This window comes from Cervus canadensis, chromosome 2 (assembly GCF_019320065.1).
Source record: "Cervus canadensis isolate Bull #8, Minnesota chromosome 2, ASM1932006v1, whole genome shotgun sequence".
Taxonomy (NCBI): Eukaryota; Metazoa; Chordata; class Mammalia; order Artiodactyla; family Cervidae; genus Cervus; species Cervus canadensis.
The window spans coordinates 101,001,682-101,072,873 of NC_057387.1; the positions used below are offsets into that span (position 1 = coordinate 101,001,682).

A 71,192-nucleotide genomic window follows, 5' to 3' on the forward strand; every position below is an offset into this window, starting at 1 on the left:
TATCTCTGGACTTCCCAGGTGGCGCTAGTGGTAAAGAACCCACCTGCCTAATGCAGAAGACTTAAAAGACTCAGGTTTCATTCCGGGTCAGGAAGATCCCGTGGAAGAGGGCATGGCACACCACTCCAGTATTCTTGCCTGGAGAATCTCATGGACAGAGGAACCTGGCAGGCTCCACTCCATAGGGTCACACAGAGTCGGACACAACTAAAGCGACTTAGCTCGCACACACACGTATCCTTACGTTCTAGGAGAGGTGTTAGTCGTCCAGTCATGTTCAACTCTGCGACCCTATGGACTGTAGCCTGCTTGGTTCCTCTGTCCATGGAATTCACCAGGCAAGAGTATTGGAATGGATTGCTATTTCCTAATCCAGGGGATCTTCCCCACACAAGGATCGAACCCAGGTCTCCTGCATTGCAGGCAAGTTCTTCACCATTTGAGCCACCAGGGAAGCCCATATCCTTAAGTTCTAATTTCTAATTACAAACATCTTGGTACCCCCAGTTTAGAAGAAGATTTTAAATGAAACCTCTACCCATAGTGGGCTTGGGTCTACCTGTCAGAAGCCCTATTTTATACCATTTGTTTTATGATGATAGGTCTACTTCAGTCTTTTGCAAACATGGGCTGCCCTGGCCTTCCTTATAACCTGGCTTCTCTTGTTTGCTTTCCATGGTAGACCTGTAAGTGCCTCCTTAAACAGGTGGAGCCTGTGTTTCTTCATCTGTGGGACTTCCCTTGCCTGGGGGTGAGACCGCTCCCCCTCTTCCCAGCATGACCCCTCCATGGTCTGCCCTCAGCCCTCCGCAGGCCCTGGCCCTGCCTGGCTCTGTAGCATTTACCCAGTCATGCAAGAAAGGGCGCTACGTGCTTGTTGGCGTGGGTTCCTCTCACTGTTCATGCTTGTCCTACTCCTAGTGTTACAATCTGGCCTTCTGCTTCTTAAAAGCCATTCAAATAAACAGAGGACTTTTAAAATAAACTTACATTGCCTTCTTGTCGCCCCCTCACAACTGTACTCACCACCTGGCTCAGGGTCCCTTCAAGGAATGCCTACAGAGGGACTCCCCTGGTGATCCAGTGGTAAAGAATCCACCTTCCAATGTAGGGGAAACGGGTTCAATCCCTGGTCAGGAACTAAGATTCCACATGCTGCTTGGAGCAATGAAGCCCACACCCCACAGCTAGAGAGCCTGTGCTCTGCAAGGAAGACCCAGTGCAGCCAACATTTTTAAAAGATTAAACAAGGAAATGCCATTGAGGACCCATGGAGTGAGGAGGCCTGGAATCAGTTCCATCCTTGAGTATTGGTGCCTTTCTGTGGACTCTCCCCACCAACTTGAATACCAACTTGAGGGGAGATTGTGTGAGCCCATCAGAAGGCCAGCTTCCTCCAGCAGTGTTCTTGGCGTGGACCCAATATCCCTGTCTGAAAGTACCAAGGAGCAGGGAGGGGGGACGGAGTGGGAGGAAGAAGAGGAGCTAACAGAGTGTGTGAGCTGGAGAAGGAAGGGAGGGACTCAGATTCCAACCTCAGCCCCCACATCATCTCTCCTCTAGCACCTCAGCCCCCGTCCACAGCCCAGCCAACCTAGGGCTTCCGTTCCACCCACCACCTCATTTCTCTTGCACTCTCTTTTACCTCTCTCTGGTGAGGCCCTGTCCAGGCTCATCTCAAACACAACTTCCTCAACTAGGCTCCCTCAAAACTCTGTGTATCGAGGGACAGATCACTTCCTCCCTTGAACAGTATTTAGGTCCATGCTTCTTTCCCCCATAGTCCAACAGAACATCTTCAGCTTCGGTTTTGGTGTCCTCCAGCCTGAGTAGCTGTCAATCAACATGCCCATCATTGAATGGCTGACCTCACGGCTGATGGGACTGGGCCAGCTGTTTGCAGCCAAGGTTGTTTCTGAACTGGTTGTAAAGTATTTTGAATATCTCTTCTCAAAAGGAAACCAAAGGCACAAGAATCTTATGGTGGATTAGTTTATCTGTTGCTATGTAGCAAATTACCCCAGTACTTAGCTGCTCAACACAACAAACATTTGTTATCTCACAGTCTCCATGCGGCAGGAATTCAAGAGCAGCTCAGCTGCATGGTTCTTGCTCAGAGTGTTTTGTGAGGTTGTTATTGAGCCATCAGCCAGGCTGCCATCATCTGAAGACTTGACTGGGGATGGAGGAAATGCTTACAAGATGGCGCATGTGTATGGCTATTGGCAGGTGGTCTCAGTTACTTGCCACGGGGCGGCCTGAGTGTTCTCACAACACAGCTGTTTGCTTCCCCAAGAGTAATCCAAGAGATAGTAAAGCAAATTTGTTCTTAAAAACTGCCTTTTGGGACTTCTCTGATGGTCCAGTGTTTAAGAATCTGCCTTCCAATGTAGGAAGTATGGGTTCAATCCCTGATCAGGGAACTAAGATCCCACATGCCACAGACAACTAGGCCCATGTGCCCTGGTGCCCGTGTTCCACAAGTCAGCACGCTGCAGTGAAGACCAGGTACAGCCAAAAATGTTAAAAACTGTCTTTTATTACCTAGCCTCAGAAGTGACATAGTATCACTTCTATCATATTCTATTGATCACAAAGACCAGCTCGATCCAGTGTGAGAAAGGACCACACAACGGTGTGAGACACTTGGGAGTGGAGATAGTCAGGGACTGTCTGAGGTTGACTCCCTTGTATTATTATACCCCCTTCAGCCTACAATAGCTAGGGGCCTCTGTGTTTATCATAAATATTTTCTTGGCTCTGGCTAAAACTAGACCCAAATTTTTAAAAAAATAATAAATTAAAAAAAGAAAACTTAAAAAAAATAGACTAGATCCAAATATGCTTCCTCAATTCTCCAACCTGAATTCCCCACTTCCTACCCAGTCACCAGGGATAAGGTCCTTCTTTATAACTGCTGCCCAGCAGGCTCATTCAGGAGCCCTGGGGTAACCTACTTAGGAACGTCATGGAAACTTTGTGTTCTGAGATGTCTTGGTCTCACTGTGAAGTTTTTACAATGTCCATGAGGCTAGTGGTACTGGAGCTGCTTACACTGGTTTGTACCCAACGGACCATAACTAAGGTGAGTGGAAGGGCAGGGGTGGGGAGGGGCTGGCCCTTTCCTGCTAGGATCTCGGATGAACAGATTCAACCCTCTTGTGCCAGAACTGAATCTTCTATTTTCTGACATGATCTTAGACTAGATTTGGGAGCAAAAACCCCACAACATGGTTGAGATGGAACTGTGGCTTAGAACAGAAAGAGAAGGAGCAGTGGGATGGAGAAATCAGGGACACACTTCTTTCTCCTCCTCTATGCTTTCCCTTTTCCACTTGCAAAGCTCTTCTAAGACCTGAGAGCTATGTGTTTTCTCTCTTTGTTTTTTTTCTTATTGGTGGTTGGTTTTACTTGCCCATAAATTATTTTTTAAAAATTTTATAAACAGATCAGTCAGGAAATAAAATCACAAATTCACATCTTAACAGCGAACAGAATAGACTCTGTTCTAAACACTTAATCCAGGAACTTCCCTGGTGGTCCAACGTTAAGACTCTGTGCTTCCATTGCAGGGGACACAGGTTTGATCCCTGGTCAGGGAACTAAGATTTCACGTGCTGCATGGTGTGACTGAAAAATTAAAAAACACTTAATCCAAATCAATCCATTTCATCCTCACAATAATCATATGAAGCAGTTACTATTTTTATCCTCATTTTACAGATGAGGAAACTAGGGATCAGAGAAGTAAGTTAACTCACTAGAGGTCCACAGTTAGTCAGTTGCAGAGCTTGATTTAAATTCAAGTTGTCTGGCTCCAAACTGCATAGCTTAAGTGCTATACCATACTGATTATCACACACATTTTAAGATTAAACACACATAAAAAACTTTGAGCTTACACTGTTAGTTTGAGATATGCCTCAGAGGTAGTACAAATAATTTTTGGCCATTTGGATTACTCTAGGAGAAAAGTTTGAGGAGTGGTCTTTCACAGGCACCTCTGTAAGAAGCTGAACCATCCTTCCAAAGACAAAACTACTGGTTCCCCTTGCCCCGTTGTTTTTGGATCTGGCAGGAGAGGCATGGCTGAGCTATTTCCATCCACATCTTGAAAAAAGTGAAAACCCCGTCTTAGAGACAGAAAGCAACTTGTCCAAGACACATGTCTGTGATGCTAGGCTGTTGCTCCAAATTCAATGCTTTTCTCTCTGAAACCTTGTAATTTCACCTGATTTCACCTGAATTTTTATTCTTTCATTCATCTGTCGAAATCCCCCTTAGAAGCCTTGTGAAGATCCAAGTGGTTTAAAGCTCACCCCTATGCTATGGTAGCAAAGCCACTGCCCAAGCATGCGAACTTGTCACCTGCTTGTTGGGCTGGGTGCTCTTGCAAAGCACATAAGCCTCTGCAGCTGCCAGGAGGGTACACAACTCATAGGTGCCTGCAAGAGGGCTGGCTGGGAATGCAGACTGGTACAGCCACTAGGGAGAACAGTGTGGAGATTCCTTAAAAAACTAGAAATAGAACTGCCATACGACCCAGCAATCCCACTGCTGGGCATACACACCAAGGAAACCAGAATTGAAAGAGACACGTGCACCCCAATGTTCATCACAGCACTGTTTATAATAGCCAGGACATGGAAGCAACCTAGATGTCTGTCGGCAGACGAATGGATAAGAAAGCTGTGGTACAATGGAATACTACTCAGCTATTAAAAAGAATGCATTTGAATCAGTTCTAATGAGGTAGATGAAACTGGAGCCTATTATACAGAGTGAAGTAAGTCAGAAAGAAAAACACCAATACAGTATATTAACGCATATATATGGAATTTAGAAAGATGGTAACGATGACCCTATATGCGAGACAGCAAAAGAGACACAGATGTAAAGAACAGACTTTTGGACTCTATGGGAGAAGGCGAGGGTGGGATGATCTGAGAGAACAGCACTGAAACATGTGTATTATCATATGTGAAATAGATCGCCAGTCCAGGTTCTATGCATGAGACAGGGCGCTCAGGGCTGGTGTACTGGGATGACCCTGAGGGATGGAATGGGGAGGGAGGTGGGAGGGGGTTCAGGATGGGGAACACATGTACACCCATGGCTAATTCATGTCAATGTATGGCAAAAACCACTACAATATTATAAAGTAATTAGCCTCCAATTAAAATAAATAAATTGATTTTAAAAAAGAGAGAGAGAACTGGCTGCAAGGAGTGTCCTTAACTCCTTCAGCTACTGTCTCTGTAGATCTGCCTAGAGGGTGTGTTTTCCAGATCGCTGTCTGTCAGTTACTGGGCCCAGTGGGAAGATGAGAGCCAGGCTACATGGGGCTCCTCTGAGGGACAGTCTTTGCCCTGGGCCTGACCAAGACTTTCTCAAAGCTGCGTTGCAGTCTAGGGCTCTTCCTCCTCAATCCTCCTTCTTGCTCCCCCCCTTCACAGATGTCAGACCTCCCTCATGGTCAGGAGGCTCTTCCTGCTTCCTCATGCTCCCTCCCTTTTTCCTTAAGAGTGATCTCCTCAATAAGTCTCCTGCACCTCCAATTCATCTTAGTGTGTGTCTCTGAGGTTCTAGGACCTAGAAGACTTGAATGATATACCCTCTCTGGGCCATAGGCCCTGCAACCCATCTGCCCCTCAACATAGCTTGTGTCTGATAGCCTTACAATTCTCCATCACTGCTGAGTGGTGGAATAGAAGTGTACTTCCCTGTCACCACCAGGAGACATAGTGGAATTCAGTGGCAGCCATAGCCAGAGGTGAGAAACAGCTGCTTTCCAAGTCAGGGACTCCCACCCTACCCATACTCTGCCTTGACCCCACCATCACTTCCCAGCCTCCAGACCTCTGTCCAGGAGGAAATTTCAGGGTAGAGAAAAGTGCCTCAGGGCTTTGTACTGGGGTAGGAGCCCTGAGCTCCTTTTTTAAAATTTTTATTTATTTATTTTTTTTGGCGATGCTGCATGGCATGCAGGATCTTAGTTCCCCAACCAGGGATTGAACCCTTGCCCCCTGCAATGGAAGCACAGATTCCTAACCATTGACCCACAGGGAAAGTGAAAGTCGCTCAGTCGTGTCTGACTCTTTGTGAACCCATGGACTATACAGTCCATGGAATTTTCCAGGCCAGAATACTGGAGTGGATAGCCATTCTATTCTCCAGGGGATCTTCCCAACCCAGAGATCAAACCCAGGTCTCCCACATTGCAGGCGGATTCTTTACCAGCTGAGCTACCAGGGAAGCCCTAGAATACTGGAGTGGGTAGCCTATTCCTTCTCCAGCGGATCTTCCAGACCCAGGAATTGAATGGAGTTCTCCTGCATTGCAAGCACATTCTTTACCAAATGAACTATCAGCGAAGCCCAAACCACCAGGGAAGTCCTTCTTTTTTAAAAAAAAAAATAATTTTTATTAGAGTATAGCTGCTTTGAGCTTCCCAGGTGGCGCTAGTGGTAAAGAACCCTGCCTGCCAGTGCAGGAGACCTAAGAGACATGAGTTGATCCCTGGGTTGGGAAGATTCCCTAGAGGAGGGCATGGCAATCCACTCCAGTATTTTTGCCTGGAAAATCCCATGGACAAAAGAGCCTGGCAGGCTATAGTCCATGGGGTCGCAAAGAGTGGGACATGACTGCAGCGACAAAGCGCACACAGATAGCTGCTTTCCAATGTTGCGTTAGTTTCTGCTGCAAAGCAAGGAGCCTTGAGCTTTAATCCTGTCCCTATGACTAAGTTCCCTTCTCTGGGCTTCGGTTTTCCCCATCTGTACAGTGTGGCTTTGGCGTGACTGGCCTGGGCAGGGGAAGGGGGATATAAGGGGGTCTGGGTTTAAGAAATGCCTTGGCAGCTAGTGATGACTAAGCTAATTCTTCTGCTTGTTAGGACTTCCCAGGTGGTCCAAGTGGTAAATGCCATCTGCCAATGCAGGAGATGCAAGAGATGTGGGTTCAATCCCTGGGTTGGAAAGATCCCCTCGAGAAGGGCATGGTAACCCCCTCCAGTATTCTTGCCTGGAAAATCCCATGGACAGAGGAGCCTGGTGGGCTACAGCCCGTGAGGTCACAAAGAGTCAGACATGACTGTGAGCATGCACACACACTCCCTTCTGCTTGTTAAGACCAGACCAGAGGGTACAGCTTGGAAGCTCTACCTGATGGCATCAAGCAAGGCCAGGCCTAGAACCATGCCTGACTATGGTCTGATCCCACAGGTTGCCGAGTGCTGCGCCTGGACTCCTGGGGGTGGCCATCTACCCTGGGAAGGACCGCTCCCTGAGGAGCCAAGGTCAGGGGAGGTAAGCAGACAGTAGTGATACGAGGGGGTCAGGCTGCCATAGAGGGAACCATGGAAGTACAAGGAGGCAATACCAGCGCCCAAAGGAGGCTAGACAGGCCTCTGAGAGAGGGACTTTTGTGCTGGGCTTTGGAGGTGGAGGACTTCCCTAGTGGCTCAGATGGTAAAGTATCTACCTGTAATGCAGGAGACCCAGGTTCTGTCCCTGAGTCGGGAAGATCCCCTAGAGTAGGAAATGGCAACCCACTCCAGTATTCTTTCCTGGAGAATTCCATGGACAGAGGAGCCTGGTGGGCTATAGTCTATGGGATTGCAAAGAGTCTGACACAACTGACCGACTAAGGCAGTTATAGTTGAAGGCGGAGTAGAATTGCCCAGATAGAAAAGGGAAAGCCTTTCAAAATGGACAGAATACAAAGACTCAGAGGCATGAACCTATGTCATTTGTATGTCCTGAAACATAAGAGAAATGGCAGGGCTGGGGTGGAGGTCAGGGAAGCGGTGAAAGAGTGAGCTGTGCCTATAGACCTGCGGTAAGGTTGAGGATTTTACAGCCTTTATATTGCCCTTAGATGTCTTAGTTCCATTTTACAGATGAGGAAACTGAGACCTCCCCAGAGATGGTGAGGGGCTCTGACAGGAATGCTCTGGGCAGTGTCAAGACCAGATCAGGCTTGGGAGCCAGAAGCCAAGCGGTCCTCTCCTTGTTGGTGGGCAGAACCAGGGACCAGGCTCTCCCCCACCCCTCATGGCCATTTGGCTTCCGGGAGCAGGGTGTCCTCAGCCCCTCCCCTTCCCCCACTCCCCATGTCCTTGTCCCGCTGACGTCATGTACACATGGAAGAGAGATCTGTGGAGATTCCAGAAAGGCCAGAGTGTGGGAACCCGGACAGATGCTGCTGGCGCCGCCCCAGCAGCAGAGCGTCTGGATGCTGCCAAAGGGGCTCTGGGATGCATCCGGGGCCTCCGGGTTCCTCTGTTACAGGCCAACCCCCAGGGCTTGAGAAATCTAGGAAAGCCCTGATCACCTGGCCCCGGGTGGCCTATGTGTAGCTTTGTGCTGCGTGCACACAGGTGTGGCAGTGTGTGGGTGTCAAGACAGTGGGCTAGGGTAGTTGCTCTCAGGGGTCCCGAGCCAAGCCTGCTGTAGATGGAGCAAGACCCCCATGAACTCTGCAGCCCAGGGACTGGGAAGGGAACCAAAGAAATATTGTCCATTACTCCCCTGGACAGGGAGCTGGGAGTTTGTGTGTGTGTGTGTGTGTTGTAGGCAGGCAAACAGACATAGACAGATGGCCCCGGCCCCCACCCTGCCGGCCCCAGGGGTGGCTGTGCACCGCCTGTTCCGCACATGTGGCTCCCAGCAGCTGCACATTCCATCAGTGACCAGCTGTGGCGGCAGCTGGGGAGGTGGGGAGTGAGCACGGATGGGTCCCAGGGGAGCAGGGGAGGAGGGCAAAGGGAGGACAGGAAGGGCCTGGGAGGAGCAGGAGTCAGGGAGGCGGTGAGTCAAGGAGGCTCCGTTTGTTCTCAGGATGGAATACTGAGTAGAAAAGCAGTGATGGGGAATGCTCGGCATCTGGGCAGGCAGTCTTGGCAGTGTGGACCTTGGCAAAGAGAGCCTGGGGGAGTTCCAGGGTAGGCCCAGCACCCCCAGCTAGGTGTTGGCACACAGGTGGACCAACTTGAATGTAAGGAGAAAGACTGTGCAGTTGGATACATAGGTCTGGGCTCAGAAAAAAGATCTGCATTAGAGATTAAAAATTAGGGAACCGGGACTTCCCTGGTGGTCCAGTGGCTAAGACTCCAAGCTCCCAATGCAGGGGGCCAGGGTTTGATTCCTGGTTAGGGAACTAGATCCCACATGCTGGAACTAAAAGATCCAGCGTCCCGCCACTAATACCAGGTGCAGCCAAACAGAAAAAGAATCAGGGAATGAGTGGCTTATAAGAGGTAAAGGCATGGGAGGAGATGAATCACCTAGAGAGAAAACACACAGAGACAGAGGATGAGCCCAAACGCTAACATTACTAAATACTCCTTCTAAACAACAGGCACGGTGCTATGCATCTCACTTCATCTAATCCTCACAACAAAACTATGGAGTGAGTAGCTTTGTTATCATCCCATTTTACAGATGAGAAAACCAAGGCACAGGAAGTTCTTTCTTATCCCGAACACCTCTTGGCTCACTGTGTGGCCCCTAGGGGTGTTCTGTCCCTCTTTGGGCCTCAGTGTCCACAGACACATGCAGGGGGCAAGGGCCTGCAGAGACAGGGCTGAGTGCCCCCCAGGTGCTCCATTCACTCCTCCCAGACCTTGGACCAGGACTGTGCCTATCATAACTCTGCTGTTTTCCTGGAGACCAAGTCCCGCCTCCTCCAAGGAGAAGGTAGAGGCCTTCAGGAGCCCCCAGCTCCCTCCCCATCGCTTGTCACTCACTAATATTTACCAAACACTTATTACGAGCCAAACACTGCTTTGTTAAGAGAGGATGAGGAGCAAACAGTTCTGTTTTTGCCTTTATGTCCCAGAGACAGATATAAGTTGTCACATGATTAATAACTACCAACGGCTGCCAAGGGGCTTCCCAGGTGGCTCTAGGGGTAAGGAACCTGACAATGCAGGAGATGTGGGTTTGATCCCTGGGTCAGGAAGATCTCCTGGAGGAGGGCATGGCAACCCATTCTAGCACTGTTGCCTGGAGAATCCCATAGACAGGAGAGCCTGGCTACAGTCCACAGGGTTGCAAAGAGTCAAGACACGACTGAAGCGACTCAGCACCCCCACACAATGGCTGTCCAGAGCATCTCTGTGACAACCATCCTCTCCTCGAGGACTCCCAATACCTCCATCACTCTGCAGTTAGGTGCTCAGTGTCTGGCCCAGCAGAGGGAACTGAAATTCCATTCTAACATATGGCCCACCTGCAACCTAACCTAACCATTGGCACCAAGCCGTGTCTGTCTAGTTACCTGACTACCAGCCCTAGGAGAAGAAGGGGCTGACCCAATGTGGGCTCAGAGATTGAGAAAGTATCACTGGAGCTGAGACCTGCCCCAGAAAATCTCTCCTGCTCACTCTGTTCTGGGGTGGGGGCACAGGGGAAGTGGAGAGGGTGAAGGTTCCCCCTCTGCCTCCCTCCCTTTGGACTGAGGCTAGTTGTTACTGCTGGGCTCACCCTTCTGCCCCCCTTTGACTCCTCTCCACCAGCAAGCAGATTCCTCCTAAGGACCTTCAGCCTCTGGTGTTGACTGTGGTACCCTCTCTCATTGATGTGCCCCAGCTACAAACCTGCTTCTGCCGTCTCCACAGACACTTCTGGATCCCTGGGGGTATGGCCCTTGCCTCTGCTTCCTGCATTCACGCCAAGGCCTCTGTGACCTCGTGTTTGCCCGTGTCTTCCTCTTGGAGCCCCTGGACTGGTTCCCGACCCTCTGACCTCGGCCCCAGTTTCTCTACTCTTGTTCAGTTTTCCTCCTCCACCCCCAGAGTTTTTCTGGCTATAGTTCACAGGGATCTAGGATAAGTTCTCCTCCTCCTTGCTCTGCACTAGCTCTTTGAGATACCCCATGTACCCTGGAGCTCCAGCTGAGAGTCCCCAAATCTCTATTCCAGCCCAGACATCTCCCCGAGTTCTCCTCCTGGGTGTTCTCCATGGGTCACACAAGCAGTATGGCCACAGTGAATTCACCTTCTCGTGTGTTTCTCCTTTGTGCCTGTCAGCTTCACCCACTCAGTCATCCAGGCAGGAGCCCAGCATCATGCGGATTTGTTTCATCTTTTTTCCCTTCTAAACCAGACCCTATTACCTGGATGTACAGTACAAGGCTTCTGATTGGTCCACCACATTCCAGGGCATGAATCTGGTGCCAGCCTTCCTGGGTGGAGGCCCAACTTTACCATTTACTAGCTGTGTGATCTTGGATTAATTACTCAGCTTCCCTATGTCTCAGTACAATGGGATTAAAATAGAGTAAGAATAGTAACTTCTATTATAGGCTTGTTGTGAAGTTTAAATGGGCTTCCCTGGGCTCAGTAGGTAAAGAATCTGCCGGCAATGCAGGAGACATAGGAGAGGTGGGTTCGATCCCTGGGTCAGGAAGATCCCCTGGAGGAAGAAATGGCATCCCACTCCAGTATTCTTGCCTGAAAAATCCAATGGACAGAGGAGCTTGGTGGGTCCAGAGGGTTGCAAAGAGTTGGACACAACTGAGCAACTAAGAACACATGTGAGGTTTAAACGAGTTAATACATGTCAAATAATACAGTGCTTGATACATGATGCAGTAAAAGCACAATAAAAATTTATTTTGGCGTTGGTATTATCATTTATTTATTTTACAAGTTTATTTTTAATATTTATTTATTTATTTGACTGCATCAGAGTTTTATTTGGCTGCATCAGAGCTCAGTTGTGGCATGCAAGATCTTCATTATGGCCTGCAGGATCTTTTTTTTTTTTTAGTTGCTGCATTCAAACTCTTAGTTGCAGCATGTGGGATTTAGTTTCCTGAGCTGTGCTGCGCTAAGTCGATTCAGTCATGTCTGACTCTTTGTGATCCTGTGGGCTGTAGCCCTCCAGGCTCCTCTGTCCACAGGATTCCCCAGGCAAGAATACTGGAGTGGGTTGCGGCGCCCTCCTCCAGGGGATCTTCCCCATCCAGGGATCCAACCCACATCTCTTGTGTCTCCTGCATTGGCAGGCAGGTTCTTTATCACCAGCACCAGGGATCAAACCCGGGCCCCTTGCATTGGGAGTGCGGAGTCTTAGCCATCGGGGATGTCCCTCACAACAATTTTAAATGCTTACTATGCACTAGAAACTTCACTAGGCACTAAGGGACATGATTTGATTTAGGTCATACCTGAATGGTCTAGTGGTTTTCCCTACTTTCTTCAATTTAAGTCTGAATTTGGCAATAAGGAGTTCATGATCTGAGCCATAGTCAGCTCCCAGTCTTGTTTTTGCTGACTCTATAGAGCTTCTCCATTTTGACTGCAAAGAATATAATCAATCTGATTTCGGTGTTGACCTCTGGTGATGTCCATGTATAGAGTCTTCTCTTGTGTTGTTGGAAGAGGGTGTTTGCTATGACCAGTGCGTTCTCTTGGCAAAATAAACTGTGGAAAATTCTGAAAGAGATGGGAATACGAGACCATCTGACCTGTGTCTTGAGAAACCTATATGCAGGTCAGGAAGCAACAGTTAGAACTGGACATGGAACAACAGACTGGTTCCAAATAGGAAAAGGAGTACGTCAAGGCTGTATATTGTCACCCTGCTTATTTAACTTATATGCAGAGTACATCATGAGAAACCCTGGGCTGAAAGAAGCACAAGCTGGAATCAAGATTGCCAGGAAAAATATCAATAACCTCAGATATGCAGATGACACCACCCTTATGACAGAAAGCGAAGAGGAATTAAAAAGCCTCTTGATGAAAGTGAAAGAGGAGAGTGAAAAAGTTGGCTTAAAGCTCAATATTCAGAAAACTAAGACCATGGCATCTGGTCCCATCACTTCATGGCAAATAGATGGGGAAACAGTGGAAACAGTGTCAGGCTTTATTTTTTTGGGCTCCAAAATCACAGCAGATGGTGATTGCAGCCATGAAATTAAGAGACTTACTCCTTGGAAGGAGAGTTATGACCAACCTAGACAGCATATTAAAAAGCAGAGACATTACTTTGCCAACAAAGGTCCATCTAGTCAAGGCTATGGTTTTTCCAGGGGTCATGTACGGATGTGAGAGTTGGACTGTGAAGAAAGCTGAGTCCTGAAGAATTGATGTTTTTGAACTGTGGTGTTGGAGAAGACTCTTGAGAGTCCCCTGGACTGCAAGGAGATCCAGCCAGTCCATCCTAAAGGAGATCAGTCCTGGGTGTTCATTGGAAGGACTGATGCTGAAGCTGAAGCTCCAATACTTTGGTCACCTCATGTGAAGAGTTGACTCACTGGAAAAGATCCTGATGCTGGGAGGAATTAGGGGCAGGAGGAGAAGGGGATGACAGAGGATGAGATGGCTGGATGGCATCACCAACTCGATGGACATGAGTTTGGATAGACTCCGGGAGGTGGTGATGGACAGGGAGGCCTGGCATGCTGTGATTCATGGGGTCACGAGGAATCAGACACGACTGAGCGATTGAACTGAACTGAACTGAAGGAACATGATAATGAACAACACAAATGGTTTCTACCCCCAAGAACTTCACAGTCAAGGTGGAAGCGTCTTCATAGACTCCACAGAGGGATGGTTTCCTGCTGCTCGATCCATGCCCTACTCACTCCCATCTTAAAATAAAAGCAAAAATAAACAAACCCAGTTTCCACCTCTGCTTCTAGTTATTATCCTAGCTTATATTATAGTCAAGCATCTCAAGTGAGTTTATTCTGCCCTCAAGTATTTATTGCACTCAAGTATTTATTGCCCTCCAGTATTATTTATCTACCTAATGCCTGGCACTGTACTAGGTGCTGGAGAATCAGCAGGGAACAGGAGAGACAAGTGTCTACCCTCAATGAGTTTATCTTGTGGTGGAGGACATAGATGATAAATAAAATCAACCTATCAGTGGTAAAGAATCTACCTGCCAATGCAGGAGTTGGCTGATTTGATTCCTGGGTCAGGAAAATCCCCTGGAGAAGGAAATGGCAACTCACTCCAGTATTCTTGCCTGGGAAATTTCATGGACAAAGGAGCCTGGCAGGCTACAGTCCATGAGATCACAAACAGACGGACACAACCAAGTGACTAAACAACAACAGTGAGCTTAATAGACGCTGTAAAGTAAAATGGTGTGAGGCAGGGGGCACAAAGTGATCGGAGGATGTGTGGCCGTTTTAGACGGGCGGTCAGTTCCATTCTCTAAGGATGGAACAGATGAACAAAGACCCGAATAAAGTGAGATGATGAGTCCAAGACAATCGGGGGAAGATGGAACAACCAATCTGAAGTCCTGCAGCAACCACAGGCAGGAAATGTCAGGGGAGGCACAAAGGCTCTAGTGCCTGGGTGAACAGGAAAGGGGCAGAGCCCAGGGCTTGGGATGGCCTCACACCCAGTAACGCCCTGGCGGTCCTGGCAGAGTTATTAGGGTTGCTTTCTTTCACTCTCAAAGGTGCCCCAGTCTCACATGTCACCCTGCATATGTATAGGCCATGGTAAGCAGTTGGCATTTTATTCTGAATGTCATGGGAAGCTTATGGATGGTTTTGAGCAGGAAGTGATGTGATCTGACTGACGTTTTAAATGATCATGACCGAGTCCTTGAAACACTCTCTGGCTCCTGTAACCCCCACCCTTGGCTCTCCTCCACCTCCCGGCTGTTTCTTCTCAGCCTCCTCTGGCAGCTCTTTTTCTACTCAACCTCTAAATCTTGGGCTTTCTCTAGACCAGTCTTCAGTGGGTGGAGGGTGGGGTGGGGTGCAGGATTTCTCACCCAGGAGATATTTGGTATTATCTAGAGACATTTTTAATTGTTATGACCTGGGCAGGTACTGCCGGTATGGACCGAGTAGAAACCAGGGATTCTACTAAACATTCTGAAGTGCATGCAACAGCCCCAGGCAATAAAGAATTTTCCAGCCCAAAATGTCAAGTGGGACTGAGGTCAAGAAACCCTGTCCTAGGGTGGCCCAATGGCTAAGACTCTGCACTCCCAATGCAGGGGGGCCTGGGTTCAGTCCCTGGTCAGGGAACTAGATTCCCACATGCCATAACTTAAGAGTCTGCATGCCTCTACTAAAGATCCTGTGTGCTGCATGAAGATAAGATCCTGAGTGCCACAGCTGAGACCCAGTGCAGCCAAAAGAATAAATACTTTTTAAAAAGAAAGAAAACCTGTACTAGATTAGCACTGTCCGATGGAAATAGAACAGGGAGCAGCACATACAGTTAAAATTTTTCCAGTAGCCACATTAAAAAAAAAAAAAACCCAAACTAAAAAGACAAGTTAATTTTTAATGTTTTATTTAATCCAATATGTTTAAAAGATTATAAAATCTCAACATGTTATTGCTGCAAACCTTCCCTTTTGGTTGAGGTTTCCATTCCACTAGTGGATGCCCATGGAAGCTATGTGAGTGCCGAGGACATCTGGAAGAAGAGAGTCCGCAGGTGTGGCTGGTGTGACCACTAGGGCCTCCCGAGGAAGCCCAGGCTGTGGGTTCTGACTGGGCAAGCCAGCTGGGTATCTGTGTGTCTGCCTGTTTGGTCTGTGCATTTGTGCTTAGCTGCTCAGTCATGTGCAACTTTGTAACCGTTTGGACTGCAGCCCACCAGGCTACTCTGGTCATGGGATTTTTTCAGGCAAGAATACTGGAGTGGGTTGTCATTTCCTCCTCCAGGGGATCTTCCTGACCCAGGGATCCAACCCACGTCTCCTGTGTCTCCTGCATTGCGGGTGGATTCTTTACCCGCTGGGCCATCAGGGAAGCCGGTGTCTGTGTACCTGGCCACGAGATCATGTCTGTGGTCATGTGTGGAAGGGGCCATGGGATTGTTTCATTCCCCCACCATAATCAAGTGCCCCCAAGCAGGTCTTGCTGTGGGAGTGAAAGTGCAGTTATTCTCAGAGGACCAACCCCACTCTCCCAAGTGGGGCGGGGGTGGGAGTGGCTTTCTCTGTGTCCTGGTGGGTGAGTCGAAGGGAAGGGCTTCGCTGGTGTCTGACCTACCACATGGAGATGGCCTTCACGTCTCCTCCTCCTCCCTGCTCATGAAGTCCACTTTCCAGGATGCCCCATTCTGTTTCCTTCTGACCCTTGAGGGGTCAATCCCCTGATCCATGAGGATGGCAGATGAATCTCTGAGACTCTTGAGTCTCCCTTCGGAGGGGCAGAGCAGTAGGAGCCCCTGCCCAGTTTGGTCTGTTGTAGGGGAGTCCCAGGAAGGGAGGCGGGAGACTGCCACCCACTCCCTTTTGAGGCATCGCTTCAGGAATGGGCCTTCTCTGAGACTTCTTGGCCTCCCAAGACAGCTCGGCCTCTGATGAACTGATTCCCAGGGACACCCAGCGCCCCCACCACCAAGACAGGTCCTCAGGCACTTGGCCAGAGCCGGTCCTGCTCAGGTGGTGCAGCCACAACTACGGCCATCCTTTTGGGGATGACAGCCGCCACCCCACCCCACATTACACTTGTTCTCGACCCTTTCTGGAGAAGCTGCTGGAGGATTCTGGCCGAGGATCAGGCCACCGCCACCCCCACCAGCCTCCCCAAACCGGATGTGTCTGCCGCTCCCAGGACCCCAGCACGACTAGACCTCTGCAGTCTGGGGCATCGCGGAGTCAGCAGCGCCCCAGGGCGAACCAGACGGGGACCCCCTGGACTCCCCGGGGGCCTCCAAGGGCACCTGCCCAAGGCCACCCAGCTCGCTGCGGCCGAGGCGGCGGAGAGGAGCCGGACCTCCCAGCCGTCGGCGGGGGCGGCGACCGCCCGGGGCCTTCCCACGGCTCGGCCAGCGCGTCACGGCGGGGGCGAGGGGGCGCCCGGGGCTGCGGCGCAGGAAAGGGCCCTGGGAAAGGGCGGCGGCGGCGCCCCCGGGGCGGGGCCGGGGCGGGGCCCGACTTCCCGGCTCGCCGCCCGCGCCTCCCGGCGGAGACCCGCGCAGCCCGCGTTCATGATGAAGCGGCCCCGGGAGCCGAGCGGCTCCGACAGCGAGTCCGACGGACCCATCGACGTGGGCCGCGAAGGCGAGCTGAGGTAAGGCGGGCTGGGGGTGCAGAGCGCGCGGGGGCGAGCCGGCTGGGAAGCCGCCCGACGGACTGCCGAGCGCTGGGCGAATCCTGGGGCGACGCAGGTGTGGCGCCACTGTTAGGCGCACGAGTACCCGAGATCCCGAGCCCTCTCCGCGGTTCAGGGCTAGGGATGCTTCATGGAGGGAGAGTTCAGCTCGGGGTCTGAGGTCCGGTTGGCAATGTCTTTCCAAGTGCCCGGGTGAGGCTACTGGCAGGGACTTTCCCTGAAGATCTTAGGAACTCTCCCGGGCTGTTGGTATCACACCCCCTGGTCCAGAATGCAGTGGCTATGAAGAGTAACCACACCTTCTTAATTCTACTCTAGCTTGGGTGCACTTTTCATATACTACACACACAGAGAAAAATTTCCAGGGGAAGAAAATCCCTCTTGAGCAAACTGGACTTTGCAATTAAGGTTTTAATATTGAAGATAATAATCGGTGACTTGCCTGTGGTCAATGCAAGGGCCTTGACTCCATTCGATTCCAGTGTCCTTTCTACCACATCAGCCTCTTGCCAATGTCTTTCAACTCTTGGTACATTTTCACACCTGGTGTCAAACCTATAGAACAAACTAGACTTGTAAAAGCTCTGCTACATCCCAGTTCTGTGAACAAGCTAAGTTTCAGTTTCTTCATCTGTAAAATGGGTATAAATAATAGAACTGATCTCATAGGATTATTAGGAAAATCAAATGAGATAACGTATGTCAAAGGCTTCACACAGAGCCCAGCATGTAGCAAATGCTTAATTAGTATCAGGCACTCAATATGTGATACCCAGAACTTGAAAGAGCAGCGGGGACTGACTAGGAGCCTGCAGGCCTGAGTCCTAGCCTCAAATCTGCCACCAACTCACCGTTTGACCTTGGGCCATTGCTTTCCCTTTAAGAGCCTGTTTCCTCGTCAGGAAATAAAGGAGAGCAAGGAGTAGAAAAGGGAGGCCTATCTGGTCCCTCCTGGTTCATCTAAACCTGAATCTCTAGACTAGATTTGCAAAGGGGATTCCGTTCATTCTTAGGGATGTTTCTGAGAGTATGTCATAATCTCAGTGATCTCCAGTTTTCTGAGACCAGGGGATCCTTTTCAATCACAAGCCCAATAAAGGGCCACCACCTTCCAATTATTTCTAGCTTATAATAGGAGGTAATTTCCTGTTCATGAGGTTTTGGGGTATATAATACAATTCCCTATGCAACTTACTAGCCTTTAAAAATTGTTTAGCAGAAACTGCTATTTAAAGAATCAGTTGTCTGAGTCTGTGCCTGCTGGGAGCAGGGGAAGGGACCAATGCCATGTGTGGGGGGGTGGGGGGAGGGGTTTGAAGCTCAGTGTCATTGGGTCTTCATGAATCAGAGGCGTGAAATTGGTGTCAGAGAGCTAGGCCAATAGGAGCTGGCTTCTGTCCTCCCAAGAATTTGCAGCCTGGTCAGTGACCTGCCAGGTCACACAAAGTCCATGGGTAGGATGGAAGATGGAAGGAGAGACAGACTGTGGGCTGTGAGGGCACCTGAACAGGGAGAGGTCACTCACAACCAAATGTGCAAGGAGGGCTTCCTGAAGGCAGTGGCGTTTGGACTATGGCATAAAGGATCGGTATGTAGTTTTTTTTCCTATACAACATTTTGTCCTTTCAACCAGAGCCCATTTTTTGAGACTGTCTAGATTCTCTGGCGAGCAGACCCCCTCAGAGGAGAGAAAGCAGTTGGACATCTGGCAGAGGCGGACTTATAGACCCCTCTTTGTAGCACTCACCAAAAGGCCCTCCCCCCAGCAGACATCAATGCTTCAATTCAGGGAGCGCTGAACGATGCCTGCTGTGGCCCAGACCCTGGGCTGGGTGTGGGGGGCCCAGATGTATCCTGCTCAGCTTCTGCCCTCAGGGAACTCTCAGAGAAGAAGAGCTTCATGGACAAAGAAAGCCAGATAAACAGTGGCCAGGGCCACGGGACTGAAGCAGCCAGCCTCTCCCCAGGGTCAGAGGCAGGGCTCAAACCCCTCCCCACTCAGAGTAAAGAGCAGGGTGTGTTCCACTGTCACTGTGGGTGTCCACCTAGTGGCCGTGTCCTGCCCCACATGTGAGAATCACCCTCAGAGCTCCTATCTGAACCCAGCCCCCTGACACCCGTGAGTCCAAACTGAGAATATACCTCTCCCCTCCCCCTCTGCAAAAATCTAATGAGCGCCTGCCACACGTCAGGCACTGGTTCAGGGTCTGTGGGTTGTTTCTACATGATTTGAGGCACATGATGGCCTTTGAAGTCAGACAGACTTGTATGTGACTCTCACCACCATTAACTTAGGCAAGTGATTACCCCTTTCTGAATCCCAGTTTTCTCCCTTACAATATGGGGATGCTAATATCTTACCTCACAGGATGAGGCTTTGATAGGGTAATGGACTTAAGGCATACAACTTCTTGCTTTGACACAAGGCAACTTCCAGATAAAACTGCTCTCTAGGGCAGATGGTCCAGTGGTTAAGAATCCCCCTTGCAATGCACGAGACATGAGTTAGATCCATGGGCAGGGACCTAAGATCCCTAAGATCCCTAAGATCCACATGCAGTGGAGCCACTAAGCCCATGGGCCACAACTACTGAGCCCACATGCCACAACTTGAGAGTCGGTGCACCTCAAGGAAAAATCCCCTGTGAGTCATGAAGAGCCAGCGCAGCCTAGTTAATTAAGTTTTTAAAAACTGCTAAGGGGTCACTGTTCAGTTGAAGGGTGCCATGTTCATGAAGCAGCATGGTCTAATGAAAAGCCTGGATGTCTGTAGACTGGACTTTGTGTCTGTCTCCCTCCAGCTATCAAATGATTATTTTTCCTTAGCGTGAAATGGCCCCAATACTTAATTCACAGAGCTATTGTATGATAAATGAAACAAGCAAATGTGGAAATGCTGTCTAGAACAGGAAGTACTGGCTATGACGTATACACGGTGGGATGATGACTACGTGGGGAGCACTGGATGAAAAACCAGTAGACTTGGCTTCAGCTCTGGAATTTCGTTTAATTTGCTGTGTGTCCTGGAGCAGATACCTTCCCCTCTCTGAGTTTCCACATTTTACAAGTGGGCTGAATGCTCTCTGAAAACCTTTCACTGAAGACATTGTGAGTCTGCCTCTGGTTGATGGAAAATGAACGGGGTCACCTGCAAAGGCTCCTCAGGGTACTTCCCTAAGAGGAACTGAGGCTGACCGCTGAGGGTGGTCATGACTGGTGGCCAGACCACCTGGAAAGCTGCCTCTCCCTCAAGAGACCACCCCAGAATTCTGGCTAGGGATCCGTTGATGCCCATGGAGCCGATCTTGGGACTCAATGTATTTTCTCTGGGCCCCTGAAAATCTGCCTTATTTCCAAGCTCTCAGTCAAGAAGCTCTCCCACCCTCTCCCAGTGTCAGGGCCAGATCACAGCCTGGAAAAGAACTCGCTCTGGCTGGGCTCTTGGGAGCTGTTCGGCTAAGGGGACTGGAGGGCTATTCAGACAGACAGGAAGTAGGAATTAGGAGGGAAAACAATGCTGAATTTGGAGCCAGAAGACATGGATTCCCATACGGGTTTTGCTCCTCAGCAGCTGCATAGGCTGGGCAAGCTGCCGTAGCTCCCCGTGCTCAGCATCCTCATCTGTGAAGTGGGGCTGTCCCTCAAAGGAGAGAAGTATTAATACGTGTGGTGATGCCCGGGTGAAGTGGGGCTGTCCCTCAAAGGAGAGAAGTATTAATACGTGTGGTGATGCCCGGGTGAAGTGGGGCTGTCCCTCAAAGGAGAGAAGTATTAATACGTGTGGTGATGCCCGGGTGAAGTGGGGCTGTCCCTCAAAGGAGAGAAGTATTAATACATGTGGTGATGCCTGGGTGAAATGGGCTCTCCTTCAAAGGAGAGGAGTATTAATACCTGTAGAGATGCCTGGAAAGCTCTGATGTGAGACATGCCTGTGGGATACAAGAGTGGAGGGAGAGGGATGCAGAGAACCAGGAGGGTGGGAAAGGGATGGCTGAGCTCCCCTGAAAGGGGGGTGTCAGCCTCCAACAGATGGTCCCTGAGGAGGGATCAGGCTGAGAGGCAGTGACGCGCACACTGCTAACCCAATACCTCTGGAGACACCTCACCCACCCTGGAGGGACAAAGGCCGTGTTTCTTAGTAGACCTTGGCTCTTGCGGCTTGTCCTGAGTGAAGCTTTGTAAACAAGCCGCCCTACAGATCTCAGGATCTGGCCCCCTGAGCCCTCGGCCTAGTTTGCTGAGCCATCCCTCCCAGGAGTTTTCACCGGCCTTATGTTCTTGTCCAGATGTTTGGATGGAAATAGCCTTTTCCAGATGTAGCTGGACAAAGCCAGGGCCATAGCAGTAAGGTTTGGCAAATGTTGATCTGGTCTTCCCTGCAACCTTCTCTCTTTGAGCAGTGATGAAAATGATCCAACCTCTAATGCCAAGAGGATTGTCAAGTGGGCTGCAACCCTCCGGGCAAGCCACATATGCCATTTCATGAAGGTCTAAGACGTCGATTTTATGGTGTCACCTCTGTGTCCTTCAGTGATGCCAAAGGCGAGGGCGGGAGGCAGAGCTCAACCATGGGCTCTGTCATGTTCCAGGATTTGCTGAGTACCGGGTACAACTTTGAATGAGACAGACATGGTTCATGGCCTCATGGAACTTATGGACTTCATGGAGAGATAGACAATCAAATATCAGGTGGGAGGGGTGATGTCAGAAAAGACTGCCCCAGTTAGTTGACATTTGAGTTGAAATCTGAAAGGTGCTAGAAGTTCCTAGGCAAAGGGACTGGGGTTGGGTGAGGAGAGGGGCTGGACCAGGGAAACAGTATGTGACGCCACGAGAAAGGATTAGTGCATTCACAAGCTGGAGCCTACAGAGCAAAAAGAGTTGCGTTTAGGAGGTGACAGGGGCCAGCTGGGCTACCTAACAGATGGTGGCCTTGATCTTTGGGAAGTCCCTGAGGAGTTTAAGAGAGTGACATGATCTGATTTTTTTTTTTTAAGATTTAAAAAAAGTTATTTATTTTTCCCTGTGCTCTGCCTTCAAAGCTGCACATGGGCTCTCTCTAGTTGCAGTGAGTGGGGGCCACTCTCCGGTTGCAGGACTCGGGTTTCTTATTGTGGTGGCTTCTCTTGTTACTGGCTTCCCAGGTGGCCCGGTGGTAAAGAATCTGCCTGCCAATGCAGGAGATGTAAGAGATGTGGGTTCGATCCCTGTGTCAGGAAGATCCCCTCGAATAGGAAACAGCAACCCATCCCAGTGTTCTTGCCTGGAAAATTCCAGGGACAGAGAAGCCTGGTGGACTATAGTCCATAGGGTCGGAAAGAGTCGGACACGACTGAGCCCAGCACAACCACAATAACCCGTGTTGTTACAGAGCATGGGCTCTAGTGCTCAAGCTCAGTAGTTGTGGTACACAGGAATCTTCTCCGAGCAGGGATCGAACCCGTGTCCCCTGCATTGGCAGGTGGATTCTTAACCACTGGATCACCAGGGAAATACTAAATACTTTTTTTTTTTAACTTCTTTATTGAATTTGTTACAATTCTGGGTTTTTCTGTTGTTAATCTATTTGGAGGATAAATGCTTTATGATTTTGTGTTGGCTTCTGCTATACAACAGCACTGATCGGCTGTTAAGTATACCTATAGCCCCTCCCTCTTGAACCTAACCCCACCCCACCCCTACCCCATCCTGCCCCTCTAGGTAGTCACAGGTTGAGTTCCCTGTGGTATACAGTAACTTCCCATTGGGTATCTATTTTACATACAGTAATGTATATGTAATTCCTTCTGTTTTATATTTTGGTTTTTTGGCCACAAGTCATGTGGGATCTTAGCTTCCCCGACCAGGGATCACACCTGCACCCCCTACATAAGAAAGCAAAGTCTTAACCACTGGACCACCAAGGAGGTCCCAGCATTTAGATGATCACTCTGCCTGCTTGTAGGGGGTAGTAGGATACCATGGACTCCAGCAGACTAGAAAGGTGATGGAGGCTTGGTCCTAAGATTGGCAATGGAGATAAGGGGGACAGGTGTGAAATATATTTTGGACATGAATGGGCAGGTTTTCATGGGATAGGTGAGGACAGAGAAGGAATCAAAGATGGTGGTTGAGTGCCCACCTTGCAGAAATGGGAGATGTGTGCCTTTGGTGAGATGAGAACCCACCTGGGGGTGCAGGGGCGGGGGTGCGGGGAGGTTTTAGGTGGAGAGGAGCTCTTGGGTTCCTGTTCAGATGTGTGTCTGAAATAGCAGGGGAGTCCGCTTGTCTGCAGTTATTTGTGGCTGTGATATCCTCAATGGGAGCTGGGGTCTGGGGCCTGGCCGAGGGCATTCAGTCTAGTCCTGGGTCTGAGTGGGGCCGCTGGCATGTTGGCCAAATGAATGATCCTAAGTGCAGCCCAGCAAATCCCCTTCACTCCAGGAGAGCCTCTGAAGCAGGAGACCCTTAAGACGGCAAGCAGTTGGGCTGAGGAGAATATCAGTCAGACGGGCAGGAATAGCCCCAGAGGGCTTGAGCCCTCGCACTCCTAGGGTGCGAGCGGACATCCATCCTTCAGTCAGCCCCGGCGGCCGGCGGACTGGAGGCCAAAAGCGATGCGAGGCTAGGGCTTTTGGGGGAGGCTAGGGCCGCGTCCCCAGAGTCCGAGAGGGGCCTGTGACCCAGATGCTGCCTCCCCCTCGGCCTGGCCGCGCAGCGTGGGAGGAGGCGGCAGCTGCAGGCCGGGCGGAGGGCGGGCGGCCGGCGCGCCCGGCCCGTGGGAAGCGGCGGCATCTGTTCTTTCCACGCTCGTTCCCAGCGGCTCCCTCTGAAACCCAACCCGCCGGCCCGGCCCCGCCGCCGCCGCCGCCGCCGCCCGTGCCCTCGCCCGCCCCGCCCGGGGGATCGGGTTGCAGGAGCCGGTTGGCCCGGGTGCGGTTCTCCCGAGGGCGAGGGGCAGGGGCCGAGGCCCAGCGGGTCAGGTTCGGGCGAGAGTCAAGCCCCCCATCCCATGGCCCCAGCCACCGGCCACTCTGGGGCAGGAAGCTCGGTGCAGGGGAGGAGTTGGCCCAAGGAGAAAAGAGCCCCCGGGGAGAATGGGAGAGAAAGCGTCCCCACCCACGCCTGCCCTGTGCCTCCTCCCCCCTGGGCCTGGGAGACCTCGGCGCTGGGAGGGGGCTGTGCCCGCCCACAGCCGGCTCCGAGGTCAGCCCAGGCCAGGGAGATGGTCCTCTAAAAAATCGGCCTTTCTCTTCCTCTCCAGCCAGATGGCCCGGCCGCTGTCCACCCCCAGCCCTTCACAAATGCAAGCCAGGAAGAAACGCAGAGGGGTGAGTATCTTTCTCAGCGGAGTTGCGGAACAGAGGTTTGCCCTGAGTTCCCAGGGGCCTGGCCCAGAGAACCCTGGTCAGAAGCACCACGAGGGACGCGATGCTGTCAGGGTTCAAGTGCCCGTTCTGCCAGTAGCGAGCCGAGTGACCTTGAGCAAGCCGCTTAACCTCTCTGTGCCTCATTTTCTCATCTGTGTAACTGATCATGACGGTACCTTCCTCAAAGGGCTGTTTTGAAGTGAATTAATTAATGTGCTCAGAACAAAAGGTGACACACAAACTAGCCTTTATTATTTATCCCAGTCTTCCCCACTTCTCTCTGAGCCCAGAACTTTCACTCCCTCCCACTGTGCTGAGGGGTAAGTTAGGGGAACAGAAGAAGGATGTAGCTATGCTTCTGTCCTGGAAGTCCAGAGACCCAGAATCCAGCAGAGACCAGCCCCACCACTCACTAACCAAAAAACCTCCTCCATCCAGCCTCATTCTCTTTGTCAGTAAAATGGGCGTCATTATTTCTATCCTGAGATAAGCATTCCGCTACCAGGATCATGAGCTGAGAATGAGCTCTTGGGAATGAAAGGCCTTCCCAGCTGGAGAGAGCCATGCCTAGCCAAGCCAGCCCTTGACTTCACGACCCAGCAACTCAAGGGGGTCTCCCTGGCCCAGCAGAGGTCTCCAGGGTCTGCTCTGGGGCTGTGGTTGGTGTCTGTATTCTAACTGATTGGTGCCCTGTTGTATCAGTGGTTAAATGTGTTGAATACCACTCCTCAGATCAAGACAAGAGATCTGAGTTCTGTTCCCAGCCTTGAACTTCCTTGCTGTCTGACCTTAAGCAAATTGCTGCCCCTCTCTGAGCCTTATTTTCCTCCTCCGTAATGTGAGAATGGATTTATCGCCCTTACAGGAATATTGTGAAGGAAGATATGAGTCAGTGCCCATCAAAACATGTTGGAAACTGTGATGGAGTGCCTACTTGGTTTTTGTTTCTTTCCTCATTGCTTTTTAGATCATAGAGAAACGGCGCCGGGACCGTATCAACAGCAGCCTTTCTGAACTGCGGCGCTTGGTCCCCACTGCCTTTGAGAAGCAGGTATGTGACGCTGCTGAATGTGTTTGAGGAAGTATAGTGTGGGTTGCAGATAGGATTCACTTCTCACGGCATCTCTTATTGATTGGTGGCAGCTGCCTGAAGTGCCGTGAAGTGCCTGTCAATGGCCAGGAATAAGGAATGGAAATTCATATTGACTGAGGTGTCTTAGGGGCTGTGGCTTTATGTTCATCATCTAATTGAATTGAATCCTCAGAACGATCCTGAAGGATTGAGACTATGATGCCCATTGCACTGGTGAGGAAATTGAAAAACAGGTGAAGTAACTTACTCCATACTCCAGATCACACAACTAATAAATGGCAGAGTGGAACTGGAACACAGACTATGTGATCCTAAAGTGCCCTATCCCTCAGCACTACTGACATTTCCAGAGCTATGTGAAAGTAGAACAGGCTGCTTGGGGAGTAAGGCTGTCATTGAACATGCTGGGGTGGAGGGACTTCAGTGGAGAGTCAGACAGTTGAGTCAATCAGACAACCTCAAAGACTCTCACCGTATGCACCCCAGCACGGTCATAGGTCCTGTGACTTCCTTTCTGCTGGGGGGAACAAGTCAGTCGTTCCACCGACCTTTATTAAAACGTTCACAAGCCCGGCCATGAACTAGACTTAGTACCCACCTTCAAGGGACTCTCATGGAGAGTCCAGCCCTTAGGTTTCACCTGGGAGACCAGGTGATGCTGGAGTCTCAGAAACATTCCCCAAGAGAGAATGAAGGAAGAGCAGGTGCTTTGGGGTAAGATGACGAGCCCGATCTTGGGTGTGTGTGTAGTGACTGTAAAGTTGGATTTCTGGTAAAGCTGGTCTAGGAGGCACGTGGGTATGCAGGAGTGATATTCTGGTGATGGTGCCTGAAGCCACGGAGGTAGAGGGGACCCTCTGAGGAGAGTGCACAGAACAAGAAAAGTGGGCCATCACCCACTGGGAACACCACCGTTTTAAGGGTCAGTTAGAGCAGGAAGACGGGAGGAGGGCGTTCAGGAACTGATGGGTAAAATAGGCTAAAATGAGAACTAAAGAGAATCTTAGATTTGGAAGGCTTGGCCAAAACAGAAGCCCAGTTTCAGGCACTGGTGGAGCTGAAGGAAGAGGAGAAAATTGAGGCAGTGAGTGTTGATTACCCTGTGCAGGGGAGGTGAGTGACAGAGGTCAGCTAAAGACCATCACTCTTCTGTACACACAGGGCTCCTCCAAGTTGGAGAAAGCCGAGGTCCTGCAGATGACGGTAGATCACTTGAAAATGCTCCACGCCACTGGAGGCACAGGTACGGATACTAGGCTCTCCCAGAGTCATTTCCTACAGCCAGTATTTGGGGGCTGGGCCCTGGGGATACAGTGGTGAGCAAAGCGGACACGGTCCCTGCCCTCGTGGAGCTCACAGTTCACAGAGGGGCTGAAGCAAAGTTTGTCTCTCTTCTTCCTTTGGCATCACCCTCTCTGCTTTCATTGTTTCCCTGTGTCCTGCCCTTTCTTCAGCTCTACTCCTGCCAACCTTGAACCTTGGAGGAACTCTTCTATAACAGACTACTGGTCCCTCCCTTCCGCCAGGGCCTCGTTAAGCATCAGCTGGAATGAGCTCACTCTCACTGCAATCCAGTGGGAGATTTTTAGCTATGGCGGTTCATTGGTGTGCCGACCCACTGATCTAGGCTTCTGGACTCTTGTGATCTTGGTGGTGTTGTGGGGGAACATGTCACACTCACAGTTAAAGATCAGTTGTGGGATGGTAGTAAGATGCAAATGTAATTCATTCTGTTATTTTGAGCTAGTCCACTACAAAAAAGTCACGAAACTGTGGTTTTTAAAAGACTTCTGGACAGATGGAAATTCTGAAGCTGCTCTGGGTGTTTTCATAATTTCACCATTGGGAAACTGTGAAAGCTCCACAGACCTTGTCTGTGAAGACTTAAGCCCTGAAACCTTAACTTGCTACCCATCAAGGAAACAGTTGCATTTTAAGGGAGCCAGCCTGGTGCCTCTCAAGCCTTGGTGGGCAGCGGTGTCATGTGGGGGCAGGCAGAGTCGTGAATCACACTCCAGCGGTCCCAAGGCAGTGGGTCTGGATTGGAGTTTAAGAATCTGCCAGTTTAGCAAGCATGCCTGATGACCCTGCTGCAAGTAGTCACTTGGAAAACTTCCACCAAAGAAATGCATGGCTGACAGTGGAAACTGCCTCTAATCAACCAAGGGAGGACATAGTTCAAGCTACATTTATATTTATCCAATTTAAAGAAAAATAGTGACTAATATTTTGGCATCATTTTATAGTTTTCAAAATGCTTTCTCTACTGTTATCTCATTTGATTCTCATAAGAATCTCGAGGGTGGGTGGTGGTGTCCTCTCTGTTTTCTGGCTAAGGGCTGATGGAAAGACAGAGAATTGTGGCTTAGAGCACTGACTTTGGATCTGAACACTGACTTTATGGCTTACTAGTTTTAGGACCTTAGATGATTGATTTAAGCCCTTTATTCCTCAGTTTCCTCACCTCTGAAATAGGAATAATGATCGGTTTTTATGAGGTTCAAATTAGCTAGTGCAAATTAAGTACTTAGGAAGAACCCAGCAAATGTTAGTGAAAAAAGAACAGTGAACAGAGAGGCGATTTGATTTGCTCAAAGTTGCACAACTAAGTAGACACCAGAGCCAGGTCTTGCCTCCAGGGAGGCCTGGCTCCAAACATCATCTCCTGCCAAGCTGTCCCTCTGTGGGGGACTCAGCCGTGAACCAGGGAACTGATATTTGCTGCCATGATCATGAGGCCAGTCCTCACCGGGGCTGTTCCATCCTTGCCCAGAAGGTGGCTGAGAGAGGGGCAGGAGTGGAGAGGCAGTGAGAATGTGAATACTCTTGCTGGCAGTCCCCCTGGTCACCCGAAATTGATTATCAGGCCTCCAAAACAGGGTGCCTGGCTTGAGGGCAGCAGCTGAGGTCCAGGGTGGGATCCTGCTTTCTAGACTGCACTTTGTGATGGGAAGCAAACTCGAATACCTATGGGGGCCAAACCAGTCATATAAATGATAGTTCACTTTTCATTTGTTAGGTATTTCTGTGCACCATTTCATTTTGTCCTCCCTTCTGTATGTAGCAAGTACTGTTACATGCCCATTTCACAGCTCAGGAAATTGAGGCATGGAAAGATTGAGAATCTTGTCCATAGTTAGGGTGCTGGTTAAGTCCATGTTCAAGCAACTGGCCTGCAGAAACCTCATGCTTCATCGCTATTCTCCACTTCCCTCTCCAAAGACTCTTCCGGCCCTGATGGCTCTTACCAGCACCTCCCAGCATCCACCCCCATCCTGTTCCATACCTCCATGTGCACAACCCTTTCACACCTGGCAAGCATCTGCTTAAATGAAGTTATCTTGGCCACAGAGTTTCTTCCTTGCGTTAATCATGAGTTATGATGAAAACAATATATTCTACAATGCTCTGGTTAGTGAATTTGTTTGGCCCTCAGACCTCACCTCCTCAACCCCAGATGTGTGTACATGTGTGCCTGTGCTCATTTGTATCCAACTCTTACAAGCCCATGGATTGTAGTCCACCAGGCACATCTGTCCATGGAGGTTTTTCAGGCAAGAATACTGGAATGGGTTGCCATTTCCTCCTCCAGGGGATCTTCCTGACCCAGGGGTCAAACTCATGTCTCCTGCATTGGCAGGCAGGTTCTTTACCACTCCCACTTTACAGATGGGGAGACTGGGTCTCAGAGAGGTGAGGTGACCTGCCCAAGGTCACACAGGGGTAAGTGAGGAAAGCAGGTTCAGAACTCAGGACAGCCTGATCTCAGGCTCCGGGCTTGTCCCCTGCCCAGCATGCCCTCATCGTGCCTCACTTTGCAGGATTCTTTGATGCCCGAGCCCTGGCAGTCGACTTCCGGAGCATCGGTTTTCGGGAGTGCCTCACCGAGGTCATCAGGTACCTGGGGGTCCTGGAAGGACCCAGCAGCCGTGCAGACCCAGTGCGGATCCGCCTTCTCTCCCACCTCAACAGCTATGCAGCCGAGATGGAGCCTTCACCCACGCCTGCCGGCCCCCTGGCCTTCCCTGCCTGGCCCTGGTCCTTCTTCCACAGCTGCCCCGGGCTCTCTGCCCCGAGCAACCAGCTCGCCATCCTAGGAAGGGTGCCCGGCCCCGTGCTTCCCAATGCCTCCCCTCTGGCTTACCCCATCCCGGCCCTCCGAGCAGCCCCCTTGCGCAGAGCTGCTGGCGCCATCCTGCCAGCCCGGAGGAATTTGCTGCCCAGTCGAGGGGCATCTTCTGCCCGGAGGGCCCGCCCCCTGGAGAGGCCAGCTGCCCCCCTGCCTGCGGCCCCTGGTGGCAGGGCGGCCAGGAGCAGCCACGTGGCACCCCTCCTTCGGTCTCCTTCCCCTGTCCCCCCTGGCGTGGTGGGGTCTCCTGCTTATGTGGCTGTTCCTGCCCCCAGACCTTCTTCCCCGGGGCCAGCTGGGAGGCCAGCAGGAGCTATGCTCTTCCGCTCCTGGGTCTCCGAGATCACTGAAGTCGGGGCTTTCTGAGCTGGCTTTGCTCCCAGGAAGGAGGAGAGTTCTTTTTCCAGGAGCTCTAAAAATGGCGTTGCCTTTTCTGCTCTGCTTCCTGGACTGGTTATGTATGAAGGTGTCTTCTTCACCCATCCAAGGAACCCTCCTCCTTTGGCTCATTTCCCCTCCTCACTGCTTGTCCCAGCTTCTCCTGGAGCTGTTCTGATCTCAGAGTATGGATCTCATTTCTTCCCTGGACAGAGGTCCCAGGAGAGTCCCCCAAGAGCTGTGCCCAGACCCCTTTCCTGCCTGAGAACAAATGGGGCAGTAGGCATTAATCTCAGGTCTGGGAACAACGCTTTAAAAGGCACAATGACCTATGGCGTGCTGCTTCCCTAGAGATCAGACCCCAGCCAGGCGCAGTGACTGCCTGGCTGCAGACTTCCCAGGCCCCTAGGCCGGGACATAGTGTCTGTTTCACTTCCTGAGATAGTAACCGCGCAGGGGCCACAAAGACGTCTCCTGGGAACCCTGTCTGCCCAGCCCACCTATCTCCTCCCCCATCCCAGTGAACCCCAGAACAGACCTGCTGTCCACCACGGCCGAGACTGGTGACTGGAAGCCCAGCAGGGCCGGCGCCTACGCTCTTCCCAGCTGACACCCACCCTCCAGGTGACCACGGTTCCCTGCACACAGCTGGGAGGTCTCTGGGCTCCGTGACTGGGTGTCCTCACCCCCAGGCCTCGGATGGTGCCCCCAGACAGGAGCCAGGCTTGTGCAGCAGAGAACCCGGCTCCCCGCCTCCCGCATGGTCACCGTCCTCCTGGCCTGTGGTCCCGTCGGATACACAGCACAGAAGCCGCGTTCCCACGTGACGGCGCCCAGAGAGGAATCCTCTTGGGATTCAGCACCAGACGTTTGTGCTGCCTGCTTTGCATCCGGCTCACGGAGCCCAGACGGCTGGGATCGCCAAGGGCTGTCAGGCTGGACAAAAATAGCTGTGAGGAGGGGCGAGAGGAAGGACAGTCAGAGGCGGCTCGGCCCTTCAAGGTCACGCAGTGGGTCGAGGGCCTGGGATCCTCTTCACCTGGGATTCCACGCGGCTGGCTTTGCCCAAAGGCCACTGCATTCCCGAGTTCCCGCCTGCCACTTTCCCTCTAATGGAACAAATGGCCCAGAGACCTTTCCCAGTGGGACAACAGAAACTGAACAAGATGGGGAGGATCAGAGCTGACACACAGCCCACCTAGCGCTGCCAGATGGTCGTTAAAACGAAGAAACACTGCTGTGCCTGTTGACAAATACCTGCTTTCCCCGACTGCCTCCGGGTGCCCCAACCACGTGGCTTTTCCCCAGGACCCCGTGCTGGTTAACGCCAGGCTGACCCAAGGCCTCGGGGCCCTCCCGCTGGCAAGGCGTTGGTGCTCACTGCACAGTTATCAAATGCTTCTAATGTCACCCCTGGAAGAGTCTCCCACCCCTACCCTGTGATGGAACTACCCTCCCCAGAGGCTGAGTTTGGGGAGACTGCATGGGCTTAAAAAGAGTTTGCAAAAGCCCTGGGGAGAAAGGGCCCTTTCAGACAAGTGGGTAGGAGAGCAGAGATCATTTAAATGACCCAGAAAGCTCTTTTGAGAAGGCGAATTCCTCAAGGAGGGATAAAGAACTAAAGGCATTCTTTTACGCCTCAGTGTGAGGTGGTTGGATCAGATTCTGCTGTCTTCCACCTCTTTTTGCGTGGAGAGAGGCGTCATTTCAGGGAGCGGTCCCTGGCCGAGGGTTGCTGCTGAGGGACACAGGGAGGGAGGGCTGTCAGCAGGTTCTCGGGAGTCAGGAGGGGCCAGAGGGTGGTGGTAGAAGGCAAAGACCAACGTCACCTTTCTTACAAGGGGCAAGGCCCTCCTCCCCCTCCCCCTCCTCCCCTCTTCCCTGGTACCCTCCTCCTCCCTGGCCACTGCAGGTGGCGGTTCACTGTGCCCCGGACATCAGGTCAGTGCTCCAGTCCTGCAGTTTGACCACCTCCTAGCCCAGGAATCCAACACCTGATGGCAGGGCAGGACAGTGGGAAACACATTTTCACATTTCAAATATCCTGTTTCAAAAAAATCAGTTGACACCATTGAATGAGGTAGGAATGACCCAGAACCTTCAGCATCTTAGTTGCTCTGGGGTTCATTCTCCCTGAGAGATTGTGGGGGAAATGGTGACTGTGTGTATTGGTTTCCATGGCTGAGGGCACGTGTATCTTTGTTTATATTCCCAAACCTTTCTGGTGCCCCTGCCTCCCACCCCATCGTTGGGGTTGTCACACATATTCAATAAAGTTTTTTTTTTTAGCTTTTCTGAAAACCTCTGCAAAGTTCTACTTCTTACACATGTCTGGAGTCCATCCACTTCTCTCTGAGCCCACAGCCCCGACCCTGGTCTGGCCACAGCACCTCTCCCCAGATCTATGCCCTCCAAAAGGTCACTCTGCCTCCTTCTTGCTTTGCCAGTCCATTTTCAGCACAGCCAGAGAGAGCTCTAAACATGCAAACCATAGAATGTCAACCCTGGTTTCACATCCTTACTCCACTTCCCTATTATTCTAAGGATACAAGGCAAGCTCTTCTTGTCCCAAACTTACTTTCAGCCTTTTTCTTACCAATCTCAAGCTTGTTGCCTGTGCTTCTCCCAGCCTGGCCTTCCTTCATTTCTTTCTTATTCCAGCCTCATTCCCATCTCTACTTCGCATCTGCTGTTCCCTTCGCCAAGGATGCTCTTTCTCTACCCTTTGCAGGCTGAAAGCTCTTCATACCCTGAGGCCTTGGCTGAAATGTCACCTCCTCAGAGAGTCCTTCCCTGACTACTGGGCTTGACTCTATCTCAAAGTCCTCTATTATTTTTTCTCATATGGAATTTACCGTTGCACATCCATTTGTGTGTTTACTTGCTGGTGAACTGTCTCCCCCACCGGCGCATAAGCTCCAGAGGCCAGGGACCATGCCTGGTTTGCACTCCACCCTGTATCCAGTTCCCGGTGCTGGGCTCAAAGTCAGGGTTCAATCAATATTTGTTGATAAAATGAACTGGGGAAAGTGAAGAATCTTCTAGACTTGTGTTACTGGATGATTCGGGCTCCTATGGGGTGAACCCCGTGCTGGTCAACTTCAGGGGGTGGCTGGAGAGCACATTGAGAGCCACGGCCAGGGGACTGGAAGTTCTGGCCAATGGTGCGGGGACTCTGGCCAAAGGAAAGCACGAGCGTGCTTGCTCTGGAGCGCACGCTGACAGCTGGGAACAGGCAGGCCACTTCTGCCAGGAGGTCTTGTTCTCCACGCTTGGCCCGGTTCTCTTCAATGGATTTGGCTTGCGGTGACAATATTCGCAGAGGTCTGCTCCATGTCAGGCCAGGCATGGCAGAGCCAGAGGTGACGAGGACAATGTCCCCCAGAGGGGGTGCACCCTCTGTCTAAGTGACAGATGGGTGGGATGAGAGTGGAGAGGGAGGTCTGTCGAGAAGGCTCAGGGGTATCAGCCTCTGCTTAGTGGGGTTCGTGAGGGAAGGAAGTGCAGGAAGGAAGCCTTCCTGGAGGAGGACGAAGGGAGGTGTTCTAACCATGAAGGGAACATCCTCTAGGGCAGCTCTGGAAGATGCCCTGAGACAAACACTGCTCTCAGTGGCAGAGTGAAAGAACAGGTAGTCTGGGCACTGAAGCCAGACTTCTCAGGTTCAGGCCCCATTTCTGTTCACTTATCAGGACTGTGGTCTTAGGCAAGTTACCTAACACCCCTGAACCTTCTCATCTTTAGAACAAGGATGATAGCTGTCATAGCTACTGTTAACTGAGCAGTAAACTACATACCACTGTGCTAAATGCTTTTCTTGGAATGTCCCCTTATTATTATAATATGGAAGCTGGGCAAGACATAGTCTACTAAGGTTAGGTGACAAGTGAATGGATAACACACAGAAAGTCCTTGGTACAATACCAAGGGGTATGTATGAAATGTATGAAATGCCCAGTCCATTTTAGCCATTAGTGTTATTAATGGAAAGAGGCTGGATCCAAATTGTGAATGTCATGCAGAGTTTGGATTTCAGCCTGTAGGCAGTGGAAGACATGGAAGGTTTTTCCAGGTGAATGCCAAGCTGAGACCTTGTTTAAGAAACTTCTGTTTGGCATGGTGTGGACAACTGGGAGAAGTAGTATTCAGACTCAGTGCCACCTGTTCACTGGAGACACCTCAATGCTTTCAAAACATCAGCGTCCAGGCTCCAGAGATGATGGTTTAACTTACCTGTAGTGGGATTTGGGCATCCCATAACGTCATGTGAAGAATCAGGATTTCCTTCTTGGTCAAGGTAAATTTCAACTCAGTTGGTGCTCAGCATTCCAGTTTATGAGCCTGAAAAGGCTGCTGCCCTCTGAAAAGTGAAGCAAAACTTAATTTCCACAAAACTTAATTTCTCTGTTCTCCAACACCATCCTAGTCCCTGGCCCATAGTAGATACTTAAGAAACTTTATGTGTTGAAAATTTTAGGGACTTGTACAGTTGCCTTCCATATCTGTGGCTTCCACATCCACAGATTCAACCAACCACGGATCAAAAAAATGTTTTTAATTCCAGAGGGACTTCCCTGATGGTCCAGCAGTTAAGACTCCACGGTTCCATTGCAGCAAGCCTAGGGTTCAATCCCTGGTCAGGGAACTAGATCCCACAAGCCACAACTAAAAGGTCCCACATGCTGCAATTAAGACCCAGAGCAGCCAAATAAATAAATAAAAATGAATAAATACTTTTAAAAAGACATTAGCTTCCTTCCCTCCTTCCTAGAGAATGAGGGTGGGAAAAATCACATCTGGATATCACCTGATCCTATTAATAGCAGCAAACATCTTCAAGCCCTTGAGCTATATTATCTCATATAATCATATGAAATGATATTTCATATAGTAGTAGCTTCTATTATCCTCATCTTACAGACGAAATTGAGACTTAATTTGTTAGTGAAAGTATCCAAGGTTCAAAATACTAATGAATGTTCTAACCAAAATTAGACTTCCCTGGTGGCTCAGATGGTAAAGCGTCTGCCTACAATGCAGGAGACCCGGGTTCAATGCCTGGGTCGCGAAGATCTCCTGGAGAAGGAAATGGCAACCCACTCCAGTATTCTTGCCTGGAAAATCCCATGGACAGAGGAGCCTGGTAGGCTACAGTCCATGAGGTCGCAAAGAGTTGGACACGACTGAATGACTTCACTTTCACTTTCAACCAAAATTAAATCCTAGATCTGTCTGATTCCATCTTTAAAAAAAAATTATTTCTTTGACTGCACCGAATCTTAGTTGTAGCATATAGGATCTAGTTCCCTGACTGTAGATAGAACCCAGGTTCTCTGAATTGGGAGCTCAGAGTCTTAGCCACTGGACCACCAAGGAAGTCCCTATCTGATTCCATCTTAATCAATATGGAACACGGCTTCCTTCCCCAGTGGCCTCTTATGACACAAACCCAAACCATTCAGTGGCTGGTGGATTGGGCTGCCATGTTAGCCTGGGAAGCCTTCAGCTTGGCCATGCTCTTTTCCCCTGTGCTAGTCAGAGTAAAGCCCAGCAGCTGTAACAAAGAGGCCCAACAATAACTCCATGGACAGAAGAAGGTAGAAGTTTCTCTCTCACCTAACTGCCTGGTGACTGTTCCAGAGCAGCCAGAAGCTACATGCATTGCAGACGTTTTAGAGTCCAGATTCCTTCCATCACGATTCCCCGCCATTCTGCAGAGCATTGTCCCTGCATTGTCAAGCTAGGTCTCCCTGAATTCACGTCAGCAGGAAGGGAAAGAGAACTTGGCAGAGATGTGGCCACAGACTTAAAGCCTGGGCCCCGAAGTAGCACATAGGTGTCCCATCCATCCATCCACATTTCCCTGGTGAGAACATTGATGAATAGCCACATCGAACTGTGAAGGAGGTTGTGAAATGAATTTTTGCCCTATTCTCTGACATAAGTGTGAATAAATACTGGTAGATAGTTTCTATCACTTCACTCTTACCTCCTATTCTGGGAGGCTAAAAGGAATGTGGGAATCAGGGTCATCAGTAGCTACCACCTGGCTGGTTGTGTGTGTGTGTGTGCACTTGATCTGGAAGACAATTCACTTTGAGTTGGAGGAACCAGGTATAGGGGCTCCACAGGGGTAGGTTGGATACCCCTGAATGGCATTGTGTCTACTGGACCCAGGTCCCTGGAGAAATCGGCTAGGAAACACAGTGTAAGAAAGGAGCGTTTGTTGCCCTAGGATGCCCAGGTCAGTTCAGTTCAGTCGCTCAGTCGTGTCCGACTCTTTGCGACCCCATGAACCGCAGCACACCAGGCCTCCCTGTCCATCACCAACTCCCGGAGTCCACCCAAACCCACATCCATTGAGTCAGTGATGCCATCCAACCATCTCATCCTCTGTCGTCCCCATCTCCTCCTGCCCTCAATCTTTCCCAGCATCAGGGTCTTTTCCAATAAGTCAGCTCTCTGCATCAGGTGGCCAAAGTATTGGAGTTTCAGCTTCAACATCAGTCCTTCCAATGAACACCCAGGACTGATCTCCTTGCAGTCCAAGGTTATCTACGACCCAAGAGTCTTCTTCCATACACACAGTTCAAAGTCATCAATCGCACTTCAGCTTCTTTATTAGTCCAACTCTCACACCCAACATGGACTACTGGGAAAAACCACAGCCTTGATAGACTGGTACCGGGCAAAGTAATGTTCTCTGCTTTTTAATATTGCTGGCTCTAGGTTGGTCATAACTTTTCCTTCCAAGGAGTAAAGCGTCTTTTTAATTTCATTGGTTTGCAAATCACCACTGCAGTGATTTTGGAGGCCCAGAAAAATAAAATTCAGCCATCTGTTTCGACTTGTTTCCACCATCTATCTGGCCATGAAGTGATGGACCGGATGCCTATGATCTAGGTCTTCTGAATGTTGAACTTTAAGCTCAACCTCACTCTTTCTCTTTTCACTCATCAAGAGGCTCTTATTCTTCTTCACTTTCTGTCAAGGGTGGTGTCATCTGCATATCTGAGGTTATTGATATCTCCCCTGGCAATCTGGAGTCCAGCTTGTGCTTCATCCAGGCCAGCGTTTCTCATGATGTACTCTGCATATAAGTTAAATAAGCAGGGTGACAATATACAGCCTTGATGTACTCCTTTTCCTATTTGGAACCAGTCTGTCGTTCCATGTCCAGTTCTAACTGTTACTTCCTGACCTGCATACAGGTTTCTCAAGAGGCAGGTCAGGTGGTCTGGTATGCCCATCTCTTTCAGAATTTTCCACAGTTTATTGTGATCCACACAGTCAAAGGCTTTGGCATAGTCAATAAAGCAGAAATAGATGTTTTTCTGGAACTCTCTTGCTTTTTCGATGATCCAGCGGATGTTGGAAATTTGATCTCTGGTTCCTCTGCCTTTTCTAAAACCAGCTTGAACATCTAGAAGTTCATGGTTCATGTATTGCTGAAGCCTGGCTTGGAGAATTTTAAGCATTACTATTACTAGCATGTGAGATGAGTGCAATCATGCGGTAGTTTGAGCATTCTTTGGCATTGCCTTTCTTTGGGATTGGAATGAAAACTGACCTTTTCCAGTCCTGTGGCCACTGCTGAGTTTTCCAAATTTGCTGGCATGTTGAGTGCAGCACTTTCACAGCATCGTCTTTTAGGATTTGAAATAGCTCAACTAGGATGCCCAGTGGGCGCCAAGCTGACTGATGATCAGCACCTGGATGGACTGTGTACCACGCGGAACCCTAAGGGCCTTTCTGCATCCTGGCCCCACTTGGGGAGGAGGCACGGACGAATGCTTACACCTTCCCTGACCTACATGGCTGTCGTGCTTTTTTGTCCTCCCAGCTGCCAGGGACACCACCAGCTCAGGAGCTCTGGGTCTCACAGGGCTGTGGGTTCTGTTTATCTAAGTCGAGCCTCTCATGAATAGAGCCTCTGAGATGCCTTCATTAGTTACTTGACAGTGGCAGGTGAAAAGGGGCCAGGTGTTGAGTCTCCAAAGACAGACATCCAGGCTCTGGACTCTTCTTTTCTGCTTCATGTATGAGTTAAAAGAGGGCTTCCCAGGTGGCTCAGTGGGAAAGAATCCACCTGCCAAAATGCAGGAGACACAAGAGACGCAGGTTCAATCCCTGGGTCAGGAAGATCTCCTGGAGTAGGAAATGGCAACCCATTCCAGTATCCTTGCCTGGAAAATTCCATGGATAGAGGAGCCTGGTGGGCTACAGTCCATGGGGTCACAAAGAGTAGGACACGACTGAGCGACTGAGCATGCGTGTGGGAGTTAAGAGAAGCTAGACTGTTGTTCAGTCCATGAGTCTCAGAAAGCTGGCTGCCCTCAGCCCAGGGGCCATTTTTTTTAAACTGGAGGACAGTTGCTTTCCAATGTTGTGCTGGTCTCCGCTGTACATCGACATGAATCAGTCATAAGTATACACACGCCCCGTCCCTCTGGAGCCTCCCTCCCACCCCACATCTCTAGGTTGTCACCGGGCGTTGAACTGAGCTCCCTGTTCCATACAGCCGCTTCCCGCTAGCTGTTTCACACGCGGTGCCGTGTGGATGTCAATGCTGCTCGATTTGTCCCACCCTCTCCTTCCCCTGCTGTGTCCACAGGTCTGTTCTCTATTTCTGCAGTGTTAGTCCCTCAAAGAGTCATGTCCGACTCTTTGAGACCCCATGGACTGTAGCCCTCCAGGCTCCTCTGTTCATGGAATTCGCCAGGCAAGAATACTAGAGTGGGTAGCCATTCCCTTCTCCAGGGGCTCTTCCCGACTCAGGGATAGAACCTGGGTCTCCCACATTGTATGCAGATTCTGTACCATCCTAGCCACCAGGGAAGCCCTAAGACTACTCAAGTGGGTTGCCATGGCCTCCTCCAGGGGATCTTCTCGACCCAGGGATCAAATCTGAGTCGTCTCTTATGTGTCCTTTATTGGCAGGTGGATTCTTTACCACTGGCTCCTGTCTGGGAAGCCCAAGGGCCATTTAAATTCTTTCCTGCCAAGCACAACTCAGGTGGTAAAGAATCTGCCTACAATGCAGAAGACCTGGGCTTGATTCTTCTGTCAGGAAGATCCCTTAGAGAAGGGCATGGCAACCCACTCTGGTATTCTTGCCTGGAGAATTCCATGGACAGAGGAGCCTAGTGAGCCCCAGTCCATGGGGTCACAAAGAGTCAGACACGATTGAGCAACTAACACACACACACACACACACACACAAGGGCCATTCAAATTCAGGCTTTGGGCAAAATCTGGATTCCATTCCTCTGCTCAAGGAAGTCCACTGTGGCAACACCCCATCCCAGGCACCCTAGGTATTCTGTTGGAGCTTCTGAAAATTAACCAACCACTCATTGCCTACAACAGCAAGCCTGAAGGGAACCAGTCAGCAAGCATGAAAAGCAATGATCCTTTACGTCACACATCAACAAAACATTTTAAAGTGCTTTCCTACACATCACCTCACTTACAACGCTCAACAGTTTGGTCAAGGGAGTCAGGGCAGGAATTATTATCTCCATGATGCAAACGAGAAACTGAATCTCATTTCAGGTAAAATGATCTGCCCCAGATTGGAATAATAGTAAATGTCAAAGCTTGTTTGGACAGCAGAGGAAAGTCTCAGATTGTAAGCAGGCACAGAGAAGTAATATAACATTATCTAGTTACTACCAAGTATGTACCATATGCAAGCCCTTAACCAAGTACCTTCCATGCAGAGTGTGTGTTTATCTGCATAACTCCATGATTTAGACTTTGGTTCTATCATTATCTCCATTTTACAGATAAGGAAACAAAGGCTCAGAGATATTAAGTAACTTTCTCAGGAAACCCAGCTATTAAGTGGCAGAGCTCTTAACTGCCAAGTTCCACAGTCTATCAAGTGCCGTATCTTCTGTGTTCACCCCTTCAAGATATCAGAGGTGGTGCTCAGGCCTCCAAAACAGCTCCTGGTTTACACCTCAATGCTTTGGCCTCAGACCCATGGGTATCAACTCAGCCACCCCTCAGGACACCCCTCAGCTCTGTCTGCCTTCATAACAACACTCCATGTACCAGGCATCCATCTAGGTTCTGGGATTCAGCAGTGAGTAAAACAAACCCCTCGATTCCTGGAGCTGACATTCTTTAATGGAGACAGATGATAAACACCTGGACAAAGACATGCATGCGGAACTTCCCTGGCGGTCCAGTGGCTGGGACTCTGCGCTTCCAGTGCAGGGGGTCTGGGTTCGATCCCTGGTCGGGGAACTAGGTCCTGCATGCCACAACAAAGGCTTCATGTGACACAACTAAGACCCAGGGCAGCAAATAAATAACTAAAAATATCTTTTTAAAAAAGAAGACATACATGAAATGCTTGATAGGAAAGAGGGATAAGGTGGCTAAGTAAGGGCGCAGAGAATGATTGGGAAGAGGTGCAGTTTTATATAGGATGGACAGGCAAGGCCAGAGTGGCTATTTGAACAGACACTTAGAGGGAGGGAGGAAGCCACGAGGCCTTCAATAAGTTGGGCATTTCAGGCCAGGTACATCAAGGGCTAGTCCCAGAGGCCAGTGTAGCTGGAGTGTAGACAGTGAGGGGAGGAGAGTAGCTGAGGATGGTGGGAGGCAGGTCACGAAAGAGTGTTAGATTTTACTCTGAATGAAGCAGGAAGGCCTGGCAGGGTTAAGTGTAGAGAAGACTCATGATCTGACGAGCATATCGGGAGTCACTACAGTTAGGAACAGACTTAGAGGGGGCCAGGGTAGGAGCAGGGAGGCCATCTGGACCTCCCCAATTCCATGACCTCCTTCACACTACCTAAGTGCCTGCTCCCCAAGAACTCACCCTCTCCCCGAAATGGCTCCTTTGGGAAATCCTGACTTCACACAAGTCCTTCTCCAGCCACTGCATCTCTCCTCAACCTCCCTCTGCTCAACCTTCCCGTGGTGAAAACTTTCAAACTTAAGAATGTCTTTGGGAATTCCCTGGCGGTTCATGGGTTAAGACACGGGCTTTCACTGCCAAGGGCCCAGGTTTGGTCCTGCTCAGGGAACTAGGATCCCACACTCAGTGTGGCCAAAATAAACAAATAAATAAAACTTTAAAAAACAGCCTTCAAATCACTGACCCCACCGCCTCGTCTCCAGTCTTTGGTCATTTCCTCCTTTGACTTCACTTCCTACCTAGCTAAGGGCCCAGGGACCCTCATGTCTGAAATCCCCTCTTCGAACTACCTCACTCCTTGTTCATCCCTCTTCTCCACTGCAGTCACCAGGTATGGAGTGGACCCCATGACCCTTGTCTCCTGGTGTCCAGACTCTTGCATAATCCCCTCCCCTTGAGAGTGGGCAGAAACTAAAACTTGCTTCTAATCAATAGAATATGGCAAATGTGACAGTTGTCACCCCTTGTTTAAGCTACATCCTATGGCAAAAGTGGTGGGTGTCACTCCCATGATTACCTTACCTTATATAACTCTGTCTTTTTTTTTCACTTTTTTTTAAAAACTGAAGTATAGTTGATTGACAGTGTTGTGTTGGTTTTTGGTATATAGCAAAGTGATTCAGTTTTATTTATTTTTATATTGTTTTCCATTATGATTTATTACAGGATATTGAATATAGTTCCCTGTGCTATATAGCAGGACCTTGTTGTTTATTTTATATATAGTAGTTTATATCTGCTAATCCCAAACTCCTAATTTATCCCTCCTTCCCCTCCTTCTTTGGCAACCATAAGTTTATTTTTCTATCTGTGAGGTTGTTTCTGTTTTGTAAATAAATTAATCTGTATCATTTTTTTAGATTCCATATTTAAGTGATATTGTATGAAATTTGTCTTTCTCTGTCTTACTTCACTTAATATAATAATCTCCTCCCTGGTGGTCCAGTGATTAAGACTCTAAGCTTCCAATGCAGAGGGTGTGGGTTCTATATCTGGTTGGGAAACTAAGATCCTGCATGCTGTGTGACACAGCCAAAAAAAAAAAAAAAGTAATATGACAATGTCCAGGTCCATCCATGTTGCTGCAAATTCCATTCTTTTTTGTGGCTGAGTAATATTCCATTGTAGATACATATACAATGGAATATATGTGTATATATGCATACACACACACACACACACACACACACCCCACATCTTCTCTATCTATTCATCTGTGTTTTATGTGAAGGTCAGTGAAGATTCTATAGGCCCAGCAAGTAGAAGGCACTCACTATTATTACTGGTATTTTTTTCCCTATGTTGGCTGATATTCCAGAAAATGGGAGAATATTGATCAACATTAAGAAGAATATTATGTTCAAATATTATGAATAGTGTGTATTGACTGCCATTCTCATTTAAACAATGAAGCAAATATAGGAAGTAACTTTGTCTGGTTAAAAAGATGCCTAGACTAGGAATCAATTAGTTTAAATTCTAGTTTCATTTTTGCTACCCACGGTTAAATCTGTTAACTTTTGTGGACCTCAGTTTCCTTGAGCTTAAACTGGATGATTACGGCAGAGCTTTCCAGCTATAAAGTGATGCTCATGCTCAGATACAACTTATTGAATAAAAAGGTGGGGGGAGGTCTGTCTTAACTGACTGGAGAGAGAGGCTCTCCTCGCAGATTTGATGAAGTAAGTGGCCACTTTGGAGCTGTGAGTGGTCTCTAGGGCCTCTGGGGTGGCCTTCAGCTGACTGCCAGCAAACAGCCAGGGCTCCATCATCCATCACAGGATGAATTCTGCCAACAACCTGAATGAGGTTGAAAGTGCATTTTCCCCCAGGAGGCCTCCAGATGAGCCCAGCCAACATCATGATTTCAGCTCCCTAAGACACAGAGCAGAGGACCCAGCTCAGTCTTGCCAGGACTTCCCACTCACAGAACCATGAGATAAGAAGTGTGTATTGAGAACCATGAGATAAGAAGAAGTGTATTAATGCACTGAGTTTGTGGTCACTGTTACACAACAATAGATAATTAACACAGCAGGCAAAACCTGAGTCTTGGTTACAACCAACGTCCTGCCTGTCTTAACACTTGCTAAAAAAGAGTCATTCAACCAACTAGAACAGCCATTGGTTTGATTTGTTTCATAATCAGAAACCTCAGTTTGTTTTATAATCAGCTCTTCCACCAGGCTTTTCAAGATAACTACAGTATTACTTGGTCTCTCTCCTCACAACCTCATTGCCCTACCTGAACCATCATCAGAAGATGATCCCCTCAAAACAAAACAAAAAGAACCCAAAAAAGATATGATGGTCCTGCTTCATCCCTCACGTTGAATATAGAGGTTTTAAGTCTTGACAATGTATACCTGCAGGTAATCACCACAACTGAAATATAGAACATTTCTGTCACCCAAAAAGTTCCCTTCTGCTTACTGCTGTGAAGCCAATCACCTCCTCCTACTCTAGCTCCTGGCCATCACTGATCTGCTTTCTATCACTACATTTGTGCCTTTTAATTTTCATATAAATGGAATCGTACAGTGTATAACCTTTTGAGTCTGGCTCCCTTCTCTTTGCATCATGCTTTAGAGATTCAAGTTCTGTCAATCAGCTGTTCCTTCCTCTTTAGGGTTGTAGTATTCCACTGCAGGTATGGACCACAGTTTGTTGATTCATTCATCTGTTGATGATCATTTGGGTTGTTCTCTGAGAATACAAAAAGATTATTTAGAAGTTTATTTTGGGAGTACACAATATGTTTCTATTCATTAACGTTACTAATTCAAAACACTAGTTCTTTCTTAATCTTTAAAACTCAGCCTACAGATCATGTTTGAGAATCTAGCAGATTTTAGCAAGTGTTATTAAGGGACTTCTCACAAACTTGCCTCTTCAAACATTTAAAGTACATTTATAAATGAATATCTTTGATTTCCTTTTTCAGTATCTCATTTGCCTGATATAAACAAAACCTTCCTAAAGTTTCATTCTTATAAATCTAATAAATCCAACTTATAAATATGATGAGCCTTAAGTTCTCTTAAAAATCTATTTACACATGAAGCTAAATGTATGGAGATTTCTTTTTTAAACAGAAATGTTATTAATAATACTCAAGTTTTAATTCTTGCTTTAGCATGCTGTACTTACTTAATCCTAAGGGGCTTCCCAGGTGGCCCTCTCATCCATTGAGGTCACTGGTGCACTAAGAAAGACGGCTGTGAGGCTGTGGTCTCCAACCACATCCTCACCAGGGCCTCAAATTCTGTTTGTGAAGCTGAATCTCTGATTCAGTTCAAAGAGCTGCGGAGAGCCCCTCATTACACAGCTGGTGGGGTGAGTGAAACAGTGACAGGTATTGGCTTTGGGGGCTCTTTCTGTTTGATTCAAGAAGGACTGAAAGCGTCTCACTCAACCTGAGAAGCTGGCTGGCTGACCACACTACATAGTGGTCCAACATGTCCTTTCAAGCAAAAACCTGTGAGTATTTGCAGGTAGATCAGGAATAACAAATATCTGGTACATGAGCAACCACTCTCCGATCCTGTCTCCGTGGCAGACATTGCTAATCAATCACCACATGCCTTCCCCTCGTTAAGACAGTGCTACCCTGGGCCAAACCTAATTAACTGAGGTTAGCATATAAGGTGCCTTCCCTGGACTAACCAACTTTGATGAGAAGATGAGGTCTGTCCACTCGGCTCTTGCTCAGGACTGGGTTAATGGGTAACTGGGCTTGGGGCTTGTTCCTGTCTTCTGTGAACAACTGTGACCTGCAGTGCAGTGACCCCATGCAGTGAACAGTGGGGAGGAGGCCTGGGTGTTACCCACTGCTATGGAGTGGGTGCTTCTATTGAAGACCCCTTGTTGGGAGGTAGGGGGGCTGCAGCAGGCTCCCTAGGACACGACCCAGGCTTGAAGTTCTGAGTGGAGAACCCAGGTCCCAGTCCCGGGCAGAGCTCCACCCGCCTCCCTGGGTGGTTACGGGCAGAGCCAGCTCAAAGCCACCAGAATCACATCCCCAGCCCAGGCCCTTAAAGTCCAGATTCAGATGCCCAACAGCCAAGCGTCTAAGAAGCATCCAAACTAAGAGGCGCAAAACCAAACTCCTGATTCCCACCCGGCCCCCGTCCCTGACACTGTCCTCCCTGAATCCTCAAGCTCCCAGGATGTGATGTTCTGTCCTGCCAGGTGTTCAGGCTCCAGTTCCTGGAGTTGTCCTTGACACCTCTTTCTCTCACAGCCCACATCGTATCTGTCAGCAAATCCTATCAGCTCTGTCTTCAGAACAGATCCAGAGTCCGGCCACCAGCACCACCAGCACCTCCAGCACGTTTATCCTCCAGTCCAAGCCCTCCGTGTCTCCCCATCTCTCCCCCGGATCTCTGCAGTGGCCTCCTCCCGGGCTCCCTGCCTCCATCTGCCCTGCAGTCCATTCCCCTAACAGCAACTGCAGGGGGCTTGGAACACAGAAATCAGATGAGGCCCCCCGTTTGCTCAGAACCTGCCAACGTCTTATCAGCCCACGTGAAGTCCAAAGCGTTTGCCAGGCTTCAAGGCCCTACAAGATTGTCTCCCTATTTCCCCGCCTCACCTCTGGTCCCGTGTCATAGCATTCGCCCCATCGCCCTCCAGCTTCTGCTACCCTGGCCTCTTTGCCACTCCTTGAAGACATTCTCTCTGCCCAAATGCTTGACTTCCAGACATCCACATGGCTCCTAGACATCCAGAAGTTGGCCCACTCTCTTCCTCTGTTTTTTGCTGGATGCTACTTTGATGAAGCCTTCTCTGACAGTCCTATTTTATTTCTTTATCAAAGACTTTTTTGATGCGGACCATTTTTTGGTTGTGCTGAGTCTTTTTTGCTGCGCGAGGGCTTTCTCTAGTTGTGGTGAGCAGGGGCTACTCTTCATTGTGGTGTATGAGCTTCTCATTACGGTGGCTTCTCTCGTTGCAGAGCACAGTCTCTAGGCGCATGGGCTTCAGTAGTTGTGGTGCATGGGCTTAGATGCTCTGCAACATGTGGGATCTTCCTGGACCAAGGATCAAACCCATGTCCCCTGCATTGACAGGTGGATTCTTACCCACTATACCACCAGGGAAATCCCTGACAGCCCCCTTTTAAACTGCAAGTCCGCCTCCAGCCCCATCCTCTGTCCCCCTTCCATGCTCTATTTTTGGCCATCTTCGTTACTTACGCTAAGACAATTACAAACTTTTTCTTATTTTGTTTATTATTCATCTCCCTCCCTCGAATGTAGGCTTCAGGAGGCAGGGAGGTCTGTGTCTGCACGTGTGTGGTTGCTCCACCCTTGGTACCTACAATGGTGATAGCATTAGAACATAGGAGTCATTTAATCAATATTTGCTGAGTTAATAATAACAATAGCTAAAGTACTTACTAAGTGCCAGACGTGGTTTCAAAAATACTTTTCACAGATCATCTCGATCCATTTTTGCCATAGTTTCATGAGCAAATCCTAATATCCCCATAGACAGATAAGGAAACTGAAGCACAGAGCTCTTATGGTGCTTGCTAGTATGTGTGGAGGCCAGAATTTTAATCCAGATAGCTGACTCCAGATATTGACTTCTTAGCCACTCTGCTATATTGCTCTCAAATGAATTAATTAATAGATGAAAAAAATGAATGAGCTATTATTTCAACCACAGCATAAACAGTGAAGTTTAGAATCAGACAGAAGTAGGGTAAAATTCCAGATTTTCTGCATACTAGAATACAAGATTTGGATAGGTTTCTTATCTTCTCTAAATCTCAGGGTCTTATGCACCCAAACGGGAAAATCTACCAAGCATTTGCTGTTTCAGCCGTTTTATTATACTGGACCTGTTTTTCACATCTAGTCAATGGTCATGAATTTGAGCAAACTCCAGGAGACAGTGGAGGACAGAGGAGCCCGGTGTGCTACAGTCCACAGGGTCCAGGAGTCCTGACACCAGACGGAATACCACCACCCGTTTTCAGGCAATCACTGCCCTCTAGTGGTCAGTCAAAATAATTCACACCTTCCATGTGAAACACAATGCTTAAATAGTGTAGACCCAAAGCCAGTAGTTTCTGCAGATAAAATAGTCCAGGGTTCTTGATTCCTTCGGTGTCCTGCTGCTGCTGCTGCTAAGTCACTTCAGTCGTGTCCGACTCTGTGCGACCCCATAGACGGCAGCCCACCAGGCTCCCCCATCCCTGGGATTCTCCAGGCAAGAACACTGGAGTGGGTTGCCATTTCCTTCTTCAATGCATGAAAATGAAAAGTAAAAGTGAAGTCCTAGATCCTATTAATCTTCAGGGGCTAAGTGAGGATCAGGATTCCCCAAAGGGAAGCCGAAAGGACTAGCCCAGGTGGGTCCCTGAATGGCAGATTGACTCCAGGGACATGATCTTCATGAAAAATAAGCCACCCTAGGGACTTCCCTCGGAGAAGGCAATGGCAACCCACTCCAGTACTCTTGCCCGGAAAATCCCATGGACAGAGGAGACTGGTAGGCTGCGGTCCGTGGGGTCGTGACACGACTGAGCGACTTCACTTTCACTTTTCACTTTCATGCATTGAAGAAGGAAATGGCAACCCACTCCAGTGTTCTTGCCTGGAGAATCCCAGGGACGGGGGAGCCTGGTAGGCTGCCGTCTATGGGGTCGCACAGAGTCGGACACGACTGAAGTGACTTAGCAGCAACAGTAGCAGCAGGGACTTCCCTGGTGGTCCAGCAGCTAAGACACTACCTCCCAAAGCAGGGGGCCCAAGTTCAGTCCCGGATCAGGGAACTAGATCCTACTTGTCACAACTAAGAGTTAGCATCCTAAACTAAAACATCCCACATGCCACAACTAAAGATCCTGCATGCCACAACAAAGATGGAAGATCCTGCAGGTCGCAACTAAGACCCTGCTGCTGCTGCTGCTAAGTCGCTTCAGTCGTGTCCGACTCTGTGCGACCCCATAGACTGCAGCCTACCAGGCTCCTCCGTCCATGGGATTTTCCAGGCAAGAGTAATGGAGTGGGTTGCCATTGCCATCTCCAAAGTAAGACCCAGTGCAGCCAAATTAGTAAAAATAAATATTTTAAAATAGATAAATAAAATAAGTTATCCAACCTCTCCATCCAAACTTGTGTGTGTGTGCTCCATAGCTCAGTTGTAATCTACTCTTTGCAACCCCATGGACTGCAGCCTGCCAGGCTCCTCAGTCCATGGGATTTTCCAGGCAAGAATATTTGAATGGGCTGTCACTTCCTATTCCAGGGAATCTTCCCCACCCAGGGATCAAACCCACATCTCTGTGTCTCCTGCTTTGGCAGGTGTATTCTTTACCACCGCACCCCCTGGGAAGCCCCATCCAACGAACACACACAAAATGGTGGCTGGTTTTACAGCTGAGCTTCTCAGACCTTCCAAGAACATATCCTCCGTCGATGACAGTTAATTTTATGTTAACATGACTGGGCCACAGGATATCCAGACATTTGGTCAGATATTACTTTGGGTGTGTCTGTGAGAGTATTTTGGGATGAGATTAACATTGGAGTTGGTAGATCGAGTCAGCAAATTGCTCTGCATAACACAGGTGGGCCTCATCCAATCAGTTGAAGACTTGACCTGAGCAAAAGGTCTGAGTAAGAGGCAACTTGGCCTGTCTGACAGTGGGGCTGGGCCAGAGGCCTTTTTCAGCCTCCAGAGTCAAACTAAAATGTCATATCTTTCTGGGTCTCAAGCCTGCTCCTTTCAGACTTGAACTTATGCTATTGATTGTTCTGGTTCTCAGGCCTTCAGATTCAGAGTGAAGCCACCAGCAGCTCCCCTGGGTCTCCTGCTTGCCAACTGCAGGTCTTGGGACTTCTCAGTCTCCATAATCATGTGGGCCAATTACTAACAACAAATCTCTTTCTCTCCTTAAGATAGATAGATGCAGATAGATAGTTAGATATAGACACACACACTCTCATACATACTATCAGTTCTATTTCTCTTTCTCTAGAGAGCCCTGATTATTTTATACAAACTGTTTTAGGAGATGGAATAAAAGGAAAACTACCTAACTCGTCTTCTAGTGTTAGTATGACCTCGACATCAGACCAAGGCAAGGGTACGTAGCGGCAAGAACTTCAGAGAATAAGCCCAATTGTAGTTATAAGATGCAAAAATCCTATATCATAAAACAGAAAGCAGAATCCATATTGTATAAACATATAGAAACATATAGTAGGGTTTAGCCAAAAATGTGAGGGTAGTTTAACACCAGAAAAAACTTCCTATATTCTGAACCTTAATATATTAAGATATAAAAAACATGTTGAAAAAGCCCCTAATGCTGGGAAAGATTGGAGACAGGAGGAGAAGGGGATGACAGAGGATGAGATGGTTGGATGGCATCATTGACTCAATGGACATGAATTTGAGCAAGCTCTGGGAGTTGGTGATATACAGAGAAGCCTGGTGTGCTGCAGTCCATGGGGTTGCAAAGAGTTGGACATGACTGAGCAATTGAAATGACTGAAAAAGTGTGTGATCACTTTAGTAAATGTGTAAAAATCATTTGATGAAATCACTAATTTTTAAAAAATATTAGCAAATTAGGATTAGTATGGTAATAAGTCAACCTGATAAGATATTCAACAAATGCCTAGACATCTTACTTGAGGGTGAAACTCTAGCATTCTAGTATAAAGATAAAAAATGAGGTAAGAATGCCCTTTATTCTCATTTACTGACACTTCTAGCTAAATGTAGTAAAAGAAGAGGTTTAGAAAATAGAAAGGAAGAATTAACTCCATCCTTATATGCATACAATTTATTCTCTTTCCAGTAAATAAAGGAATCTGCATGTAAAGTATTAGAACAAATAAGAGTATTTAGCAGGATTGCTGAATACTAGAGCATCCTACATAAATCAATGACATTTTATTTAATGCTTACTGGATTAGCAACAGGAAACAAGAAAATGCAGTTAAAAGGATACCATTTCCAATAGCAACAAAAATTACAAGGCATCTAGGAATTTCTAGATTTTTTTTTCAGAAAACTGTAAAACTTTTCTTAATGTAAAGAAATATGAAACTAAATGGACTCTTACCATATAATTTGACAATTGTTTTCCTGCATATTTACTAAACTGAGCTGAAAAGACATCCATACAAAAACCTGCACATAGGTGTTTATAGCAGTTTAATTCATAATTGCCAAAACTTGCAAATAACTAATTTGTCCTTTAGTAGGTGAATGGATAAAGTATGGTACATCCAGCCAATAGAATATTATTCAACTCTAAAAAGAGTTGAAAAGACTCTTTCAAGTTATGAAAAGACATGGAGAAAACTTAAATGTGTAGCATTGCTAAGTGGAAGAAGTGAATTTGAAAAGGCTACAAACGGTATGACTTTCTGGAAAAGGTAAAACTTTGAAGACAGTAAAAATCAATGGTTGTAAGGTGTCGGGCAGAGGAGCAGGTAGGGAGAGACAGAGACCAGAGGATTTTTAGCACAGTGTAACTGAACTGAACCGAACTGAACTGCTCTGTGTGATTCTATCATGGTGGCTATATGTCATGCATTTGTCAAAGTCCATAAAATGTACAAGGCCAAGAGCGAACCGCTTAGGCTTCCCTGATTGCTCACTGGTCAAGAATCCGCCTGCCAATGCAGGAGGCACGGGTTTGGTCACTAATCCTGGAGGATGCCACATGCCATGGAGCAACTGAGGCCATGCACCACAACTGCTGAGCCTGGGCTTAGAGCCCGGGGGCCACAACTACCGACGCCCTCCAACCCTAGAGCCTGTGCCCCACAGCAAGAGAAGTCACCAACACGAGAAGCCTAAACATAGTAACTAGAGAGTGGCCCCCACCTGCTGCAACTAGAGAAAAGCCCTCACAGCAAGGAAGACCCAGCACAATCAAAAATAAATAAATAAACATGTTTTTTAAAAGGAGTGAACCCTCATGTAAACTATAGATTTCGGATGATAGCAATGTGTCTGTGTAGGTCCACTGATTGTAACGAATGGACCACTCTGGTGGGGGATGTGCAGATGGGCAGGATGTTGATACTGGAGGAAGCTGTGCATGTAGGGAGGCAAAGAATGTTTGCGAACTCTCTGTACTTTCCATTCAATTTTGCAGTGAACCTAAGTTACTTTTTAAAGAATAAAGTCTATTTTAAAACATAAAGGGAGGGACCTCCCTGATAGTCCAGTGGCTAAGACTCCCAAAGCAGGGGGCCCAGGGTTCCATCTCTGGTCAGGGAAATAGGTTCCACGTTCTGCAACTGAAAAAAAAAAAAAAGGTCCTGCACGCCACAATGAAGATCAAAGATCCCACATGCCACACAGCCCTGGTGCAGCCGAATAAATAAATAATATTTTTTAAAGTAAAGGAAGATCTATATAAATGTATATATATTATTTGTTCATGGATGGGATGTGCTCATAGAGTAAAGATGTCAGGTAACTTGCAAGTAAATCTATGATCTCACATCTGTTCCAGTCAAAAATCTAACAAGGTTTTTCATGGAACTGGACAAAGTCATTCCAAATCCATATGGAAGCTAAAGATCTAAGAATAGTCAAGAAAATACCAAAAAGGAAAGGAAAGAAGGAATAAAGGGGGGGGGGGAGGGAAACAAAAGAAAAAATAACTAGAAATAAAGGAAATACTAATGCAAATTAAAATGGCACAGCCATCAGATAGGTAAAAATCAAAGTTGGAAAATAACAAGGGCTTGGAATATTCGCAAGCTGCCAATGGGAGTATAACTGATACCACTGATTATATTGTGAAAAGTTGTATTTCCTACAACCCAGCAAATGTATACCCTAGAGAAATTCTCCCCAAATGGGCCCCAGGAAACTGTCAAGGCTGTTCCTGGGAGCACTTCTTGAGAGAGAAAAAAAGAGAAACATTTTATCACCAATAATGCCCACCAGTAGAAAAATAAATTATAGTATGTTCCTCCAATAAAAGATAACCGAGGAGCTAAAAATAAATGAACCAGATCTATATGTATCCATATCATGCTGAGCAAGTAAACAAGGTGCAGAAATACACCTGCAGTGTGAAAGCACTTAGGAAAATGTTTGAAAATCCCGCTTCTTTTTTTTTTTTACTGAGATAAAAGTCACACAACAAAATTTACCATATTAACCATTTTAAAGTGAACATTCAGTGATTTTTATTCTATTTACAGAGTTATGCAACCATCATCACCATCTACTTCCAGAACATTTTTATCACCCCAAAAAGAAACTGTACCCGTTGAAAAGTCACTTGTCCCTTCTCCTTCCTCCCCACCAGGTCTCTGGCCGCAGTTCAGTTCAGTTCAGTCGCTCTTTGCAACCCTATGACTGCAGCACATCAGGCTTCCCTGTCCATCACCAACTCCCACAGCTTGCTCAAACTCATGTCCATTGAGTCAGTGATGCCATCTAACCATCGCATCCTCTGTCGTCCCCTTCTCCTCCTGCCCTCAATCTTTCCAGGCATCAGAGTCTTGTCCAGTGAGTCAGTTCTTCAGATCAGGTGGCCAAAGTACTGGAGCTTCAGCTTCAGCGTTAGTCATTCCAATGAATATTCAGAACTGACTTCCTTTAGGGTTGATTGGTTTTGATCCACAGTTGATCTCTTTTCTGCATCTGTGGATTTGCCTGTAGAAAGGAGGAGAAGGGGACGACAGAGGATGAGACGGCTGGATGGCATCACCGACTCAATGGACATGAGTTTGAGTAAACTCCAGGAGTTGGTGATGGACAAGGAGGCCTGGCGTGCTGCGATTCATGGGGTTGCAAAGAGTCAGACATGACTGAGCGACTGAACTGAGCTGAACTGAAGAAATCATACAATATGTGGCCTTTTGTGTCTGGCCTCTTTCACTGATAATGTTTTCAAGGCTGGTACATACTAGCATGGTAGCAGTGCTTTTTTTTTCTTATTGTTTAATAATATTCCGTCATATGGACATACCACATTAGTTTATTTGTTCATCAGTTGATAGACATTTGGGTTGTTTTCCACTTTGGGGCTGTTGTGAATAGTCCTGCTACAAACATTCTGTTTTGCACATAGAAACAGATTAGGAGGATACACATTAGCTTAATAATAACAACTGTGCCTGGGAATGAAAGGGAGGGAGACGAATTGCACCGGGGAGGGGAACAGCGTGACCTTCAGCTTTATCTGTGGTGTTCTACTTATTTTATACAAAAAAATCTATCTGAAACAAAAATGTTAATAGTTGGTTATGAGCACAGGGGTTTTCAGTATATTATTCTCTGGGCTTTTCTGAAATATTCTTAAATGTTTCAAAGTAAAAGATCTTCTGGCATCAGGGGGCTGTGGGGGAGGCCAGGAAAAGCAAACACTGAGGGGTGCGGAGAGGCCAGGAGGAAGAAGCCCAGCCTAAGGTCAGGAAGGGGTGACTGGAGGCCCACAGAAGCCTGGGGCAGAAGCCCCTCACCCCTCCTGCAGGTCTCTCCTGGGCCCCCCAGGAAAAGAGCTCAGATCTGGTCTCTAAGACCCCTGGTGGCATAGCCAGGGCTGGGGAGAGAGAGGATGAGATGCCCTCTCTTCCTTCCTTCTCAGCCACAATTCTGGAAGGAGTCTCCATACCGGAATCCCACCCCATTGTCCCCCAAATTCCTCAAGCTTCCACTTGGGATTTCCCTGGTGGCTCAGATGCTAAAGAATCTGTCTGCCATGCAAGGGACCTGGGTTTGATCCTTGGGTTGGAAAGATCCCCTGGAGAAGGGAATGGCTACCCACTCCAGTGTTCTTGCCGGGAGAAAACCATGGACATTCGAGCTTGGCGGGCTACAGTCCATAGAGTCACAAAGAGTCGGACACGACTGAGCGACTTACACTTTCACTTTCAACTCAGCACCAGCTAATTATGAGGCCCAGTGCACAACGGGAATGTGGGGTACTTTGTTAAAAGACCGGTGAGCTGGTGAGGAGCAATTCCTAACTCCACAAAGGCAGCCCCAGCTGGGCAATGTCAGCACACAAGAGCCTCTAGTCACTGGGTTCATTCATGCTCTCCTGCATCTTCCATTCAGATGAGTGCTTAGTACGAGCCTGGCGCTGTGTTAGATGCTGGGCTTACTGTGGTGAGCAAGACACATTCAGCTTCAAGAAGCCTACCTTCTAGCAGGAGCCTCGGATTTAATCCCAGACGCAAAATGGGAAATGCCATGAAGGCCAAATGGGGGCCCTGAGAAATGATCACTGCGGGCCCCTGACCACAAGGTGCCCCCCACAAGAGAATGACTCAGAGTGGAGGTCTGAAGGACCTTGCTGTTGTTGTTGTTCAGTTGTTCAGCGTGTCTGACTCTGCAGCTCCACGGACTGCAGCACGCCAGGCCTCCCTGTCCATCACCAGCTCCCACAGCTTGCTCAAACTCATGTCCATCGAGCCGGTGATGCCATCCAACCATCTCATCCTCTGTCGCTCCCTTCTCCTCCTGCCCTTGACAGTGGATGTTATCTTAGCCAAAGAGGGGTGGGGGCAGTGGTGTGGGAGCGAGGCACAGGCCTGGTAGATAAGTGGGTGACATCTTCAAGGACCTGCAGGCCAGCCCAGCTAGAGCCGGGGAGGGAGGGATGAGAGGCCAGATGAGGCTGGAGAGGGGCCTTCATGGGCCTCCGCCTGTACTCTCTGCCTTACATTTTTTCTTTCAGTTGGTTCCCTTTTATCCTTACCGAGGCAAAAATATTCATGACATCAAAAGATTGGCATACCATGTATTTTTCCTAATACACAGTAAAAATTTAAAAAAAAAAAAGTTCCTCCATGTCCCACCTACCCATCTGAGTTTGGAAAATACCATTTTGTTACCAGCTCTATCTTAAGAGCCATGGGAAAATATTAACAGGGTTTTGACTGGGTGAGGCCAATAACATGGTCTTATTTACATTTTTTAAAGCGGATTCTGGCTGCCAAGTGCAGGGTGTATGGCAGGACCTCCTGTAGGAGACAGGAGTAGGCAGGCATCCAGGGAAGAGCCACGGGGACTTGAGGGGAGAGGGAGCTGACCCTTCCCCCCGGCACCCACATGAGCCTCACCCTCCACCCAAACCAAAATCTCCTTTCTTTTATCTCCCTGTGCTGATTCAAGGTTTTCCCAGACTCTTCTGTGATCCTCCCATTTCATATCAGCCCCAGGATTCCAGACAACTTGCTCATGAGAGCCCAGCTTCCTGGGCTGGTTCAGGCTGATCACAGTTAGGACTCTGGGGTCACGTCTAATCAGGCCCTATGGTCTCCAGTTCAAAAACAAGAGACTGATCACTCTGAATGTTCAGGAACTAAGTGTGTTCCATGGTTTTCATCACCTATGTCTTGATGGCAAAAGGAGAAGAGGAGACAGAGGATGGATGGCATCACCAACTCAATGGACATGAGTTTGAGCAAACTCCAGGAGATAGTGGAGGACAGAGGAGCCTGGCGTGCTGCAATCCATGGGGTCACAAGAGTTGGACACAACTTAGCAACTGGATAACAACAATATCTTGATGACTCAGGCCCTGCCCTTAACCACTGGACCACATTGCTTCATTCATCCTCATAACCTACCCTCCATCGCCTGCCTGCCTCATTCAAAAGCCTTCTACCTTTTGGAAGACTTGACTCTCTCTGCCATTGCCTTCCTGAGGGACTGTCTGCTCATCCTCCCACCCCTTCTAGAAGCGGCCCTTCCCCATTGCTGCTGAAAAACCATGGCTCTTCAAGTCTCCTTTAAAACAAAATTGCCCTCCCATGCCTCCAGTTTGTTAACTATTTAATTGGAAAGGGAGGAGCTTCTCCAAGGGCTCAGTAGGTAAAGCATCTACCTGCAACACAGGAGATGCAGCAGACTCAGGTTCCAATCCCTGAGTCAGGAAGATCCCCTGGAGTAGAAAATGACAACCCGCTCCAGTGTTCTTACCTGAAAAATTCCATGGACAGAGAAGCCTGGCAGGCCAGTCCATGGGGTCACCTGAGAGTCACACGAGTTGGACACAATTGGAACAACTGAGCATAACACAAAAGGAAGGAGGATGCTCCATAACACCTTCTGCTCAAAACCGGAAATAGGTGGTGAGCAAGACTGACAACCTGGCGTTCCTGGGCAGTGGGGGAGGAGGCCTTTCCAGTATAGCCGCAGGGAGAAGGGAAGGGAGTAAGTTCTGAGCTGAAGATTTCAAAAAGGTTGGAACTATAATGGAAGGTGAAATTAAAAGATGTTTGCTCCTTGGAAGGAAAGCTATGACAAACCTAGACAGTGTATTAAAAAGCAGAGATATCACTTTCCAACAAAGGTCTGTGTAGTCAAAGCTATGATTTTTCCGGTAGTCATGTACGGATATGAGAGTTGGACCATAAAGAAGGCTGAGCACAGAAGAATGTTTGCTTTTGAATTGTGGTGCTGGAGAAGACTCTTGAGAATCCCTTAACAGCAAGGATATCAAACCAGTCAATCTTTAAGGAAATCAACCCTGAATATTCACTGGAAGGACTGATGCTGAAACTGAAGTTCTAACATTTTGGCCACCTGAAGCGAAGAACTGACTCATTGGAAAAGACCTTGATGCTGGGTATGGCATGGTCACTTTAAGATCTGGCCCTCTCTAGGACTTCCTGGATGGTCCAGTGGTTAAGAATCCGCCTTGCAATGCAGGAAATACAGTTCGATCCCTGGTCAGAGAACCAAGATCCTACATGCTGTGGAGCAACTAAACCCACATACTGCAACTATTAAGCCAGGGCACAACAGCCAGAGAGAGTTCGAAAGATCCCTCATGACACATGAAGATCCTATGTACTGCAACTGCAACCAACACAGCAAAAAAAAAAAAATAGATCTGGCTCTCTATCCATATATCCAGCTTTTGTTTGTTTGTCTGTCTTATTCATGGCTGTGCTGGGTCTTCATTGCTACGTGGCGTGTGGGATCTTCCTGGACCAGAGATCGAACCTGTGTCTCCTTCATTGGCAGGTGGATTCTTCACCACTGGGCCACTAGTGAAGCCCAAATTGATGGTTATTGTTGCTGTTGTCTTGCCGATAAGTCGTGTCCAATTCTTTGCAATCCTATGAACTGTAGCCTGCCAGAATCCTCTGTCCATGGGATTTCCCAGGCAAGAATACTGGAGTGGATTGCCGTTTCCTACTCTGGAGGATCTTCCCAACCCAGGGATGGAACTTGAGTCTCTTGTTTGGCAGGCAGATTCTTTACCGCTGAGCCACCTGGGAAGCCCTATCCAGTTTTTTTAAGGTATGTCCATTTTCATTTCCTCTCTATTTTTTTCTTCTTTTTTGTCCATAGCGTTCACCTTGTGGGATCTTAGTTCCTTGACCAGGGATAGAACCCACATTCCCTGCAGTGGAAACTCAGAGTGTTAACCACTGGACTGCCAGGGAAGCCCTGCCATTTCATCATTTTATATCTGGCCATTCTCATCACCCCGCAAAGTTTTCAACACTAAACCACTCATAATTCTCTCAACAGATTTCCTCCTCTGAGCTCTTTGCACAGACTCTCTGCATGGAATATCTTCTGCTAAGTGTCACATTTGCTTTCTAAATGCCATTTACTTAGTTCAAAGCCAGGCTCAGTCATCTCACAAATAAAGACATGGAAATGTCAGTAACCATATGAAAAGGCAATAACCCTAGTAGCATCAACAGCCCAACAAAGAGATACCATTTTGCTTATTAGATTGATGAAAATATTTTAAATTGATAACTTTCAGAACTGGCAAAGATGTAGAGAACTGGGCCTTTTCATACATTTCTCTTGGGAGACTGAATTATAGAAAGCTTTTGGAAAACCCTGGTAGTGCCTCTTAAAATTTAAAATACATGTATTTGTTGACCCTTGTAATCCTTTTGAGACTCCGTTCAGTCAAATTAAAAGCCCTGCTAATTAAGGTCAAGATGTTCATGCAATATTTTATCATGGCTTCAACCTGGAAACAATGTGTGTTTGTGGATAGAGAATGTTTGAGGAATTATGGTTCACTTTTATTGACAAGCAATAAGTTGGATCTACCTGGGTTGATCTGAGTGTATGACAGATCACTTGTGACACAGAGCTAAGTAGATACACATTTGTGTGATCATAGAGAGAAAGTATAGAAGGAATTCACAAAGCCATGATTCCACTGGGGAGAGGGAAATTTGTCTTCATCTTTATTCTCTTCCTTAGAGTTTGGCTTATTTCAATAAGCAAGCATTGTCCTTTAGTTTGAAATGATAAGTAGGTTATATCAGAAACAAAAAAAAAGGCCCCAGCTGTCCCCTTTTAGAGAGAACTTTTCTGTCTTTTTAGTTAGTCAATTACATCCGTCTTGGAATTACACTATTTCTTCTCCAAGCATTTACCATACTGTGATGCAAAGTATATGTTTGTGTGCCTATTTCTGATACTATTCATCTCTGCTCCCCATATCCAGCATATAATAGGTGTCAAACAATTACTGGGTGGATGGATGCATGGATGGATGGGTGGAAGGATGAATAGACAAGTTACTTCTCTCTCTTATGATCTGCCCAACATGGTATCTGTACCTAATTTATAGATCACTGTCCATTCATTTCCGGATTTTTTTATTTCTTATGCCTTTGTCATTTCTTTCACTAGACTATGAGCTACTCAGAGATAGGGTCTGTGTCTCCTCCACAGTAGCTATCCTTGCAGAACCAAAGCTCTACACACATGAGTGTGTTATTGAGTTCTCATAACAATTCTTTGAGGCCAGACCCTCTTACATATATCCCAGCTTCAATGAGCTATAATTCACAACTCATGCAATTCACCCATTTAAAGTGTGCAATTTAATTGTTTTGAGTATAGAGTTGTGCAACCATCATCACAATCAAGTCTAGAATATTTTTCCTCACCCCAAAATGAAACCCCTTATCCCTTAGCAGTCACTCCCCATTTCCTCCCAACCTACTCCCTCTCCTAGCCCTAGGTATCACCAGTGTGCTTTCTGTCTCTATGGATTTGCTTCTTCTGGACACTTCATGTAGATGAAATCCTGCAATATGCTGTCTTTTGTGACTGGCTCTCACTTAGCATGATGTTTTCAAGGTTATTTCATGTTGTAGCATGTAACAGTACATTATTACTATTTTTTTTATTATTAGCTGAATAATATTGAATTGTATGGATATCCCAAGGGCCTGGGCCCTGGGCAGAGCAGAGTGGTGGTGGGTAGGCACAACAGTATATAGCTTCTCAAATTTTACTGGTGATCTTGATAAAATGCAGATTCTAGTTCAGTAGGCAGGGAGTGGGGCCTGAGATGCTACATTACTAGGAAGCTCTCAGGTGTTATTGAGAGATATAGACGATTTTTACCCATTGGGCAGGGAAATTGGACTCTTTCTCATACAAGACATCCACATGCCTTTAATCCTGTTAACCACCAAGATCACCTCTTTTTGTGGGTGGGTGGTGGCGTGGCGTGGGTGAGTTCCTTCCAAAATCAGAGATATCAAATGAGGAGTCAGCATGTACATGTGTCCTTGGTTGCTCAGTCACGTCTGACTCTTAGCAACCCTATGGACTGTACCCCCAGGTTCCTCTGTCCGTGGGGTTCTCCAGGCGAGAATACTGGAGTGGGTTACCAGGCCCTCCTCTGGGGAATCTTCCCTATCCAGGGATCAAACTCATGTCTCTGGCATTGCAGGTGGATTCTTTACCACTCAGCCACCAGAGAAACCCATTGCTGGACATGTTTCTTGTCAACACAAAATAATTAGTGTGTGTGAACTGCTTTGTCAACCTCAGGGGTCATCCACAAGAGACAGGATTATTGAGAATCTATAACATGTGTTCTGTCTGTTAGTCCTTCAAGAAGCAGACACTAAACTGGGGTTAAGTATGCAAGAGATTTATCAGGAAAATGTCAATGAAAGGTAAAGGAGATGGGTGTGGAAGCAAGCAGGGAGCACCTTCATACCAGGATGTAGATCTGATACCTGCTGGGAGAGCAGAAAGGAAGGACTGGGTAGGAAGGGCTTCACACTACAGATTTGAGAGAATCTTGTCTAGTTAGATGGTTAAGTCCTCAAGCCAAGGATATCCAGTAGAAGAGTCTCACACCAGGCAGCAATAGGCCAGCACTTATACCTCCACCATGTTTGCCATTGGCTATGGCCCCTGCATGAACACCACGGTGGAGCCAAGGGGACTGCAGCTGTCAATCAAGTGTATCCCCACAGCAGGCTCTCTGGAAGGAGTTAGGTTGGCACATTTCCGTGGCTCCCAGCGTCCCACCAGCTACCAGTGATCAGGTCATGGACAAGGCACTCATTCTCCCAAGCCTCAGTTCCCTCATCTGCAAATTGATGGATGATAGCACTGACTTTCTATGACTGTTGTGAACATTAAATGAAATAATGTGTGTAAGCCTCAATACATGTAAATTATCGTGATTATTATAAGCAGATTTTTGGAGATAACGGTGGGTTCTGTTCCAGACCACTGCAATAAAGCAAGTCTCGTGATAAAGCCAGTCACGTGAATTTTTTTGGTTTCTCAGTACATACAAAATATTTATATTTACACTATACTGTAGTCAAATGTGCAATAGCATTATGTCTAAAAGAACAATGCAGGAAGTTCCCTGATGGCCTAGTGGTTAGGATGCCAGGTGTTCACTGCCATGGCCCAGGTTCAATTCCTGGTTGGGGATCTGAGATCCACCAAGCCCTACAGAGTGGCCAAAAATTGAAAAATAGAAAGAAAAGAACAATATACATAACTTTAATTAAAAAGTATGTTATTGCTAAGAAAAAAAGTACTTTATTGCTAAAAAATTGTAACCATCAGCACATCATATAATCTTTTGGCCATAATGACATCAAAGATCACTGATCACAGACCACCATAACAAATACAATAATGATGAAAAAGTGTGAAATATTGTGAGAATGGCCAAAGTGTGACAGAGAGATGAAGCGAGCAAAGGCTGTTGGAAAAATGGCACTGATAGGCTTGCTTATATAGGATTGCCACGAACCTTCAGGTTGTAAAAAACAGTGTCTGTGAAAGCAAAGTGCAGTAAAATGAGATCTGCCTGTATTATTTTAGACAGCACGGGATTTAGAGCAAGAAAAAACTTAAGCCTCAACCCACTCTTGTCAGTTTTTTGATCTTGGCCAGCTACTCTACAGAGTGTAGAATAGTGCCTAGGGTGTAGAAAATACCATGCGGCATTAGCTTTTGTGTCATTATTTCCAAATAATAGTCTCATTGGATCAATTACTCCTGGGAAATGCTACACTCTAGAATGGTATTCAAAAACCTCTGAAAGATTTCAACTTTATTTTGCAGTTCCATTCCCTACTATACACACACACACACACACACACACACACACACACACACACTTAAGTTCTAGCCTCACTGGGCCACTCATAGCAACCTTGAAAATATCATGTTGTAATAATACACTATTGTATTATCCACTGTCTACCAAATGCTCTTTGTATGCCTGGTTCTGTGTACAGAGTTTACGTATATTATCTCATATCATTTCTATTCTATCAATGAGGAAACTGAGGCCCAAACTTCATTACTAAGCAAGTAAATGTTTTATCCATGGCTGGACCTTTATCTGTAGAATGATTTCCTGGTCTCCATTCCATTTCTACCTTACAAAACACCATCTTCTGTTAAAGGTTCAGCTCCACTGTTACCTCCTCCAGGAAGTTTTCCTTGGGAGGACAGAAAGGAAAGAACATCCTCCCTTTAGAGGAAAATTCTGTGTCCCTTTTCCTTAAAGGGCCAACTGAGCCCATCACATGATGGAGGAGGCCCACAGATGGGACAATGGTCTGAAGTTGTGCAGTTCATCTTTTGCCTGAACCAAACCTCCATGATCTCAGAGACCCTGTCTGTGGATGAGAAAGGGTCTTCCTTCCTGAGAGGCAGAGCCATTGTTGCTTATAGGAAATGGAGCTTTTGTAGGTGGAATGACCTCCTACTGGGAGGATGGGGCTGGGTTTCCCCTGCTCTTACCCTCAAAAAGTTTCTAGATTCAAAGCACTTTTCACAAGTTCCATACACACACATATTTGGTTGCTTTTTTATCTCTCTCCTTCATACGGGCAGGACATTCCGTGGATGTTTAGCTCACAGGTCGTCCCCAGCACCAGGAACAGAGCAAGCCTGGCTCTTAGAAATGCCACATGACCTTGATTAAATGACAAATGAATGACTCCAGAAAGCAAACCTCTGACATTCTGCTATACTACAGAATCCTCAGTTGCAGAGACCTCCCCTGCAGCCATATCGTCACCATGAAGTTTTTTTTTTCCTTCCTCTTCCCACCCTGGACTCACTCTTTCTCTTGACACATCATACCATCTATCAAGTATAGACCCGCTGAGAGTAGGTTCTGCCCCACTGAAAAAAAAATCGCGCCCCCCCCATTCCGGCAAAGGTTTGCACTGATTTGCACTGATGTGTTCAGGCCTCCTTCCCGATCACCGGTCTGGTCATTTGTGCAGCCTCTACCCTTTCTACCAGACCCTGACCCAGTCCTGTTTGGATTTTGCAGGACTGGAATCCAAAAGTCTCCTTTGGTGGCCTTGCTTCCCTCTAAGACTTATTATTAAGTGATATCCTTATGTTGACATGTGGGGAATCTAAAATTTTTCTATTTTCCCAGAATTTTTTTTATTTTCTTTGACTCTTATTCTCTCAATTATCACATCTGACTAGTCACAGATTAGACTGGCTACATTTTTTCTTAAGCAAGTCACTTTCTCCATCGCCACGGCCACCACCTTAGTGGCCCTCACCTCCCAAGTCTCTTCCTTGCAATCACCCTCTAATCCTTTAAAATTCTGTAGCCCAAAAGGTTTTATTTTTTAATTAATTTATTTATTTGACTGCATCAGGTCTTAGCTGCAGACTTGGGATCTTCATTGCACCATGCAAGATGTTGCTTAGCGGCACACAGACTCTGTGATTGCGGCACATAGGCTTATTTGCTCCATGGCATGTGGGATCTTAGTTCCCTCATCAGGGATCCAACTTTCATTCCCTGCATTGCAAGATGGATTCTTAACCACAGGACCACCAGGGAAGTTCCCAAAAGGTTTTTTTTTTTTTTTTTGAAGTACAATTTTTTAATCCCAAGAGGTTTTTTAAGAAATGTAATTTGAGCCAAGGTAGCTCTCTCTTAAAATACTTTAGCTCTGCCCTTTGATCTCAGGATAAAGTTCACATTGGTTGAAGTCTCCTAGAGCAGGCTGTCTTTTCCACCTTTCACAGCATCACACCTTCAGACTCCACTCCAGCCCTCTCTCTCTCAGGGCCTTTGCACAAGCTGTTCTTCCTGTCTTCAGTTAGGTAACTCTCCTCTCTTCTCAGTACAAATGTAGTTTGATAATAATAATTATCATTTACACAAGCGATTCATGTGTATTTATGTGTATTGTCATGAAATCGCTACTAACTAAGCACCTTTATTAGCGTACTTTGCTGTTCAGTCGCTAGGTCGTGTCCAAATCTTTGTGACCCCATGGACTACATGAACAAGTTCTGCTTGTTCTTCACTATCTCCTGGAGTTTGCTCAAACTCATGTCTAGTGAGTCAGTGATGCCATCCAACCATCTCATCCTCTCTCATCCCTTTCTCCTCCTGCCTGCAATCTTTCCCAGCATCACGGTCTTTTCACATCAGGTTGCCAAAGTATTGGAGCTTCAGCTTCAGCATCACTCCTTCCAAAGAACTTTCAGAAATGATTTCCTTTATGATCAACTGGTTTGATCTCCTTGCTGTCCAAGGGACTCTCAAGAGTCTTCTCCAGCACCACAGTTCAAAAGCATCAATTCTTCGGTGTTCAGACTTCTTCATGGTCCAACTCTCGCATCCATACATGACTACTGAAAAAACCAAAGCTTTGACTACAGACAAAGCATAGACAGACCTTTGTCGGCAAAGTGAAGTCTCTGCTTTTTAATGTGCTGTCTAGGTTGGTCATCACTTCTCTCTCAAGGAGCAAGTGTCTTTTAATTTCATGGCTGCAGTCACCATCCGCAGTGATTCTGGAGCCCGAGAAAATAAAGTCTGTCACTGTTTCCACTGCTTCCCCATCTATCTGCCATGAAGTGATGGGACCGATGCTATGATCTTAGTTTTTTGAATGTTAAATTTTAAGCCAGACTTTTCACTCTCCTCTTTCACCTTCATCAAGAGACTCTAGTTCTTCTTTGCTTTCTGCCATTAGGGTGGTGTCATCTGCATATCTGAGGTTATTGATATTTCTTCCAGCAATCTTGATTCCAGTTTGAACTTCATCCAGCCTGGCATTTCTTATGATGTACTCTGAATGTAAGTTAAATAAGCAGGGTGACAACATACAGTCTTGACATATTCCTTTCCTAATTTTGAACCAGTCCAGTGTTCTATATCCGATTCTAACTGTTGCTTCTTGACTTTCATACAGGTTTCTCAGGAGACAGGTAAGAAGGTCTGATATTCCCAGATCTAAGAATTTTCCACAGTTTGTCATGATCCACACAGTCAAAGGCTTTCTTGTGGTCAACAAAGCAGGAGTAGACGTTTTTCTGGAATTCCCCTGCTTTTCCTATGATCCAATGGATGCTGGAAATTTTATCTCTGGGTCCTCTGTCTTTTCTAAATCCAGCTTGTACATCTGGAAGTTCTCGGTTCACACACTGTTGAAGAATAGCTTGAAGGATTTTGAACAATACTTTGCTAGCTCATGAAATGAGTGCAATTGTGTGGTAATTTGAACATCTTTTGACATTGCTCTTCTTTGGGATTGGAATGAAAACTGACTTTTCCAGTCCTGTGGCCACTGTTGAGTTTTCCAAATTTGCTGGAATATTGAGTGCAGCACTTTCACGGCATCATGTTTTAGGATTTGAAATAGCCCAGCTGGAATTCCATCACCTCCACTAGCTTTGTTCCTAAGGCCCACTTGATTTCACACTCCAGGATGTCTGGCTCTAGGTGAGTGATCACACCATCGTGGTTATCATTAAGACATTTTTTTGTATAGTTCTTCTGTGTATTCTTGCCATCTCTTCTTAATATCTTTTTCTTCTGTTAGGTCCTTGCTGTTTCTGTCCTTTATTGTGCCCATCTTTGCATGAAATATTCCTTTGGTATCTCTAATTTTCTTTAAGAGACCTCTAGTCTTTCCCATTCTATTGTTTTCCTCTATTTCTCTTCATTGGTCACTTAAGGAGGCTTTATGTCTCTTTGCTATTTTTTGGAACTCTGCATTCAGATGGGTATATCTTTCCTTTTCTCCTTTGCTTTTCACTTCTCTTCTTTTCTCAGCTATTTGTATGGCCTCCTCAGACAACTGTTTTGTCTTTTTGCATTTATTTTTCTTGGGTATGATTTTGATCACTGCTTCTTGTACCATGTTATAAACCTTCATCCATAGTTCATCAGGCACTCTATCAGATCTAATCCCTTGAATCTATTTCTCACTTCCACTATATAATCATAAGGGATTTGATTTACATCATACCTGAATAGTATAGTGGTTTTCCCTACTTTCTTCAATTTAAGTCTGAATTTTGCAAGAAGGAGTTCATGATCTGAGCCAGTCAGCTCCCAGTCTTGTTTTTGCTGACTGTATAGCTCTGTATTTCCTTCTTCAGCTGCAAAGGATATAATTACTCTGATTTTGGTGATGTCCATGTGTAGAGTCTTCTCTTGTGTTGTTGGAAGAGGGTGTTTGCTATGACCAGTGCGTTCTCTTGGCAAAACTCTGTTAGCCTTTGCCCTGCTCCACTTTGCACTCCAAGGCCAAATTTATCTGTTACTCCAGGTAACTCTTGACTTCCTACTTTTGCATTCCAGTCCCCTATGATGAAAAGGACTTTTTTTTTTTTTTGGTATTAGCTCTAGAAGGTCTTATAGATCTTCACAGAACTGTTCAGCTTCAGTTTCTTTGGCATTAGTGGTGGGAGCATAGCCTTGGATTGCTGTGATGTTGGATGGTTTGCCTTTTTGTTTTTGAGATTGCACCCAAGCACTATATTTCAGATTCTTCTGTTGACTGTGAGGGCTACTCCATTTCTTCTAAGGGATTCTTTCCCAGAATAGTAGATATAATGGTCATCTGAATTAAATTCACCCATATCTGTCCATTTTAGTTCACTGATTCCTAAAATGTCAATGTTCACTCTTGCTATCTCGTTTCACCACTTCCAATTTACTTTGATTCATGGACCTAACATTCTGTGTTCCTATATCATCAGACTTTACTTTCACCACCAGACACATCCACAACTGGGGATCATTTCTGCTTTAATCAGCCTCTTCATTCCTTCTGGAGCTATTTCTCTGCTCTTCTCCAATAGCATATTGGACATCTACTGACCTGAGGGTTCATCTTTCAGTGTCATATCTTTTTGCTTTTTCATACTGTTCATGGGGTTCTCAAGGCAAGAATGCTGAAGTGGTTTGCCATTCCCTTCTCCAGGGAATGTTTTGTCAGAACTCTCCACCATGACTGGTCCATCTTGGGTGGCCCTACATGGCATGGCTCATAGTTTTACTAAGTTACACAAAGCTGTGATCCATGTGATCATTTTGGTTAGTTTTTTGTGATTGTGGTTTTTATTCTGTCTGTCCTCTGATGGATGAAGATAAGAAGCTTGTGCAAGCTTCCTGGTGGGAGGAATTGGCTGTGCAGAAAACTGGGTCTTGTTCTGATGGGCAAGGCCATGCTCAGTAAATATTTAATCCAATTTTCTGCTTATGGGTGGGGCTGTGTTCCCACCCTAAATTGCTCAGTCATAGCTGACTCTGCGACTGTGGAGTGTAGCCCACCAGGCTCCTCTGTCTATGGAATTCTCCAGACACGAATACTGGAATGGGTTGCCATTCCCTTCTCCAGGGGATCTTCCCAACCTAGGGACTGAACACAGGTCTCCTGCATTACAGGCAGATTCTTTACCATCTGAGGCACCATGGAAGCCCATTAGTTTACTTACAGACTGGAAATCTGAGTCAGAGATGTAAGCTAGTTTGCTCAAGGTCACACAGGTCTTAAGTTCCCCACTAGATTGCTACACAAGGTTAGGGCCTATGAAGCTTTGCTTATGGTATTCATTTGTTTAACAGATATTTATTATTTAGTATGTGCCGTTGTAGGTACTGGTCCATGTTTCTGCTCTCATGAAGCATTCTTATAGCGGGAAAGGAACCAAACAGGCAAACACATATGTGAATGACATGATTTCAGATAATGAGCCTTGAAGATAAGAAGACAGAATAGAGTGCTGAAATGTACTACTTTAAATGACTACTTTAAATGACTTGGTGGTCTAGGAAGGCTTCCCTCAAGAGGGGATCTATCTATAGATGGAGTGCTCCATAAATGTTTCTTGATTTAATACACTACCTAGAGTATAAACGTCAAGAGGGAGAGAGGGAACTCATCTGCCTTGTCTGCCATGGTATCCCCTAGCACCTTTATCTGGTGTTGACATAGAGTGAGCCCATTTCTTTGAGTAAATATATAAATACTATTATCTCCTCATTCGTTTAATCAAATCAATGGTTTTCAATGGGAGCATCTGTGTGCCTTTCAGTAATGTCCAGTTTTCGATCACAGTGATGGTGAGGGTGGTTCCTGGAATTTATGGAAGAAGGGATTATATCTTACAACACCATGCCCACAGGGACAGTCCCACATGGGGTAGATGTGTCCCATGTACTCCATGACTTTCAAAGGACCTGCTGAATCCTCATGCAGAGGAAAACTCTTTTTATAACGATCAGATCTTAGACTGTGACTCCCTTTTACATGGGAACAAAACAGATTCCGTGTCCTTAAATATCAACTAAATTTCCAGGAAGACCACAACCTTGTAAATAGAGGGATGATTATATCTTGTTTTATTGAGGCTTTTCCAAAATTTGTTCATCTTTCCAGAGCATCTCATCACCCACGGGTACTACTTCAGGAGTAGCTGTCATATTCCCGATGCGCCTATCTTTAGGTCCCAGTAATCTAAAATCTGAATGTCTTCTCCTTTATTTGGGCCCAATAATTTACATGGAGCACCTATTATGTAACTATAATTTACTTTATGTCATCTTTATTTTACACTTCGGCAAGACATTGATTACAAACATGATGCGCGCTAGCGGGTGACATTATCCTTGCGTTCTAGTCGCAGACGAGCGGGTGGTTTACACTCCAGCCTTCCGTAGGGAAAGCTGCGCTTGGGTCCGGCCGAGGCCCCAGCGGAGTGGTCCTCCGAGCGCCAGGGGTCGCTGTAGCTCCGAGCGGCCGCGCCGGGACGCTCTCGTGTGGCCGCCCCGCCTTGGGCCCCCGGGCCGAGTGGGCGGGCACGACTGCGCCCAGGTCGCGAGGCGCCCTTCGACCAGCAGCGCCCGGGGCGGGCGGGTATAAATGGAGCGGTGGCTCCCCCGGCCGCCTCTCTCCGCCCCGGGTCGCCGCAGCCTCCACCACTTTCGGGCCTAGTAGCCTGAAGCAAAAAAAAAAAAAAAAGAAAAAGATAAAAAAAACCCGAAAACGCTTTAAAATTAAAAAAAAAAAAAGAGAGAGAAAGAAAAAGGAAAAAACGAATCCTCTTCGGAGAACCCGCGGGGAAGTCACTTTCGCACGCTTCCGGCCTGCCCGCCGCCGCCGCACCTGGGCGTCTGTCGGTCCCCGTCCGTCGGTCCGGTGGTGAGCCGCCCGCGCGCCCGCGTCCACGCGCCGCCGCCCGGTTGCGCCGCGTGGCAGCCCCGCGCCCGCCGCCCTCGCCCCCCGCGCGCCGGCCTCCCCGCACCACGTGTCCGCGCTGCCCTTCGCCGGCCCGGCGTGGGAGGCGGCTGCGCGCTCGGGCCGCCCGGGGCTTGCCGAGTCGGCACCGACAAATATTTGGTTTCCCTCTTCCCCGGGCTGCTGTAATCTTAAACCGCCGGGAGCCCGAGGCCTATATTTATAGAGAAACGCGCGTCCCGGAGGCTGCCGTGGGCACCGCTGGGTTGCCTCTGGAAATTTTTTTGTCATTCGGAGGGGAGTCCCCCTTTTAATTTTTTTCCCTTTTTTTGAAATTGGGAGCTTCAGACCAGGACAGCTGAAAAAATTACAAACTCCCAGGGAGGGCCATATTGTTTTTGAGAGCCTTTTGTCTGCGGTTTGGCAGTCTCGTCCGAACCGTCCCCGAACTCCTCTCCGGCCCTCGGAGCCGACTCCCAGCGTCTCCGAGCTTCACTGCCACCTGTGAGCCGCGGCGTGGGCCACGGCTCCGAGCGGAGCCCCCTTTGTCCTGTGCGGTCCCTCTTAAGAAGTCCTCCTGGCGGGGCTCGGGGTGGTGGGGGCTGGGGAGATGAACGCTGCGGCCAGCAGCTACCCCATGGCCTCCCTGTACGTGGGTGACCTGCACTCGGACGTCACCGAGGCCATGCTGTACGAAAAGTTCAGTCCTGCGGGGCCTGTGCTGTCCATCCGGGTCTGCCGCGATATGATCACCCGCCGCTCCCTGGGTTATGCCTACGTCAACTTCCAGCAGCCGGCTGACGGTGAGTACAAGCTGTGGCCACAAACCTGGGGGCTCCCAGGAGACCCTGGGAGTCCTTCTCCAGGCGGGTCCCCACCCGCGGGAAGGGGGCATCGCCACAGCGCACAGAAGCCGTAGTGGCGGACGGGGTGCGGGGGTTGAGCCCCCGGAATCCTGGCATCAGATGACCAGAGTTTCAGTCTTGCTTCCCCCACTTGCTAACTGGGTGACCTTGGGCTAATCAGTGGTGGGAGGAGGGGGTGTTGGAGCCCAAGGAGGACCAGAAGGAAGTTGCTGTCATTCCGTGTGTGTGGTGGGGGGGCTGCTCTGTTAAGAGAGCCTTTATTGGCCAGGGGCTTCGGCCCCTCACAGGCCTGAGGAAAAGGCAGGATGATCGGAACACAATTTCTTCCAACATTTCACATGGCAGAACTGCTGTCCCCTCCCCTCACTTGACCCTAAGCTTCAGAGTCTTTGGTTTTGTGCTGGTGGATCTTTCAGGGCAGGTAGGAGGCTGGGGAACAATTCTGTGGGCTGAACTTGAGCAGGTACCTGTGTCAGCACCACCAGAGTATGTGGTGCCAGGCCAGCTCCCTGGGCTTCGGAGCAGGTTGCGCAGGTAGTCAGGGAGGCACCCCTTGGAAATCCGCTAGGCTGTGGGGGATTATCACCTCACCTGTGGACAGTGCTTTACACTTGTCAAAAACCCTTTCACTTCATCTCATCTGAAAGAGATAGGACTTCCGAAGAGGAAAAGGAACTGCGAAAGGTTGGAGGCTAAGCTGGGACTGTGGGTGCAGTGCTCTGCCAGCCCTAACTGGGGCTGGAGCATGTCGAGGTATGCTGCAGGCCTGGCCTGAGTGGGGCCAGAAGAAACCTAATCGGGGGCTGCACGTGACTCCAGAACAGAAGGGAACAACTGTAGAGACAGACCATTCCTGGGAGAAACAAGCCATCCTGTGGCAGAGGATCTCCAGGTCCCTATTTTTGCCCCCACTTGGTCCACTGTCCGTGAAACCCACAGAATGTCACTTGCCCGGGATGCAGCTGAGACCAGAGAAGTGGACTTGTTGAGAGACACAGCACTGCTCCGGTCAGTTCAGTGGGGTCTGGGTTTTTTTCTGGCCAAAGGGCCCAGGGAAGTAGCTGAGTGTGGCCTTTTTAGAGGGGAGCAGTGGGCCCTTTGGCTCTTGTCAGCCTCCTTGACTCTTATGAACAAAAGTCCTGTCACTTAGAGATGGTAGCGCAAGCCATTGGTTAGTGTGTCTGCCAGCACATACCTCTGCAGGACCTCTCCTGCTATAAATAAGTGCAGCCAGATTTGTCAGACTAAGCCGGCTTGCCGTGTGCAGTGCTGTCTGGAAATAGACAGGAGCCGTGTTGAAATGGGCTTCTTCCTTGCTAATTCATGAAACACAGTTTGGGGTCATAGGCTGTGGATCAGAGTCCTCACAAGTGAGCACTTCTTTCCTGGACACTTGCTGACTTGGACCTGCCGTCTCCTCTTTGCCTGACCATCTTCCCTCATACTGAACGAATCTAGCTGAGAACAGTGGGAAAAGGGGGTTGGAAGTGCTGAAAAGGAGCTACTCTGCTGGCTGACTGGACAGATGAGCTTGTGGAGGGGCAGAGTTAGGTATCTTGTCTCTGTTTTAAGTGAGATGGTGCCTTGAGGCAGGGGTAATACCCTCCACCCCCATCCCTTCCTGGAGGGGGAGGTTCTGGGTGGTGTCAGTGCATAAG

The 71,192-nt window shown here is 48.0% G+C and overlaps 2 protein-coding genes across 12 annotated transcripts in view; both read left to right on the plus strand.

Moving 5' to 3' along the window:
- Window positions 1-16,772: 16,772 nt before the first annotated feature.
- On the plus strand, window positions 16,773-32,308 carry HEYL (hes related family bHLH transcription factor with YRPW motif like). 4 transcript variants are annotated; one of them, XM_043461789.1, is made up of 5 exons: window positions 16,773-17,016; window positions 24,302-24,368; window positions 25,375-25,458; window positions 26,662-26,743; window positions 29,322-32,308. In XM_043461789.1, exons 1-5 carry the CDS (start codon window positions 16,934-16,936, stop codon window positions 29,993-29,995), a joined length of 990 nt encoding a protein of 329 aa, XP_043317724.1. In that variant the 5' UTR covers window positions 16,773-16,933; the 3' UTR covers window positions 29,996-32,308. The 4 variants fall into 4 exon arrangements, with proteins under 4 accessions (XP_043317724.1, XP_043317727.1, XP_043317725.1 ...); XM_043461792.1 differs by having other exon boundaries at window positions 16,889-17,016; window positions 24,306-24,368; XM_043461790.1 differs by lacking the exon at window positions 16,773-17,016 and adding an exon at window positions 18,397-18,646 and having other exon boundaries at window positions 24,306-24,368.
- A 35,793-nt stretch (window positions 32,309-68,101) lies between these two features.
- Window positions 68,102-71,192, plus strand: part of PABPC4 (poly(A) binding protein cytoplasmic 4) — a 14,531-nt gene continuing 11,440 nt past the window's right edge. For all 8 annotated transcript variants that reach the window (XM_043461794.1, XM_043461798.1, XM_043461796.1 and 5 more), the window contains exon 1: window positions 68,102-69,471. In XM_043461794.1, the coding sequence (XP_043317729.1) occupies window positions 69,279-69,471 (193 nt within the window). In that variant the 5' untranslated portion in view covers window positions 68,102-69,278. The remainder of the gene's footprint in view (window positions 69,472-71,192) is intronic.

Coding starts and splice junctions, on each gene's coding strand:
- HEYL (XM_043461790.1), top strand. CDS start 18,509: ATGGGTAGGATGGAAGATGGAAGGAGAGACAGACTGTGGGCTGTGAGG. Junction 18,647..24,305: donor GACTATGGCATAAAGGATCG/GTATGTAGTTTT, acceptor CTCTCCAGCCAG/ATGGCCCGGCCGCTGTCCAC. Junction 26,744..29,321: donor CCACGCCACTGGAGGCACAG/GTACGGATACTA, acceptor CTCACTTTGCAG/GATTCTTTGATGCCCGAGCC.